We start from the raw sequence: 72,089 nt of genomic DNA on the forward strand, positions 1-72,089 counted from the left end.
GAGGACAGAAAGTGAGGAAAGCTTCTGGGGATGGAGAAGTGTCTTAGAGGGACAGAAGAGGCAGAAAAGCCTCCTACAGAGCAAATTCAAATACATTCAGTCATTCCAAGTCTAGAATGCTGCAGCACCAATCATAAAGTGGGGAGAGGAAGAAATGTGTGTCCTAAGCAAGAAAGAACTGTGTCAGGATTTTAAAGAACAGCAGGAACAAAGGGTTTTAATAATACCAGAGTCCAATAGATAGGGATATCGAGGTCTCAGCATCAGTGATCTTTACTTTCCCATCATAATTTAAAACAAAGAAAAACATGCCTACATCCCACCTATAAAACATAATTAGGAGAGTTGAATTGAAGCATAATTGAAGTGTGATTAACAGTGAGTTAGGCATTGATTAATTTTGGTTTTATAGCTTACTCCCCTCCTGTACATTAAGGAGTTATTACATCCATTATTATTTTTAGGGTCCAAATATTTTTGTAAGCACTTTAAAAGTTCTGGAGTCTAACACTGTGTGCTGAAGGCATAAAAGAGCCTGGGAAAACTTGACTACCTTGTGGAGAATAGGTGAAGTCCATCTTGTCCAAAAGGGGAATGGAATATCGGGTTGATGCCCCAGGAATCAAGAGAGTTCTCCCCTGCTCCGGAGAAGACAAACCCCTCCCCCAGCCTTCACATCTCACACCTCTGTCCTCATAATACTCCCGACCACTCACTGCTTTGAGACCATTGGGAACTATGCTATTATGCAGTTTATCCCTGTTTTGTCAGATGCAAGAAACTCATGTTTCAGGGTTATCACTCAGATTCTCATCTCCATAAGGTTCTGGATATCCCTAGTTTTAATTCCACATACCATCCCTCTCCAACTTTTGAAATCCTTTACTGGCAACCTGTGACTCACAGTTAGCCATCAGCAAAATTCCGTGTATTATCAACTTCTTCTTGGAACTTTCTCTTCACTTTCTTTGTTAACCGAAACCTGTCTCTCCATAGTATATTTGTTCATTCTCTCTTACACTTCTCAGATCTCCTGCCCTGGAGGTCATCCCTGCACCTTATCATGAATTCCCTCCATTCTCTTAAAATATAAAACCCTAGCATCTTTATATCACTTTATCACACCACACATCTCACTAATTGTCCATATTCCAGTTATCCTGGTTATTCCTTCTTTCCCAGGTGGTGTCTGCTTCTGCTTCTGGATCTTTGTCTTTCTCTCTGTTCTCTCTCTGTCTCCTCTCTCCTCTCCTCCCCAGCCCTCCCCCTCCTCTCCTGTCCTCTCTTCTCCTCTCCATAATTATTCTCTCATCATGATTTTTGATGACTTCAATTCTGATGTAGATGATCCTTGCTTATTCTGAACTTCAGTTCTATTCACCACTTCTCCAAAAATGAGCATGGCTTTCATCTTCATCCTTCCCCAGTCTCTCACTTCCATGGAAGTGCTGCACTTTAAGTCTCTCAGCTTATTGAGGGCTATTCAGACTGAGGGGTGAAGGACCGAAAGAAAGAATATGAGGACTAGGTAGAGGCAGTTACCAAAAGTTTGCTAAAATGGAACAGACACCCTAGGTTTGTTTAATTCAAATTGTAATTTATGTGGACATAGATAGGCAAATAAGGTTTTTAAAAAACTTTCTCATTAATAAAACTAGCATAAAGAAAGAAAGAAAGAATGGTGACCTTCAGTAGGTTGTGACGCCTGGAAACTAAAAAAAAAAAAATTTTTTTTTTTTATCCTTGTTCTAGGGATAAAGTTTAAATTAATGAGATTGAGGGCTGTGAGGCTTTGAAAAGTGCAAGTGGGAAGGGAAAGGAACTGTTCCAGCTTTTTCTTCTTACTGTTCTTCAATTTCAGTTCTTTTGAAATCTGTCAAATTGAACACGTAAAGCCATCATTCATTTGGGCATTCTTAGGGATCCTTGAGAATAACCCTGTAGATAATGTTAGGGGAGCGCTGAGAAGGAGACCTGGCAGAGTGACTCCAGGGACTCCAGAAGAAGAAATATCTGAAACCCTGGATACTTTTTTCTATAAACTATGTCATCCCTGTTAAATTACACTTTCCTTAGTCAACTACCTTTCAGAATCCCAGCCCTCAATCCACAAAGCAAATTTCCTTTCCAGTGTTTCTTACATGAAGTTGTTTCTTACATGAAAAATGGCAGATTTTCCCTTTGATTCTGAACAAGAATATGTTATGTTTGCGGACATAATATCAGGGAAGCTTTGCTTTCCACTTTTCAAATTTAATTCTTTACTAATAGCACATGTTAATTTTGTAATTAAAAATATAATAAGATATAGAAAAATCTTTGTCTTGAAATACAGAAAAACATAATAATTTATCAAAATTTTAAGAATGCATAATTTATGACCTAAATGTTCCACTTTTAGGCATCTAACTTATAGAAATACAGTTCTCCCAGAGGTGCACACAAATATACCTGAATATATACACCTCATTTATAATAGTGAAACATTGATAATGATTAATGTCCATTAAAACATCAGTTATTTTGTTATATCTAGCTAATCTCATTAATAATTAAAAATACTCTGAAGTAAGTGTTATATTTTTTATTAAAGAGAAGGAAGCCAAGCCTTTAAGAGGTTAAATGTATTTCCCAGAGACAAATGACTAGTATGTACTGAATATGGTGAGTGCAATTCTAAGCCAAGTCTGAGTGACTCTAAAGCCTTTGTGTAACTTGGAAACAGTTACACTCCCAGTAAACATAAAGGTGTGGATTTGGAATCCAGTAATTCAGACTCCAGCAAAGTTGTTTCAAACATTTTAGTATTACAAAAATTTTGCCATAATGATTCACCTTGCCCATATGTTGTTTTGTATCTGTGAAGATATATTTGAAAGGTAATTTCCTATAAGTGTGATTTCTGGATCAAAAGAAAAATGCAGAAGAATTTTGTTAAGATATCCTAATTCCACAGAAATTCTATCATATTGTTTATTCACGGAAATGTATGAGAGGGCTGTTTTCTCACATTGCTGCCAGTGATTATAATTTTTGCCAATCTGACAAGAAATAGTGTTTTTTTTTTTTTAAAGCTCTTTATTGGAATGTAATTGCTTTTTACACTCTTGTGCCAGTTTTTGAGGTACACCAAAGTGAATCAGCTGTATTTATACAAATATCCCCATATCTCCTCCCTCCCACGACTCCCTCCCACCCTCCCTATCTCACCCCTCTAAGTTATCACCCATCATCAAGTTTATCTCCCTATGTTATGCAGCAACTTCCCACTAGCTATCTGTTTTACATTTGGTAGTGTATATATGTCAATGCTACTCTCTCACTTCATCCCAGCTTCCCCTTTGCCCCCCAACCCCCCGTGTCCTCAAGTCCATTCTCTGCATCTGCATCTTTATTCTTGCCCTGCCACTGGGTTCATCAGCACCATTTTTTTTGGATTCCATATATATGAGTTAGCACATGGTATTTGTTTTTCTCTTTATGGCTACTTCACTCTGTATGACAGACTCTAGGTCCATCCACCTCACTACAAATAACTCAATTTCATTCCTTTTTATGGCTGAGTAATATTCCACTGTATATATGTGCCACATCTTCTTTATCCATTCATCTGTTGATGGGCATTTAGGTTGCTTCTATGTCCTGGCTGTTGTAAATAGTGCTGCAATGAACATTATGGTACATGTTTCTTCTTCGATTATGCTTTTCTCTGGTTATATGCCCAGTAGCGGGATTACTGGATCATATGGTAGTTCCATTTTTAGTTTTTTAAGGAACCTCCAAACTGTTTTCCATAGTAAACTGTACCAACTTACATTCCCACCAACAGTGCAGGAGGGTTCCCTTTTCTCCACACCCTCTCCAGCATTTATTGTTTCTAGATTTTTTTTATGATGGCCATTCTGACTGCTGTGAGGTGATACCTCATTGTGGCTTTGACTTGCATTTCTGTGTTTCTGTGTAGTCTTCATTATATTTTCTCTTGTTAACAGTTAAGTTAAGCATACTCTAGTTATGCTTTGTCCTCCTTTTCATCAAACTTTTGATCATTTTTTTCTTACAGTTGAAGGAAAAATTAGCCTTTTGGCTATAATATAACTTGAAAATATTTCTCCCCAGTTTGCCATTGATGTTTGACTTTGTTTATGGTGTTTTCTTCCCGTGAAAAAAAGAAAGGAATTTTTTTTTTTTTTACTGGAAGATTATAGAGCTGTCTCGGTGGGAGAGACATATAAACAGAAGACTGAGTAAAAGGAGGCGGTGAGCCATGTAAAGATATAGAAAGCATTTCAGACAATAGGATTAATAAATACCAAGCCCTGAAGATGAAGTGAACCTTCTTTATCTGCAAAATAACCAGAAAGTCTGTGTGTCTTGAGTGGCATAGTTGTATTTAAAATAATGCCTACAAAAAATTTTAAATGCATTTAATTTTGACATTTCAAAATTATATTTGGTTGAGATCAGTTACTGTAAACATTGGATTAAAATATTTTTCTTTCAATTCTTGTTTTCTTCTTCCTTTCTCTCTTTAGAGAAACAAAATTGGAGTACAATCCATGCAATAGGCTTAGGTCTCAGGACAGCTTTTTATTAATTATGAGGTGATGAGCTCTTAAGTTGGATGAGCTATTAATAATTAAAACAACAATTCAAGTAAAGCTATTATTTATAAAGAATTTATTACATGCCAAGTACTATTATATGATATATATGTGAATATATGCATATATGTATATCTATACACTATATGATATACTCATATAATATATAATATACCCTCATATACTATATGATGTACTATATAATATATACTTTACTCATGTACTATATAATATATATTTCTCATCAAATCATTAAGAGAAAGGTACTATTAGTATTTCCCCTTTAAATATGAGAAAGTTGAGACATAGAGCAGTGAAGTAACTTGCTCAAAGTCACATAGTTAGTATACAGAAGGTTGAGAATTCTAACAAAAATCCAGAACCCAAAACTTGACTGCTACTCCTGTTTTCTACTCCACATAATAAATACTAATAACTTCTCTCTCTAATTCTCATTATATTGTCTTCTGGATGCGGAAAGCTATGTGGAAAGAAGAAAGAGAAAAATGAACTGAATATTCATTGAATGCTTACTATGTAATAGATACATAATGTTCTATCATCCTCATCTTCTTTACCGATGAGTAGAAAATGAAGTTTGTTGGGATTTTGCAACCTCTAAAACTCATTGAATAAATAAGTAGTAGATCCAGGCTTTAAGTAAGTCACCATCCCGGCACCTAGTACAGTTCTTTCCTCTACTTGGCACTGAATCCCAGGGCTGAGAAGAGCTAACTCAAACAAGAATAAATGTTGAGCAGAAAAGTGGTGTTAAAAGTCTTTAAAGTAAGAATTTTATGCACATAAACACATATTGCATATTTGCTATGTGCAGGTTCTCATGCTTTGGAGCAAAAGAGATAAAAAGCCTTTCAAAATAACCTCTTTCTTCAAGGAATGCATTCTAGACATGGCATAAAGTCACCGATATGAAAAAGATCTCTGATAAAACAGGAAGAAATAGTCTCAGGACCCAATAAAATAGTGATTTAGATGAAAAGAGGTGGAGAATCTTAAAAGATGGATCTTTCACTGTGGGCTGAATATGGAAGTGGACAGAGTTGAGATGAAAGCTAGGTGTTTGAGGATGAGTTGGTCCTGGGCTAAAAGTCAGATTGAATTGCTCTTCTCAATCTCACAGTAAGTCAGGCTAGACTAATCTCTGGTGTTAATAAGTAATGAGGAGTGAGCAAGCATCTAAGTTACATATAGGTGTTTATATTTCTTTAACAAGTTATTAAAGAATATGTATATCTGTGGCTGTTAGATACAAGTAGGTATTTGACTTTTCATTTTAACGATGACTATAATTTTCAAACACAAAGCATATTTGGATGGAAAAGAATACTCTATCCCTATAGAATTATTTATATTTTGAGGAGAGCTGTTCCTGAAACAGGCGACAGTAGCCCAGGATTATTTGATAAGAGTTTTTGAAATGGTATGTTTGAATTTAAGCTGATAATAAACGGAGGCATCCATCGACATATGCTGCAGTGTGTTAGCATCTCTGAACTTGAGTATATATACATGTGTAATTATGGACATGTGTAGCTGGTAATAAATATAAATATCATCGCAGTGGACTATGAATTTCTAGACATGACAGTTCTCAGGCGTTCCCATTGTGAGGAAGCTATTGAACTAACAAATATAAATGTCAAAATTATACAAGTGTTTAGGTACTGCATTAAGGAGAAAAGGAAAGTGGATGCTGAGAAAAGTCCTATTTAGATGGTAGATTCCAGGTAAGTTATCACATTTCCTCTTATTAGTTTTGCTTGAGATAGCACAGGATCAGAATTTATTTGAATAATAATTAGAAGAAAGTGAGTTGGGTATTACTATAGATTTCTAAGGCAATTAATCAAAGATGGATTTAAGTAGAACATGTATTTAAATCATTGGAACATGGATGAGAATAACACGGGGATAAATGGAAGACGTAGAGATGAGGAGAGTGTGAATATAGAACAGTTAATAGGTATAGAAAGGGATTAAGTTGAGGTCAAGTTGAGAGCATTTATTTAGATTCCTTGACAAGACTTGAAAACATCTGTTTAGCCCCTTCCAAAATCTGCTTGGTCCTCACGCCGTAAATAATGGGATTGAGCATAGGTGGGATGACCACATAGAGGTTGGCCAGGAGGATAGGGACATAGCGTGGGATGTGGCTTCCACCAAACCTATAGGCAAAGACAGAAAAGAGGGCAGGGATGTAAAAGAGTAGGATGACACAGACATGGGAGCCGCAAGTGCTCAGGGCTTTGAACCGGGCGTCTCGAGAAGGGAGTTGGAAGACAGCTTGGAGGATGTGAATGTAGGAAACAGTGATAAGCATGATGTCCAAGCCTGTGGAGAGTAGAGCAGCTGCCAACCCATACCAGATGTTGATGGAGATATCAGAACAGGACAGACGGGCGATGCCCATGTGCTCACAAAATGTATGGGCAATGATGTTGATCCGGCAGTAGTGCAGGCGCTTGAGGAGAAAGATGGATGGAAACATGATGATGAAGCTGCGGACCAGCGTGGCAGCGACGATCTTCCCAATGGCTGTGCTGGTGAGGATTGTGGCATATCGCAAAGGGGAACAGATGGCCACATAGCGGTCAAAGGCCATGGCCAGGAGGATTGCAGAGTCAGCCACAAAAAGGAAGTGGATGCAGAACATCTGGGTGAGGCAGCCATCAAAGGAAATGTGGTTAGAACCTCGCCAGAAGTTAGCCAGTGCTTTGGGCATGGCAGAAGTGGAGAGCAAGACATCGGCACTGGCCAGCATGGACAGGAATATGTACATGGGCTCATGCAGGCTTGGCTGGGAGAGGATGACACCAATTAAAATGCCATTGCCTGCCAGGGCAGCTACGTACATGGTGCAGAAGGGGATGGAGAGCCAGATGTGTAGGTGCTGCAGCCCAGGGATGCCAGTAAGGAAGCAGCCCACCAGGCGAGTATCAGAGTTGTTCACGGCAGCTGTGTTGTTAGCAGATAAAAAAGCCATGATTTTCTGCAGAGACCTCACCTGTGCCATAGAGGAAAAATAGCTTCAGACTTTGTGTATATTAGCAGAGTGCACATGAAGGCTTACAGTCAGCCACAAGGTCTGCACACACTCACAGATCCTATAACCATAATGGGCTCTGCACACATGCATATTGTCTATAGGAAATCACACCCAACATCTGCACAAAGTACACAGCCCTAGACCCTGCCCACAGACAGCCTCTGTGTCCTTATTCAGTGCCCCGCCCCATACAGCTATAAGACTTTCAGGCATCTGCAGGGCTCAAAAACAGTGCCAGACTCAGTAGAGTGCCACAGGTTTGGAAAAGAGCAGGAATAGCTAGAAAACCAAAAACAATCTCTATAAACTCTGTGGGTATCTGAACTGTACTAAGCTCTGCAAATGTCCCAGGCTCTGCCACAAAGGGCAGCAGTCTCACACCAAAGAGCAATTGCCTCTGTCCAGCGGACTCCATGGACAAGTAGGGCTGGGATCAGTGGGCACTCTCACTATGTCTCTTTCCACCAGTCACAGATGCTCTAACAGTTACAGAGGCAGTGATGGCTGCTCTGGCATTTACAAAGAACACTGGACTGGGTGTGAACAACCCTAGCTTAGATATCTCTGCCAGTTAGACTGTATGATTTTGAACAAGTCACTGTCTTTTCTGAGAAACAGTTTTTTGTCTATTTAAAACTTTTTATTGAAGTATAGTTTATTTACAATGTTGTGTTAATTTCTTCTGTATAGCAAAGTGATTCAGTTATACGTATGTATATGTTCTTTTTCATATCCTTTTCCATTTTGGTTTATCCCAGGGTATTGAATATAGTTCCCTGTGCTATATAGTAGGACCTTGCTGTTTATCCATTCTATATGTAATAATTTGCATCTACCAGCCCCAAACTCCCAGTCCATCCCTCTCCACCCCCCTTCCCCTTGGCAAGTCTGTTCTCTATGTTTATGAGTCTATTTCTGTTTTGTAGAGAAGTTCATTTATGTCATATTTTAGATTTCACACATAAGTGATATCATATGGTATTTGTCTCTCTTCTGAGAAACAATTTTCTGCTTTTGAAAATAGCATAATTGTTTTCCTATTGGTGTGTTAAATAAAATTTTGTCTGTGGAAGCCTTATTAAATTGTGTGGTGCTTCCTGAGTCACCTATGTGGCTCTGAAATATGGTGCTATCACCCAGAACATGAAGGAAGATGTGGAACAATGCTTCTCAGAGTGTGGTCCCCAGACCAGCATCATCAGCGTCACCAGGGAACTTGCAAGTTCTTAGACACTACCACACGCCTAATGAAACAGAAACTCTGAGGTTGGAGCAGCAACCTCTGTTTTAGCAAGATCCCCAGGTGATTCTAACTCATGTGAAAGTTTGTGAACCACTGATATAAGAACGTCTTTACTTTCTCCCCTTTCTGATCTAGATGTCTATCTCACAGGACACCCCAAATCTACTGCTGCATTTATATTGCTTTTCAGGCTCCACATCTACTTATCCAAAGAACTCCCAATTCGTTTCTGCTGTATTCTCTGTGAAAATGTTCAGACTTCAACTAAATCTAACCAGTGCTTTCCTCAGCTCACACTGTCAGGATGTGAAGAAAATGACATAATCATACAAATAGCCTTTATTATACGTTAGGCTACTTGACCCCTCCTTAGTCCTATTAAATTATTCTCACAATGACTATACAACTTGTAGCAGTGCCCAAATTCCTGTTCCTCTCGAAGTTCCCTCCTACTTAACTGAGACTTCGAGACTGTCAGGAGCCAACTCCTCATCTTATTATTCCACTCCTGTAAATTTATCTGATCTCTGCAAGCACTCTCCTCTCATTTCCTCTACTCTCAGAGGAAGTCGTGTTGATGTCTCTTCTGCATTTCTATGTTTCCTATCTTAGGGCTATAATATATTTTACTTTACCTAGGCATGAGAAAGCCCCATTAAATATTTATGTATTCATTTGTTTATTTATTTAGAGAGTGCAAAGACAATATAAATCAATTATATTTTTTATACTAGCAGCAAACAACTATAAAATTAAATTGAACATTTTCTTTTAATATTTAACTCAAATTGTCAGAGCCTCTACACTAAGAATTACAAAATATTGTCAGAGGAGATATTTTTAAATGTAAATAAATGGCAAAGTATACCATGTACACAGATCAGAAGAACCAATTGATTGTTAAAATATCAATTTTCTCAAAACAAATATGTATTTTAAAATTTAATTTAATTTTTCCAGGTTTATTGAGGTATAATGAACAATTAAAGGCTGCATATATTTAAGGCGCACAACATGGTACCTTAATATGTGTATACATTGTGAAATGATTACCACAATCAAGTTAATTTATACACCAATAACCTCACACGGTTGCCACTTTATTTTTGTGGCCTTATCTTAAATTATTTTTAAAACAAGCTGGATATACAGACACACACACACCCCCACCCCCCAAAAAAACACAAAACCCCACAAATATACATATATACATACTTGCATGTATGCATATATTTATAAACATGCAAATGTGTATACATACGTATGTATACATATGTGTGTATATTTTCAAGAATAATTGCCCTAGTTATGCTCTGAATTCACTTTCTTTCCTACCTCATCATGGACTTTGTTCCATCAATTATCCCCTCTCTGACTTATCAGCAGTTACTCCTAATTTCCTGAATCTTGATGAAAATTCAAATATTTCTAATCTTAAAAGCAAACAAAAAAATTAACAGCTACAATAAAAATATCTGATTCACCTAGCTTGTTTCACTTCTTCTTTCAAAATCACCTTTTTCATTAGATACTTCTTTTGGCTTTGATTTCTTTACCCTCTACTGGTTCTTCTCTTGCCCCTGACCTTCCTTTTCAGTCCTCACAAAGGGCTTTGCTGTCCCTGAAGGGAGGTTTACTGTCAGTGTTTTCTATTGGTGTCTCTATGCTCCCCTCACTCTTCACTCTACCTGGCCAATCTTGTCACCTGCCTTGTCTTCATTTAGCCTGCTTGTGCTAAGACACCCCAAATCTATAGTTGCATTTATATTGCTTTTCAGGCTCCATATCTACTTATCCAAAGACCTCCTAACTGGGCTTCTAGGCTGCAGTCCTTCCAGTCTCTAAACCAGCCTCCGTATATAAATTATATTTGCAAAAGATGATTTTGAGTACACTACTTACTTGATCACAGATAATAATTTCCTGTTGCCTAATAGATTCATATACACATGTTCTTTGCTTTCTCCACTGATACTGGTTAAGATGCATGTCTCTGAACTGGCTCTTTTATACACTCCACTTCCGCTGTCTTCATCCTCCCCTTTCATGTAGCCAGTTTATATTTCTTGTCCAGGAAAACTTTCCTCATTCCCCAAGGCTGGGTTATGCACTTCCTCCAATATTCCTCTGCAGTTATCCATTTCTCTCTCTAGGATTTATCACACTGAAATATTTTCAGCCCCAATATATTATGAGCTGCCTAAGAGTTAGGGCTGAGTGTTATTCACTGGTGTCTGGGATAGAGTTGACATGCAGTGAATTTTTTAAAAAGTGAGAGAATAGGTAGGTTCCCACCCACTCAGCCATATAAGTTCACACTGTGAAGGACACATACAAATACTATAAAAATCAGGGATTTATAATCATAGGTCTTCTGTCCTCACATTCTTTTCTTATCTGTAGTCTGTCATTCATTGTGCGCATTCTTTCTACAGCACCATTCAACATGCTCATCCTCCACTACACGCTCCCTTTGTCAGTCGCGTCAGCACCTGCGCAAACTTTTCTTCTCCGATTTCAGTTCTTCTACACCATCAGCCTCCCAGGCAGACTCTGTTCACATTATCTCTCCATCATTCATTTATGTGACTTCTATTTCCCTCCAGTTCGGGCACCCATTGATGTTGCCGCACCCTCAAACCAGGGAGCAACCCCAAGCACTCTGCTTAAAGTTGTCTCTCTGGCAGCCTCTTTTTTTCAGAACTTCCACTTTTTAAATGGCCAGTTTCCTTGCACACTGATTCCTGCTTCTGTTGTCTTTGGAAAAATTACCAGAAAAATTGTCCCTTATATTTCAATGAATTCCTTTTTCCACCTGTTTTTGAACCCTTTACCTGACTGCTCTGTCCAGGAAATTTGTCCTTTTTAAGTGGTCCCCTAAATGCTGTAGAATAACTTGTCATTGCTCCTCAATGTCTGAGGACAGAATCTCTGTATCATATATGATTTTGCATCTTCCTTAGGAGCCAAGGATCGCTTACTGATCAATCTCTCCATCCTCACTTGGAAATTGTCCCTCCAAACTACCCTTCTCCATCTGACTTCCCAGGAAAACACAATTCACTCTAGCTACCCTAGGCAGTTTTTTTTCTATCAGCCTCCTTGAACATTGACACAGAACTTTCCACCTACCTGGTTCCTATTCTCCTTCCATCCGGCCATATTAATAACCTTCTCTCCTTCCAGAAATATCTGACCCAGACTTACCTCCACAATGCCACCTTCTTAGTCTTACAGTTTCTCAATTCAGCACTTCATACGCAGCTTAGGTTTCCTTAATATATATAATTGAGTCTCACACCTTGCCTCATATGGTGTTATTCCCTCCTCTCCTTTGGGAGCAGAGATTCTCCTCCTTTTGTGTGTTTCCTTTCCTCAGCTCCAACTTCATACTCTGCCATTTGGGCCAACATGCCTCTATTCAGCCCAAGGATCTAAGGCACATAGGGATATAGTTTGGCATATAGCCAGGTAGAAGAGAGCTATTGATAAACACTCTGGGAGTCTGGGGCTGTGGGGGATGGTCAGCGCCCACTTTGAGTCTCTTAGCCTGAATGTTTCATTGAACTTGTTTTTGCATTTTCCTTTCCAATACTAGATCTCTTTCACGCTTTCAATCCTGCTCTTTCTCTCTTCCCATTGGCCTTCCTAAAGCATTTCCTCTTAGGCTTCTTTCATTCATCACTTTCCTAGTGTCTGTTTTCAAATCCTTGTTTATTTTTCACCTTAGTGCTTTTTCATCACTCCTTCACTGCCACTAAAAATCTAGTCTGTTCATCCTAAAGGAAAGGATGTGTAGAGATTGTTGCCCCTGCTCATTTAAAAATCTGACAAGGCTTGATCCCTTCTTTGGGTCAGGATTTTAAGTCAAGAGATAAAGGAATCATGTCCTCTTACCATGAGTAAATATCAGTAATTAAAATAAAGCAATGGGTGCACGGCGCTGTGAGAGTCCAGAGATCAAAAGAATAATTCTGCCTGGTGTTGTTAAGGGAGGCTTCACAGAGCATCAAATTGCAGCTGGAACTGAAAAGAATGTGTATGTGTATACACATGTGTGTTATGTGTATACACATTTGTGCGTGTAGATACATGTGTATAAGTTATTGTGTGTGCCGCTTGAGACAATGAAGGTGAAAGGAGTTTACAGATGAAATAAATGCTTTGGTGAATTTGGATTGAGGGTAAGATGGAAATTAGAATTCTACAACCAAAGCAGAAATATCAGAGACTAGTATTCAGGAAATAGGAAGAAGTATTATTCTGTCTCAGGATCTTCCAAAATTAAAATGACTCCTCTTTTTGGGCCAAGCTTTATTTAATTTTGTTTGTCAAATGAAATAAAATTCACCTTTTTAAAGTGTACAGTTAAGTGGCTTTTAGTATGTTCATTAGGTTTGCTGAAGCATGGTCACTATTTCCAGAACATTTCCCATACCCCCAAAATAACTGACATTCCCATTAGCAGTCACAACCCATACCTTCTTCCTGTCAGTTCCTGAAAACCACTAATTTGTTTTAAATAGATTTACCTATTCTGGACATTTTACAGGACAGTGAGTCCTATAATTAATAATAAAATGTTATTAATATCTTACATTAGTATGACACATTTGTTATAATCAATGAATGAATATTGATGCATTAGTATTAATTAAGGTAAATATATATTAATTATAGTCCATTTCTGATATAATTTGTATCAGAAAAATATATTTTGTTTACAGTGTATTTGCAGTAGAAATACTGGTATGGAATTCTTTAAGATTATTTATGCAAACAACTCTATGGTAATTTTGATAATAAATAATATAATTTATGCATACATATACATCCTTTATTATATACAACAGCTAATAATAATTAACATCTTTTGAGCATTAAGTATATGTTTTATAGTTCAGGAAATAACTCATGTTTGTTAGAAAGAGCTATAACTTAACACTACTTATTTTGATATAGCATTCTAGTATGGCATATATCTACTACATTTCAACAATCACTTTATAATTAAGTATATTTGTTCCAAAGAATTATAATCTTGTTGATTTAATAAAGAGGACAGTCAACAGTAAAGATAGCTTCTATTTCTGTGACTCAGTTTCTTTTTTTTTTAATTATTTATTTATTTATTTATTTATTGGCTGTGTTGTGTCTTTGTTGTTGTGCGCAGGCTTTCTCTAGCTGCGGTGAGCGGGTGCTACTCTTCGTTGAGGTGCATGGGCTCCCCATTGCTGTGGTTTCTCTTGTTGTGGAGCATGGGCTGTAGGTGCGTGGGCTTCAGTAGTTGCAGCACATGGGCTCAATAGTTGTGGCTCATGGGCTCTAAACCCCGGGCTCAACTGTTGTGGCTCGTGGGCTCTAAGGCCCAGGCTCAATAGTTGTCGCGCACAGGCTTAGTTGCTCCGGGGTATGTGAGATCTTCCTGGACCAGGGATCGAACCTGTGTCCCCTGCAGTGGCAGGAAGATTATTAACCACTGCGCCACCTAGGAAGCCCCCTCACTGTTTCTTAGAGACATTTTGTTTTACCTGGTTTTGTTCTGAGTATGGTATACTTGTTCTAAATGCTCAAATCATCTATGTCAAGAACTATGAAGAGTCTGAAATTGTATTTTATTTGCAAGATAACAAGTTAGCCTGCCACAGTTTCATGAGGCCAGTAAAAGACACAAAACTTCTGGATCAGAGACAGAACACTTTAGTACACACAGCAGTGGCAGATTTCTCTAGTTTTTACCTAATGTTCTCTCTTTTCTCCAGAGTCCCATTTAGGAAACCTCATTACATTGTCGTCTCCTCAGGTTCCTTTTGGATGCAACAGTTTAGTTTGTGTTTTCAATCTATTACTATTTTACTTTGATTCTTAAAAATAACTTTGTGTGTGTGTTATATGTTTTTATCTTAAAATGGTAAATTTTTTTATATTGTTGGAATGGATGGATTTGGTATCATTGTGTATTCAATTTGATTTTTTGCCATGGAATTCCAAAGTTCCATGAAATTCAAAACTTCCATGATTTCCCAAATTCCTCTGATGCGTTGAAGTGAGAGAAAGAGCATTTCATGTAAGGAACTGAGAGATCTTCAAGAACTCACTCACACAGCCAGAGTCAAAAGAATAAATATATTTTTAGGTAAGCATAATTTTATTTGATCCATTTTTACGTGCCATAATTGTTATACCAAGCTAATCAGCATACAGCCACCTTTAATATTATGTTCTGTTACCCTTATAATATTCTGGACTTGATATTTATGTCTGATTTAGTAAGATGCAAAGAATTGCTAGCATCACAAAGTAACAATGTATTGTCAGTTCTTTCCACAATATATAAAGCTTGGTCTGCATTATATATCCATCACACTGTTATAAAAAAAACTCAAGTATGAGAAGTCTCTGTGAGACACTGAGATCTATGGTAGTTCTTTTTTTTGGCAAACCATTAACATGATAAAATGAAAGGAAAATATGGGAAGTGTGAAAAAAAAGTGATGTCAAGAATAATCTTCAGGTTTCTACTGTAAGCAGCTAGATGTTAAGGATACTTCTCCAGAAACATGGTGGGCATTCAATAAACAGACAATGATCTAAGGGACTGGTTTATGTAAAAGTTTAATTCATCTTGCTCAGAAGTCACCGAGTTTCTTCAGTCCAAAAGGTATTTCAATGCAAAGTAGAGACCAGAAACCCCCATTCAGTGAAATAGAAGATGATATAATAATCCAGGAAAACCCTCACCTGATGGAGGAGTTGAGGCTGAGGGATTGAATGCACCAGAGTTTGGAGGACATTGCAAGACTGATTTTCACATCTGTCCTACAACCATATCATCTTGAACTCACTAGCATCTCTAATCAATCAACGGTCTTTTCTCCAAACGTTCACATAAACATCTTCTGGGACCCAGGATTTAAAACATCATCATCACACCATTCTTCTGAGTCAGAACCTGGTGCCTATGTACTTTAATTCATTTATTCCTTCAAAAAGTATTTTTTGATTGTCTATAAATAACTAGTCTTCGCAGGCCATACCTTGAAGAATCCTAGCACTTTCTGGTTTCTTACCTCCGTCTAAAATCCAGGATCATATGCGTTGTGTGTATGCTGGCATTTACAGGCTAGACAAATGTTAATGTTAACAATTAGGTACTAACAGTATTGACTTGGGACTGGAGTCCCTGAATCCTCCTAGGCTTTAGAGCCCTCATTTTTCAGAGTCCCCCAATTCCCTGAGCAAACCAACGGGAGATAAAAGGTTATGCCACCCAGATGTGACTGTCTTTCTTGGCTGGAATTAAATTAGTTTCTCCCCATGCCTCACCGTCTCATCTGGGTACCCTTCCTTTCTTTCCCTTTATATGTCCTCTTCAATTATGTTATGTTCTATCCTGCATGTCTCTGTTCTCATCCTTGGAGCTCTCCTCTACAAGCTCTCTAGTGGCTGTCTAACCCAGCACTAACCTCAAAATCAGGTGTCTGTGAGTATTATCTGAGGGTGGTAATGTTAGTGATGGTGGTTCAAGTCTTGGGGAGGCAGAATGGGAAAGACCCAGGTAGTATAAAGGTCCTGGTCGGCAGAGCGAATGCGTAGTGAATGGAGCCTCAAAGATACACACATTCTAATCCTTGGAAACTGTGCATATATTATTTACAAGTCAAAGAAGATTCTTGGTTGGTAATCAGCTGACTTTAAAATAGGGGGATTATATTGAATTATCTGAGTGATTCCAATGCAATCGCAATGGCTTTTATAAGTGGAGAGGGAGATAAAAAAGTCCAGAGTCAGAGAGATATGTGACTATAGAGGTCAGAAGTCAGAATAGGGAGATGAGAGAAAGACTAAATCCACAGTGTGTGTGTGTAATTTTTTTTTTCTGGCCTAAGTGAAAGATTTCATTAGAAAATCAGAAAAAAATAAGTAAACAAGGACAGAACTAAAATGTCCTACTGAGGCTGTGTGAGTGGTTATTCCATGAGAAATCTTACCTTCTCCCACTCTGGAAGAGACACATGGAGACACAAAATGTGTCCTTAAGAAGAGTTCTCGGGCTTCCTAGGTGGCGCAGTGGTTAAGAATCCGCCTGCCAATGCAGAGGTCACGGGTTCGATCCCAGCTCCAGGAAGATCCCACATGCCGCGGAGCAGCTAAGCCCGTGTGCCCGAAAAAAAAAAAAAAAAAAAAAAAAGAAGAGTTCTCAATCACTAACAAAGGATGGCTACATACTTAGGAAAGAGAATCTAAGAGAGTAAGTAGGAAAATAATATAAAGCTCAATATAACTATCTGATAATTTGTTTGGTAAAACAATTAAAAGCCGTGATTTTATAAGCAGGGGGAGTCGACTGCATGTTTCAGCTACACTAGAGCAGGTTTCTTGGTGACATTAGCACTTGTAAGGATCAGGAGCAATAAGTATTTAGAAAGATTGCATTTCTGGAAAAGACAACAGTGTAAGCATTTAAATGTAGCAATGATGAAGAAATACAGAGAGGCCTATATGGATACATTTTAGGGAATAGTGTCCTGATAATTTCATATTTTAAAGAGAGCAATCTGGCAGTATAAGGTGAAGAAAGGGCTTTCAAGACGCTGGAAGAACTGGAATTCTTATTGTATGTTTCCAATTAGTGATTAAGGTGACTTGCGTAGGTGAGGAAGTGGGATAAGAAATGGGATAAGCTGATCAAACAGGGATTTCAAAAAAAAGTCATATGAGATGGCAGATGAGATATAGAGACTGAAGGAGAAAGAAGAGTCACAGCCAACCCTCAGATTACCATGTACCAGCAGTGGGAGAATGATGTGATTATAAAGTGGGCTCAGGAAGTTGACAGGTGGAAGAAGACAATGAGTCTTGGAGAATTGATGAGTTGACAGAATATTTAGAAGAAGATTTTCTTCCAGATATTGAAGAGGTGGGGGTAAGTAAGCATTAGTAGATTCACTTACCAGAGTCCTAGTGATACACTGGCACTAAAAAAAATGCAGATTTGCCAATTCACACGTGCTTCCTGTTATTTCTTTGAACGGATACCTAGGAGAAGATATTACAGAAACTCATAGAGTCAGTATTTACATCTTTAAGAAATCTCAGACTGGGTTATTTGGTGAGGGCAAGCCAACCTTAAAATTTTAGTTGACAACCAAGGGCCAATATACTCCTCAGACATGGTCCCAATATAGTAAGAATACAATTGTGGTAATGCCTATAGATGGGGAATAGTTAGTTTAATTGAGATCTCTTGGCAGCTTTTGGTAAATGCTGTTGTAGTTGTGAAAGAGGTAGGTCACATTTTTCCCTAGTGTTTGCTAGGTGATAGAAAGGGAGGGACCCTATAAGTGGAAAAAAGCTTAAAGGGCATTCATGGACGGTCAGTCCCAGGATCAAATATGATATTTTGTCCTCAGGGAATGACAATCCACATGATGGCCACATTGAATTTGACCAGTTTTAATCCAGACTCCTTCATTTTGGTGGGGATCCCAGGGCTGGAGCACTTCCACACCTGGATTGGAATTCCCTTCTTCACCATCTACCTTGTGACCCTAGCAGGTAATGGCATCCTGCTCTACCTCATCACTATGGACCACAGCCTCCACGAACCCATGTTCTTCTTCCTCTCAATGTTGGCCTCTGCAGACCTCATATTATGTACCACGTGTGTCCCCAAAACACTTGGTATATTCTGGTTGAAAGCTCAGGAAATCACATTTCCTGGCTGCCTCACTCAGTTGTTCTTCCTCCACTTCAGCTTTTTTCTGGACTCAGCCATCTTGTTGGGCATGGCATTTGATCGTTACATGGCTATCTGCTCCCCTTTGAGATACACCAGTGTCTTGACACCTAAGACAATTGTCAAGATCATGGTGGGCATTGCGGGTCGGAGCTTTATGGTCATTTTGCCTGTTGTTTTCCTGGTGAAGCGTTTGCCTTTCTGCAGGACACGTATGATCCCTCACACATACTGTGAGCATATGGGGGTGGCCCGACTCGCCTGTGCGGACATTTCCATCAACATCTGGTATGGCTTTGCTGTGCCTGTAATGACTATTATCTCAGACCTGATCCTCATTGGCATCTCCTACACTCTCATCCTTCATGCTGTTTTCCACCTTCCATCCAGAGATGCTCGCCAGAAAGCCCTCAGTACCTGTGGGTCTCATGTCAGTGTCATCCTCATATTCTACACACCAGCCATGTTCTCTGTCCTTACTCATCGCTTCGGCCACAATATCTCTCGTTCCTTTCACATCATATTTGCCAACCTCTATGTAGCAATCCCTCCCGCACTCAATCCCATCATTTATGGTGTCAAAACAAAGCAGATCAGGGACAAGGTCATCCTTCTATTCTTTCCTAAAGGGATGCAGTGACCTGGGGATAAGAACATGGAGAGAAAAACTGTGGTAAATCAAGTAATCATATGGACTTAATAGAATTTCTTTTGTAAATAAATAGCAGTAAGTCTTCAATAATGGATCCAATTCCTATGAATTTCAAGACCTCAATTCTGTTGGAGAAAATTATTAGTAGGGTTAGAGGGAGAGAGGTAAGGATTTTTTGAGCCCCCCAAAAAAGAAAGGCATCAGATGGAAGTATCCTAATTTTCTACAATCAAAAACATCAAAGCACAAAAATTTTACTCTTCCTTTGGTTCTCTTATCCTGTTTCCATTTCCTTTTTTAAAAACAAAAGAAAAAAATAGTACTTAATTTATAGGCTTGTTGTGAGGTTAAATTTGTTTAGCACAAAGTAAACTCAAAATTCAATAACCATCATTATGCTAAAAATTCCCAAGTCTAATGCTCTACTTCCAATTCTTTCTGTCCCACATAGCCAACTCTATTTGATAACTCAACATGAACCAGAAAAATTACCATCTTCTCTTCCTTTCTTCATGATCAACACCATCTCCTGAATTTTCTATCATTAGATGGTATAGAATTCAACTGGTTTCCCACATCAAAGCCTTTTCTCCTTATTGCATTCATTTTCTCTAATTATTTAAAATTCATTTTCTATTTATTATGTCTTCTGAATATCCCTTAAGTTTATGCACATGTTTCACATTAAAACATGATCATCACCCTCTCTCTGTCCTGAATTTCTCAGCAACCTCATCTAGGAATCTGCTACTTTCATTTGTTTTTTTCTCTCCTACTCATTTTTTTTTTTTTCCCAGAAACTAGAGCGAGTGGTCTTACTAAACTTCAACTAGATCATGTCAATCCTGTAGTTAATAATCCTTCAACAATTACTCATTTTGCTTAGAACAAAACCCAATACTAACATATCTTCAAAGCATTTTATGTAATGATTGGTGCTGACCAGTTATTGCTTGGTGACCATTGATCCAATTCTTCCCTTTCCTGTCGCTCTTTCTCTCACATGCCATTTTTGCTATAACCACTCTGTACTTCTTTTGGTTTTTCAAAGAGTATTCTCTTGTCCTTTTGGACCTTCACACATGCTTATTCCCCCTGAAATCTTAATCTTACCTTGAACTTGGGTAGGAATGAGAACAAAGGGAAATTATTTTTCAATTCCTCTCTGTTGTTCTATTTCATGCCTACTAGAAATGCTATATATATATACATTTAATAGGAAGTAATAAGTGTTGGTGAGGATGTGGAGAATCCTTGATGCATTGCTAGCTGGAATATAAAATAATGAAGCCTCTATGGAAAACAGTTTGGTCGTTCCTCAAAAAGTTAAATATAGAATTTTCAAATGACCCAGCAATCTTATTCCTACATATATACCAAGGAGAATTGAAAACGGGTGCTCAGACCAAAACTTGTAAATTAATATTTATAGTAGCTTTATTTATAATAGCTGAAAAAGTGAAAACAGCTCACTCAAATATGTATCAACTGATGAATGGATAAGACAAATGTGTTAAATCTAAACAATGGAGTATTTCTCAGACATAAAAAGGAGTGAAGTTCTGATATGTTATGCAACATGGAGGACTTTGAAAACATTATACTAAGTGAAAGAAGCCAGACACAAAAAGCTGATATATTATATGAATTCATTTATGTCAAAAGCCCAGAATAGGCAAGTTCATAGAGACAGAAAATCAATTAGTAGTTGTCAGGTGATTGGGGGAAGGTGAAATAGAGAGTGACTTCTTAGTGCACATGGGATTTCTTTTGGGGTGATGAAAATGTTCTGGAATTAGATAGTGGCGATAGTTGCACAACATTGTAAATGTACTAAAAGCCACTAAACTGCACACTGTATAGTGGTGAATTTTATGTTTTATGAATCTCGTCTTAATATTAAAGTTAAATAACATGCTCAATGTCATACAAATAATAAATGATGACTGTATAGCTGATACGTCTGTCTGATTCCCAGTATTTGTTCTTACCTACTCACTATTCTACCTCCCAGTGAGACAAGATTTCTCTAGCACAGAGAAATCCTCATGCTTTCACATCTTTTCTGAGTTACACCAAAACCACACTTGTCAAGATCATTCTAATCCCAGTGTGTCAGATCTAATAGGAGCTACAATTAGTGGTGAGCTGGAGACCGTTTGCACTGGCTCATGAGAGCTAAGTGTTAAATTTTCAGGAAGTTTGCCAGCAGGTCAACATCATATTGTTAGCTTCAAATCAGCCCCAGTGAGAGTATCTATACATCCAGAATCAGCAAATCTACAAATCAAAGCCCCCCAAAGCCAGGAGTTAGATATTCACCAGCACACCACTGGCTACAGTCCTCCTGAAGCCCAACACATAGGTCTGAGTGTGGCTCAGGCCACAGCTTCACATCGCCCATGGCTGCACTTGATCTTCAGCCCCTCTACTGGGCTCTTCTAGGTAAATGGATTTGTGTGGCTACAGAGAATAGAGTGGGAAGGAGACACAGGGATAGGTGTAGGGACAGCAGCCGCCCAAGACTTATAGGGTTGATATGGAAGTAGAAGCCCATTTACCCTGGAAGTTTATACTGAGCATGTGTTGGGTTTTAATTATTTATGTTATCAATGCACACAGAAAGTCTTCTGGATCAGGCACCAATTATTAGTATTCAGTTAAAAAGCAAATAATAACTCTGTGGTTCCCCACACTCAGTTCTTACCCCTAGGACAATACAGTGAAGGTGAGGCCAAATGACCTATGCATACAAAGCCAAGGAATAAAGAAATATGTATTTTCTCTGTTTATAAAAGCCAGAGAGATTATTTCTCATCCCCTACATCCCCTCCTACTGAGAAAGTTTCCTTAAAGATGGGTGGGAAATAAATTTCTCCAGGTAAAAGATAAGACCATTGTTTGCAGCTCTAAAACCCAGCTGTGTCTTCATAGTTCTTCAGTTAGGTAAATCTGTCTGGAGTTCTCTCACTATCTGTAGTTACCTCACTAACTACAGTTGTACATTAATGTCCTAAGACTTAGCCCAGTATTCCAAGATACGGCAAAAATTTTTCAGAAAGCCCAACTTAACAAAAATACAAAAATATTTTCTCCACACCTCACGATACACCAGGAATTTGAGCAGACAGCTGAGAAGAAGGAAGGTAAAATTTCCTTGAAAATTCTCATTGGGGCTTATCATGGAAGGTAAGTGCAAGACTGGCCTACACTGCCTGGAATATGGGCCATGTGGATGGAGCCCTGGAATAGTATCTGTTGTCACATCCTCCATCCAAAGTGGGTGGTGCACATCTGATGGGGAGAAGCTGTGGGAAGGTACTTTGCTGTAGCTAGATGAAGCCTGGTGGGAAAAGAAAGGAGAAGGAAGATAGAGGATTTTGGTGTAAATAAAGGACCAGGTTTTTGCTTTGTTTTGTTTTTAAACTTTGACCAAGGAGGCAAAAGCTCACACTAAGGAACATAATGACATTAATGGCAGTGATACAACACATTTGCATAGAACTTTATAATTTCTAAAGTGCTTTAGTATCCATTTTCTCATTGGATCCTCATACAACAATGCTGTAAGATAGATGGTAAGAACCCCAAAAAGAGGGTTGCTTAACAACAAATTAAGGGGACACCCAGCATCCAAGGCAGCTTATTATCTCCAAACACTTCACTGAATTTACCTTGTCCTTTTTGTTTTCTCCCAAATCATGTACTTACAGCAGTAAAGTTCATTTCATTTGCGTGGATCATGCTACTTAGAGTTATCAGCTATTTCCATTTGTATTACAAGATTGTTAGAGTCTTCTTTTGTGAATAAGGTGAGGTAGAAGAGTGAGTCTCCACCTTTTCCCTATTTGTGTTTAATTTTGATGTTCACTCTTTCTAATTTGTATTCATCATAGCTGTTAAGGAAGACACGTAGGGACCTAAATTTAAATATTTAAATAGTAGATGAAGCAGAACTGTTCTATAACTTTTATTTTTGTTTGGTAGAAATACAGATATTATGTTATCAATAGATACTGAAGAACCCTATAGACATTTAAAATAGTATTTTTTGTGTCTGTGAATACAGATTTTCATGACCCTATTTACCTTTGAACTCATACAATTTGGGTCATCCCGATTTAATGAAAAAAGACTAATTTCGTAGCAAGTAGAGCCTATTCTAAATGGCAAGTTACCTGTCCTCTTTTCTCATAGGACCCTTCCTCCTCACCTGTAAGAAACCACAGTGAAATCAAGGTCAGCCTCAGCAACACTTCTCTTTTGAAGAAAACACAAGGGCCACTCATTCACGAATCTGTTTGGTCTTTATTCCATAGATAACTGGGTTCATCACTAGGGGCACAAGAACATAGAGTTTGGCCAGCAGGATGTGGACATGCTTGGAGATTTTTCTGCCAAAGCACTGAGCAATGACAGTGAAAATCCGTGGCAGGTAGAATGACACAGACATGTGAACCACAGGTGCTGAGTGCTTTCATCCAAGCATCATGGGATGGCAGCCTGAAAACTGCCTGGAGAATGAGCCCATAGGAGATGACTATTGTCACCATATCTAGCATAACACTGAGTAATGGCACAGAGATTCCATACCAAATGTTTATGGTAATATCAGCACAGGCCAGCTTTGCCAGCCCCATGTGTTCACAGAATGTATGGGCAATGATGTTTGTCCAACAGAAGGGAAGACACTTCACAAGGAAGACAATGGGGAAAACAGTTGCAAAACTCTGAAGCACAACAACACCTGCAGTTTTGCCAATGACACCATGGCTAAGAATGGCAGTATATCTCAGCGGGTAGCAGATGGCTACATAGCGGTCAAAAGCCAAGGCCAAGAGAAAGCCTTACTCCACTACAAAGGGAAAATGCATAAAGAAGAGCTGGGTTACACAACCACCAAAGGAGATGTCCGTGTCATCAAACCAGAAGATGCTCAGGGCTTTGGGTAATGTGAATGTGGATAGAATCAGATCCCAAAAAGCCAGCATGGAGAGGAAGAGATACATAGGTTCATGAAGACTGTGCTCCACCGCCACTACACAGATGAGGATGCCATTTCCTGACACAGCCACCAGGTACATCAGGCAGAAGGGAATGGAGATCTATGTGTGTAGCTCCTTCAGGCCAGGGACACCAATGAGGATAAACATATCATAATTGACAGTGGAATAGTTGGGGGCTGTCATGCCTGTATTATGGTATGAAACTTTTATCACTTATCTGTAAGGAGAAAGTTAGAGAGCTAGCCTGTCACAACCAACTAGTATACATTGAGTGACCCTCAATGGACTCAGAGACATCTGCTATGTAAAATGTCAGTTAATGAGATTCCACATACTGTGTGTCAATTATGGACTTACATGTGTGCAGTATTCTGCTTTGAAGAGAAAGATTCCAAAGATTCAAAGTAGGATCACAGAATTTTAAAAAGTTGGTTTAATGGGAAATCCTGAGTCTGATACTATTTTCTTATATAATTGACATAAATTTAAAATAATGGTCATACAAAATGTTAAACTTCATAATAATTAATTGTATTCTCTGACTATTTTAAGATAGGAAAGAAAATTTAATTTTTATAAAGAATATAATAAATGAATAGAAACAAAACATTTTTTAAAAAATAGAACCAAACAATTGTTATCTAGCACACATATTTACTTAATAAACTATTGACCTACTAATTACCTAAGGATCTGTTGATCACCTTCAATGTGTATAGACATATCGACGTGCATAAAACAGAAAAAGGAGTCCAAAGCCTATAAAATAGAAATTCTGTATATAGGGTTATAATCCTTGTGAACCGTGGTATCAAAACAGGTGTTTTCTGTTTGTTTAATAAATTATTATCCACTGACTACAGATATCTTTTTTTCAGATTTCAATAGTGGAAGATTTTATTAAATTATGAAGCGCTATCACTAGTTAGCGATGTTGTTACTTGAAAATGTGTGAAGCTACATTTATAGCACATGATGAGTACTTTTCCTTAAGTTCAGAATGAAACTCTACTGAAGTTTACTCAGATTACTTAAAAATATTGTTCCTAACCCAGAATTTTCTTTATTAATACATCCAACTGTTGTGGAAATCGAATCAGTCCATCGAGAAACCAAGCACCACACTCGGAGGGTTGGAGATCTCAGGTTTATTAAGCCGGTGGTCCCAGATGAGCTAACACTCTAAAGTTCTGGGGCCCCAAGCTCAGGGTGAGCTTTACTTTTATAGGGGTCAGTGCACATGGTTACAGTTAGCATTGGTTGATTGGTTACCTGATTACTATAGGTTACAGGCAGTTACAGAGCACAGGAGTTGCTATGGGTTATGCACAGGGGGTTTCCAAACAGAAACTTGCAGGAGCAGGAGCAGAGCATTCCATACTTATCAGAACATCTTAAGGTTACAGTTGATTGCTAGGTCTTCTTGTTCTTATCTCAGCACAGCAAGCAGATTTTACAGAAGCAGAGCAAGCATGAAGTTATTCTAGCTGAGTACAAACTTCTAATTTTCTTCTTCACAACTTCATCACTTTAAAGTAATATGATCAGAAATAAGTAACTTGAACAAGTTAAAAATATAAAACATAGATATAATTGGATACCGCTACTACTAACCACTTCTTGTTTAAATTTATTTAAATTTATCAAAAGATTTCATAATTTCCTTCTTTGTTAGTTTTTAAGATTTTATTTTGTGTGTGTGCAAGAACTGAATTTGAATAAAATCAGTAAACAAGGAAATGCAGTTCTTCAGGGACTTTCCTCAAATCTCCCGTCTCAGGGATTTTTGTGAACTACCCCCGCCCCTCCCCCCCCCACTGCCACGTGCTAAATGTGTCATCAATGAAAAGGGAACATATAATGAAATATACTATACTCTTTAAAGAAGATCAAAATAAAATTTTCAACTCTGCCATCATTTTAAATAAGCTAAAAATTAATGACCAATCTTTGTTAAAAAAAAAAGTTAATTTTCTTACTAACACAGAAAATCCTCGTTATTCTGTATCAGGAATAATTGACTCATAAACAAAGATAGCTTAATTATTTTTATTTTAAAATATATTTAACTTAATAGTTACCATTTATTGTTAAATTTAAAAAAAGAGGTTATAAAAATGCTATGGGATCACAGTTGAAAGCTGCATAACCGTATATTCACATGGATAGGATGTTTGGTAGATAAGACATGGAAATATTAACTATTATATCTGAGTAGTGAACTAACGGATGATTTTATTTTAGTTTTTATTTGATAGTTTACATTCTTCTATTTTATGGGAAAATTATGACATTATTTTACTGTTGTTAAATATATGACAATAATTTGAGGAAGTTAATTTTGTTTATTAAAGAGAGGGCTAAAAATTTAGGCTTTTAATACAAGTTATGTAATTCATATACTCAACCCTCAGAAAAGTTTACCCAATATCTCCTCTAATCCATAGTCATCCAACTTTCTATTGGACTAGCTCCAGGTTCATGAAGAATCTATAGTTGTCCTTTCCCTTTTTAAAATAAACTGGAAAGTCTAGTATTGATTACTATCATCTGAAATACTTGTTGGTGACACAGTTGACATGGCATTTACCAAATGGGAGTTACATTTATCAAAGAAAGGAAGTGTGTATGGAACAATATATACTTGTTCTTTACTTTTTATTAAGGTATCTCCCTAGTATTACTTAAATTTAAAAACCAGGGCATTTTCCATATTTACGAAGATCAACTTGTTGGGCAAATGACATCTTTGACATGGTGTCTTAAGCTTCTAAACTGGAGAAGCTTTGTGTGTGAGCCCAGCCTTCATAAACAGGCAACCAGGAAGTCAAAGTCAGGATCTAGCCATCCACAGAGGATAAGATTTGAGAAGCACCCATAGAATACCTAACTTCCTAACCCATCAAGAACTCCCTTTCCCCACCCCACCCACCCAGGCACATCTCAGATCTGGAGTTCTCCCTTGGGTTGAAAGATTAGACTGCTCTCTTTAAATAGATCCCGTTAAGAGCCTGTCTTATTCAGGGGCCCCTGACTTCTGGTGCTCTCATCTTGCATTCTCCTTTGGGTAGAAATCTGGAATGTGATCATCACAGCGGTTGAATATCCCTGGAGGAGGCTCAGAGAGCAAGGCACTGTACTGGTCACTATTTGGGGGAAAGTAGGCTGTGCCTAGATGTAGGGAGAAATTTCTGTAGGGAGAGCAGGGAAGAAATGCAGATTCAGAGAATGAAAATATGGGGAAGAGCTGTTAGAAAAGTACACTCTAAAAAAATTGACTTTGCCTGCTGTCTCTGTGGGCAGTCCACAGACACACACACACACACACACACAGTGGAATATTATTCAGCCAAAAGAAAGAAGGAAATCCTGCCATTTGTGATCTACATGGATGAAAGGCATCATGCTAAGTGAAATAAGCCACACAGAAAAAGAGAAACACTGTGTGGTTTCACTTACATGTGAAATCTAAAAATAAAACAAAATAAAATTTAAAGTTGAATTCATAGAAACAGGGAACACAATGGCGATGGGGGGACATGGGGAGATGATGTTGGTCAAAGGGTACAAAGTTTCAGTTATAAGATGAATAAGTTCTAGAGCTCTAATGTGCAATATTATGACCATAGTTAATAATACTTTATTGTATACTTGAAATCTGGTAAGGGAGTAGATTGTAAATATTTTCACCATACACACACACACACACACACACACACAGATATGTGACATGATGGATGTGTTAATTAAGTTGATTGTGGTAAATATTTTACAGTGTATGTTATATCAAATCATCATGTTGTACACTGAATATATACAATTTTTTTTTTGGCCACATGACGTGGCTTGCCAGGTCTTAGTTCCCCTACTAGGGCTTGAACCTGGGCCCATGGTAGTGAACGCACAGAGTCCTAACCACTGGACCACCAGGGAATTCTCTAAATATATACAATTTTATTTGTCAATTATACCTCAATAGACCTGGGAAATAAAAGTAAACATTTATGGATGAATAAACTGATATGCTTGTGTTTTGAAAAAAGGCAAAGGGATTAGAATGTATAAAGACACAGTTGAAAAAAGGCTCAGTGCTTTAAAGGAACTGGAAATTAATGTGGGGTGGGTTTAGGTAGAGGGAATAACAAAAGGTGAGATTGCAGAAGATATAAAAATCCAGATTATTTTAGGACTTTGTTTAATATTCTAAGAAAAATGGAAAGTTATAGGAATTATAAATAAGGTGGCAACAAAGCCCCAAACTGTATTATAAAAGATTTATGTATAAAAATTATATACATGTCTTTGGTTTGTGATGGTTTTGGGGGGCGTAGAATGGAGGGGGGTCACTGGATTCAACAGCTACCCTATACTGCCCCTTCACATGCACTATAACCCTCCACAGGTGAGCATCCTTTTTGAACAAGGAAAAACCTACCCTCTTCATTAGCTTGAAGAAGAGGCAAAGTCAACGTCAATTAGAAATGATCCAACAGAATAGCTCTCTCTGGGGCTAAGGAGTCCTTGTGAAATAACTCTGATTCCATGTTGTACAAAGTAGCTAAGTGGGAGTCCAAGTAATTGATAGGGGCCAAAATTAACGTTACAAAATATTAAAACAGGATAAGGAAATTTCCACCTTCATCATTTAATCATTTAATCTCTTAATCATTTTAAAAATGAGTAAAACAATTTCAAGTTAAACAAATTGTTAATACATGGTGATATTGAATTGTGGGGACTTCCATTTTGAAATAGTTGGTCTGTACTCCTGTTAAGGCACCTCTCCTAGATCATGCTACTAGAACCATAAGATTTGTGTGTAAAATAATAGTTGGTGTGTTGCTGTTATTTAAGTAGGGGTGAAAGGTGGAAGGATGTAGTTCAAATTTTTAGGGTGTGAATTATAAATAAAGAGGGCAGAGACACCAAAGTATGTTCCTATTTTAGTTCAATGGAAATCATTAACTGCTCCATTAGAAAACTATTTCTATTACCCCAGGTTATGGAAATATTAAGTTGTAAGTTCCACCTTTTATATGGACCAGGTATTCATATAAAACTCATGCAAACTATCTATAACTAGTTCTTTTCCACTCAATCAATAGTAAAAGTGACAGATGTCTTCATAAGGGGACAGAGGACATCAAGGGTAAGATTTGGAAATTTCCTTGACTTAAATGTACCTCCTTTTCCTATAAAAATACTGGTCCAAGAAAATTCGACTTACAGTGCATCAAACAAAACACTGATAGGCATCTGACTGATGTTTTCAATAGTCTTGCAATGTTAGATATAAGAAGATAGCCATTGAAAAGGGAATTATTTGTATTCAGTGTCCAACCAGAAAAAAACCTGCCGAGGGATGAGATAAACAACAAAAATAGGAGCAATTTTAAAGCCCACTATTCTGGGTTATTGTTGAATTTCTTTGTAGACATAAGACAGAAAGATTGGATTTAACAAACTCAGGAAAATTGACATGGTCCTTAGAGTTGTGGGAGAAAAGCCTCTTAGGTATAAATTGAGATCTGGGCCTCCAGAACATCTGACAGTACCAACAGGCAGATCTAAATGTATTCTCATGGGAATGTATTTTATTAATTTTTTACCAATGATAAATTTATAACAAAGTTTCAGTTTTTGTTTAATCCGAAATAACGAAAATGTGGCAACCACACAAAGACCTGAGTGAGAATAAATAAAAGAAGAAAAGCAAGTAAAGACTCTGATGAGAACAAAATGAGAATTAAGCTAAGGAATGACATAATCAGATGTATATTTTAGAAAGAGTAGTCTGTCCTTAGTGGGGAAAATGCACTGAGGGAGACAGAAGGGAAGTAAGGTGACAGTTTAGGAGGCAGTTAGAGTAACGAAGATAAGAGATGGAGGTAGCTGGGCAAGGAAGACAAAGAAGAGAAAGGATTCAGGAGATGTTTAAGAGGGAACAGCAATATACTCTCATTTGGTTAAAAAAAATTCATGTGACTAGTGAGGTGTGACATTTGCAGAGCATAGGAACATTGAAAGGAATAGGTTTGGGGTGTAATGAATGCAGTCTGGGACAAGATGGATTTGAACATCTTGGATATTTGAACATCTTGGATGGATTTAAACATTGGTGGGACATTTAGCCGCAGATGTTCCAAAGAGGATGCCCTGTTTGTTGCCCAAAAACCATCCTCATATTGTCCTTCAAAGGAAATAACGTCCAGGATTTGTTCCACTCCTGCCCTAGTAGAGATAGGTCCAAACAACTTTCTACTTTTCCAGCTTTTACGCTCTTATCCACATGTACACCAGTCCTCCACGGGAAAATAAAAGGCACAAAAATCCATTGCAGAGCTTATGGATGCGGATCCTGGGGCCTCACCCTGGAAAGGCAATATTAGACTACCGGAAGTAGGGCATCTCATCATTCCAACAGGTCCACTGTGAGTCCACCAACATATTAAGCATTTTCACAAGCACTACCCCACTTTTTCTGTCCTAATTTGTCAATCCTTACATACTCCTGAGAAGTGGGGACTATATTATCACCTTTTTATAGACAGAAAGTACCCTGTTCAAAGTCCTTTATCTGGTAAGTGAAGGCATGAGCTCAAAACCTAGGTGGTCTCAGAGGTGGGCTCATACATCCACACACGCACAGGCACAGAGCTTACATGCACATGCAAAACCAAAAATATACCATGAGGCAGTGTTAGCTCACAGGCCTGGGCAGGGTTCATATAATCCTTATACTCTTCCCTAGAGAGTGAGAAGAGAGGGTGTTAGGGTCCCTCAGGCCCTAACTACCTCTTCCCCTCACTGGACAACTTTCAGGAAAAAATTAATAAACCAGCAGGGAATCAACCTAGCAGTCCTTTCCTTCCCCCTCCACTTATTTCTTTGGTTGGTGCATCTGCTCGTCATGCAGGTTTTCTGCGTGTCTAGCACCACATTTTTTCTGCTCTCCATTTGCCCCAGTAATAAAACTAGGTGAGTGCTGGCTGTTTAAGGAGTGTGGTTGGGACTATGATTTGGAGAAAAAGAAAGAGGCAACGAAAAGCTCAGGGCTCCACTTTCTAGGAGCCATGGACTGAGCACTGCAACTTTCTTTCCTGAGAGACTCCCATTTTCAAGCTGAGGTCATGTCTCCTGTACTTGGATATATGCTCCAAATGATTAGAACAGGTGAACAGTTATACAGCTGGATAAGAATGGCCATGGCAAGTGTTGTTCAGGCAATTTCTGTCAGATGTGTGACAAGGACACACAGCCCTAACTTGAGGAGTGGCTTTAAGTGTGCAGGTACTCCTGTAAGTGTTTATACGTCTGTCTATTTCTCTTCTCTTCTTCACTGTGTGGTCTGACTGCTGGTGATAACACAGATGATATAAAATATAGTCCAATAAAAAGAAGTAAATCTTATTATATGTTCACTGTGTGTCAGACACTGAACTAAGGAGCGGTGTGGGGGGCATGTCTTGTTTTGTCCTAAAAATAACTAAGTAATAGAGATATTATGCTCTTTTCAAAAATGAGGAATCCAAGGATCATATAGTTCAAGTAAGCTTGCCCAAGTTCACACAGTTAGTAAAATTATGGAACCGGGATTAAAATCCCAGCTTTTTGGCTCCACTGCATATACTCTGTGTCAATATTTTGTTGAAATATTGTGGGCCTCTGTGTGTGTGTGTATGTGTGTGTGTGTGTGTGTATCTATCATAATATCACAATCCCATTTAATAAAATCAGCACTAATTACCTTATATCATATGATACCGAGTTCATATTTAAGTTTCTGCAGTTATACATTATCTTCTACTCTTGGTTTATTTAAACAGAATCCAACTGGTTGTTCATATTGTTAAGTGTATTTTCCTTTAGAAAAGTATTTTCCTCCTCCAAGTATCCTGCCCTTTTTGAGTAGCACTGACTTGTAAAAAAAAAAGACTGCTTTGTGGATTGCCCCACATTGTACATTTGTCTGGCTATAAAAGGACAAGCCACAGAATTAACTTTGTGTGCCCATGTGTGTGTTTGTAAATACATTTGGATGACTGTAGAAACATCTGTTGTGTTTGAGTGCATGAGAATATAAAAACTAGAGAAGACCTTTCCTCACATATGTATGAAGAAAAGATGACGTCACACAAGCTGGAAGAGCTGTGATTCAGAGTATATGCTTCTGGGGTGCTGAGGCCATGTATTGCTTGAGTGTGTGAGCAGCACAGAAGAGGGATTTTTGGCACAGAGGCTGCACAACCTAATCAGATGTCTACTGTTGGCAAGAAGTGAGTTCCAGGCCCCCAGTGGATAAGAGAACCGAGCGCAGGTGACGACAGAGAACACAGACACTCGGCACATAAGGGGCTTGTCTGTGGGGCACAGCCTGAGCTCTGCCCTGTGTTCCCAGAACCCAGAACATACGAATTACGGAGACGCTAGAGGAGGGTTTGAGTTGCTATGAGAAATGTGATTTTACTTATAGATAAAGGAAGATCAGAAAGAACAGAGCACCTGGTTTTTCTTTGGCAAAAGCAGAAGCGTGGAGACACTAAGTGTTGGCCTGGGAGATGGAAGGTATGTTGAGCTGGGCCTAAGAATGTGGTGAAAAGTGAGGGGAGGGATAAAGTTAAACGTGAGTTTCGGCCTTGTCACGTCGGGAATCTGAGGCATGTGGCCATCACCAGCTTCCTCTTAGTGCTGATCCTGGGAGTTCACAGCCTTGCTGTATGGTTGCTTATCTCTAGATTAAAAATCACTTTCCACGTAGATGAATTATTGGAGAAGGAAGATGGTTTAAGAAGTTGGTCTTTTTTTTTTTTTCCCGTGCATACTGTTCTTTAACCATAACTTGAACAGCTGAGTCACAAACATCCTTGTCCAGCAAACAATGGGAGTCTACTGCTGCCCCCACCGCCACCGCCTTCCTCTCCTGGCCTCCAGGGAACAGCTCACCTTTACTCCCACCTGGGAAGTGAATCATTTTTTTAATATAATTTTTAACATTTGCATTCCATTTACAATTATTACAAAATATTGGCTGTATGCCCCATGTTGTACAAGCGTGAGTCAAAAATTATCCACCCTCTGGTTGTAGAGTTTATAGAATTTTTAACATAACCAGAGGGCAGATAATTTTTGACTCACTCTCATACAATATATCCATGTAGCCTCTTATACCCAATAGCTTGTACCTCCCACTCTCCTACCACTATATTACCCCTTCCTCCGTCTCCCCACTGCTAACCACTGGTTTGTTCTCTATATCTGTCTGCTTCTATTTTGCTATATTCAGTAGTTTGTTGTGTTTTCTTAGATTCCACATATAAATGATATCATACAGTGTTTGTTTTTCTCTATCTGACTCATTTCACTTAGCATAATGTCCTCCAAGTCTGTCCATGTTGCTGTAAATGGCAAAATTTCAAGGACCTAGTCTTTAAAGGATTAACTCCCAGAGTAAAGATTTTTGGAATTTACAAAGAAAATGGCAATGACACAATTCAGTCATGCAACATTTTTTATATTTTCCTTGCTGTGTGGTTATTTGTGTGTATGGTGTGTGCGTGTGAGTGTATTTGTACAGGCATGTGTGCACGTGTGCATATTTGTGTGAGAGAGAGAGAATGGAAGAGGGAGTTGAGGTTTGTGTAAGATTTTGTGGGTAAATATATGATGGTAAAATGTATGAGAGAATGTAAGTATAGATCAAGGTATGCTTGTGATTTTAAGTATTAAGAAGTGTGTGTGTATCTGAGAGTCTATGTCCAGGAGTCTATGTGTCTATCTAACAGAATATGTATTTATGAAGAAGAAATTCTTTGAAAAGAAATCTTGACCAATAGTGTTATTAAGTCCAAAGTATTAGGATATTATACAGCTGTAGAGTGTACAGGGTGCTGGAAAACAATATTTTTGGAGGAACAGGAACACATAAGCCTCAACTGTAGGTGACTTTTAAAATTTAAATTTAAGTTACACCTGTTTTCCAGCATAGTGTAAGAACTCAGGCAGTGTTGGTTGAACTGAATTAGGTTTTTGAATGGAAAAAATGGTTGTGGACCTCACAAATCAAAGAATCACAGTCATCATGAAACTCAAAAAGAGTGAATAATTGCCCTGGGGCAGAGATTGATAACCACCAATGACAGAGCAAGCTGTTATTAACTAATAATGTCCATAAACTCACGTAAACTGTAATCCACCAAGCCATGGAAAAATATATCCTATAAATTTTCTAGTTTGTAACAGGGGTATACTGTGTAATGAAAAGAGTGATTGGTGACAATATGAAAAGCTGCTTGGAGAGGCTGTGTAAATCATCAGAGGCAGCCAGAGTAAATAAGATTCTCTTCAGGTAGAATGACTGTACCTTCCAATATATGAGACAATCTGGTTTACGCATGTTACCTGCCATCTTCATAACAATCATTTTTCACTACAAAGGTGTCCCACTTTGAATAATAATTAGACAGTCACCTTGTTTTTAAGGATTAATAATGATGAGTGGCAGACTCAAGTGAGCCTAACCTTGTCACCGTCTGTCCTCAGGACCTGAGACTTGTGCCATCCTGGTCTGCCATGGTCATTTTCAACCTGAGCAGTTACAACCCAGGACCCTTCATCCTGGTGGGGATCCCAGGCCTGGAGCAAGCCCATGTGTGGATTGGGATTCCCTTCTGTATCATCTATATTGTGGCCATTGTGGGAAACTGCATCCTTCTCTACCTCATCTTGGTGGAGCACAGCCTTCACGAACCCATGTTCTTCTTTCTCTCCATGCTGGCCACGACTGACCTCACCTTGTCCACAGTCGGCGTTCCTAAAACACTCAGTATCTTTTGGCTTGGGGCTCGAGAGATCACATTCTCAGGGTGCCTTACACAAATATTCTTCCTCCACTGTAGCTTTGTTCTGGATTCAGCCATCCTGATGGCCATGGCATTTGACCGCTATGTGGCCATCTGCTCTCCCTTGAGATACACCACTATCTTGACCCTCAAGACCATCATCAAGATTGCTGTGGGCATCTGCTTTCGAAGCTTCTGCATCATCCTGCCAGTTGTATTCTTGCTCACACGCCTGCCTTTCTGCAGGACACGCATCATACCCCACACATACTGTGAGCACATAGGTGTTGCCCGGCTTGCCTGTGCTGACATCTCCATCAACATCTGGTATGGCTTTTGTGTTCCCGTCATGACGGTCATCTCAGATGTGGTCCTCATTGCCATTTCTTACATTTTCATCCTCCGTGCTGTCTTCCGCCTCCCCTCCCAAGAAGCCCGCCAGAAGGCCCTTGGCACCTGTGGTTCTCATGTCTGTGTCATCCTCATGTTTTATACACCTGCCTTTTTCTCCATCCTTGCCCACCGCTTTGGACACAATGTCTCACGCACATTCCACATCATGTTTGCCAACCTGTACATTGTTATCCCACCTGCACTCAACCCCATTGTTTATGGAGTGAAGACCAAGCAGATCAGAGAGAAGGTCATCCTTTTGTTTTCTACCAAGGGTACATTATGATGTTCCACTGTGCAATGGAAAAGCTAGAATAAGTTTATAGTGTATATTAATGTAGTAAGAAATTTTAAAAAGCAAATGCTGTTTAAGTTAAGAACAGTCTGCAAGCGATTTTGCTTATTAGGAAAATGGCATGATCTTTATGACAGAGATAGTTTTATGTATAGAAAACTCCTTGATGACAAACCAAAATGTTAAAAGCAGTGCCTTAGAGAGAGACTGTCAGAGGAAAGCAGCTTCAAACTAGGTGTTTAGAAAAACCCTGTCTGAAAGAAGTTACATTTTCCCTAGGAAAAGTGAAAATCCTGAGAAGTCAGTCAAGTGGTGCAGGCAGGATGTCATAATTCAGCAGAGGAGATGAAAGACTTGTACACTGAAAACTTTAAAATGTTGATAAAAGAAATGAAAGGGACACAAATACAAGATTCTCTGTTATCCAAAAGTAGAGTATTATGAAAGCTTTGGTAAGCCGAAATGGTGTAAAGCAAAAAATGCCTTAAGAAACATCTTGCTAATGGATGCACAAAGTAAATTGAGAGAAAACCTAGATGCTCACTGACACAGTACAAAGCTATGAAAGTTTGATGCTGAGATGCTGAGAGTTGTTCCTGGGGAAGGAGCTTGGCAGTACCACTCTTGCATCTCTGGGTGTGTGCTGCTCTATGATGGCTGGTTGCAAAACAAACACTGAACATTATTTTCCTTTTTCACCTTTTTTTCATAAAAGCAATAACCATATTTCTTTCAGTTAGTGAAAATAGTTACTAATATAGCTGTTCTGTAAAAGTGAAGTGGTATAAAGCAAACTTTTGAAAAGTGGGGGATACCTGTAAATGGAAAGATATTTCATGTTCTTAAATTGGGAGAATTAATATTGTTAAAATGTTAAAATGTCTGCTGTATCTCAGGGGCCCACCAGCCTGAGTGCCCTCTCTGAAGGCCCACAACCCAAAGCAATCTGCAGAGTCAATGCAGTCCCTGTCCAAATCCCAATGGCATTTTTCACAGATATAGGAAAAGTAATCCTAAAATTTTTATAGAACCACAAAGACTGAACAGCCAAAGCAACTTCAAGAAGGAAGAAGAAAACTGGAGACATCACATGTCCTAATTTCAAACTATATTACAAAGCAATAGTAATAAAAACAGTATGATGATTATAGAATGGCATAAAAACAGACACATGGGTCAATAGTACAGATTAGAGAGCCAAGAAACAAACCCTGGCATATATGGTTCACAAGGGCACCAATAGGGAAAGAATAATCTATTTAATCTATTTAATAAATGGTGTTGGGAAAACAATACTGACAGGCAAAATAATAAAACTGGATTCTGATGTTACATCACTCACAAAACTTACTCAAAATGGATTAATGGTTTAAATGTATGACCCGAACTTGTAAAACTCCTAGCAGAAAACCTAGGGAAAAAGCTTTTACCTTGGTCTTGACAATAATTTTTGACATCAAAAAACAGTAAAACAAGCAAAAATTAGCTAGTGAGACTACACCAAACTAGAAAGCTTCTGCACAGCAAAAGAAACAATCAACAGAATGAAAAGACAACCTATGGAATGGGAGAAAATATTTGTACACCATAGATCTAATAAGGCATTGACATCCAAAATATAGGTGGAACACATGCAATTCAAAAATGATTATAACACCAAGTGGGGAAAGTGGGGAGGGTTGGGGGGAATGAATTGGGAGATTGGGATACTAAATTGTACACTCTAAGTATATGCAGTTTTTTGTATGTTAACTGTATCTCAATAAAAGTTCTTAAAAAAGGGATTATAATAACAATGAACTGACTAAACTTAAGCTGATTAAAAATGTGCTAAAGGTTTGAAAAGACAATTTTTCAAAGAAGAAAACAAACAAATGGTCAACAGTCACATGAAAAGGCCCTCAACATCACTAATCATCAGGGAAATGCAAATCAAAACCACAATGAGATATCAGTGCACACTTATTAGGATGACTATCACCCAAAAGACAAGAGATGACAAATGTTGGTGAGGATGTGAAGGAAAGGGAACCCTTGTACACTGTTGATGGAAATGTAAATTGTTACAGCCATTACAGAAAGAGCATGATGGTTCCTCAAAAAATTAAAAATAAAACTACCATATGATCCAGAAATTCCACTTCTGTATATATATACGAAGGACATAAAATCAATATCTTAAAGTGGTTTCTGCCCTCCAATATTCATTGCAGCATTATGCATAATAGCCAAGATACGGAAACAACCTACATTTCCTTTCCTAGGAGAATGACTAAAAAAGTAGTATATGTATACACACACACACCCCACCAAGAAATACAGAGAATATCACTGCAGATGCCTTTAGCAGCCATTTTGAAAGCCCCCGGAGATTCTGTCCACTCAGATACTGCCTGTTCTGGGAGACCTGAGCCTGCAGGGATTCAGTCCACCTCAGCCTTTGGGACCTCAGAACCTCATGATCTAGAGCTTATCCCCCAAAAGAGCCTCACTGTGCATCCCACAACTCACTGATTGGATTCATGTCTGCTGTATCTCAGGGGCCCACCAGCCTGAGTGCCCTCTCTGAAGGCCCAGGAAGAGAAAGAAGAAGACTGGCCCCTTGAGGGTGCTGTTACTGTCCATCCTCATGAAGGACCTGGGTAATGGTGACTGTTGGTTTGAGGGCAGGGAAGGTATGATTGGGAAGCCAAGGGCAAGACTGAGTCTCAGATCCTGGGGCAGGCTGACTGAAGGACACACAGAAGACCTCAGAGGAGGAGCTAGGAGAGGCTAAGAAAAGACAAGATGGGCTCAGTCCAGCTTTCCCCATGAGGTACTCTACAGGCATGGGGGCCAGATTTTAAAGTCTAAGGGTTGAAATGAGGATGGATAAATATAATAAAGGAAACAAGCAGGACTAGTGCTGTCTTGAGGATGCAATTCAACAGCCAAAAACCAGATGGTCTGAAAGCTTGGATCCAGAAGAGGGGACTCAGACTCTGGTTTTCATGTAATTTGACACTTTCTACCATCCATGTGTATTTGCCTGTGTTTGTCATCATAATGGTATTACATACTAGTCACTGTTTATTTATTTATTAACATTTCCCAGCCATTGATATGGAAGTCCATGAGATACGTCTAGGGGAACTGATTCGTGATCTCCAGAAGAAAAAAATTTCTCCTCGGGATCAATAACAAGTTGTTGCTCAGGTTTAAGCAAAAAGTAAGAGTTTATTAGAGAACAGTTAGAGAGAGAGTACAATAGTTTCTGGCACAGACACCAGAAGCGGGGAGAGACCCCTGGAAGGGGCCTTACATGTCTGTCTTATATCCCTTAAAAGAATTCTTTGTAAATTTTACAAACATTTTAGATAAATGCCAAACAAAGAGAGCTCTAAGATTTAGTGAATGCTTCTCTGCACCTGCTATCACTCCGGGTTATTATTAGCCCACAAGAGTCAGAATGTCTCCTTGTAAGTTTCAGAAACATTTAGATAAACACCAAAGAGAGAGCAAGAGCGTTAAGATTTGGTGAAGGCTTCCCTGCACTTGCCGACTATCATTCCGGTTTCGTTTGTGTGTTTATGTGATTTAAGAGGAAGGGTTATAAATTCTAAGATACATGAGATGTATACAACGGGCCCATAAATTCTTTTTTTTTTTTTGATGTAAATATTTATTTATTTATTTAATTTATTTTTTTAAATTTTATTTATTTATTTATTCTTTTTTTGGGGTACACCAAGTTCAATCATCTGTTTTTATACACATATCCCCATATTCCCTCCCTCCCTCGAGTCCCCCCCCACCCTCCCTCGAGTCCCCCCCACCCTCCCCATCCCAGTCCTCTAAGGCATCTTCCATCCTCGAGTTGAACTCCCTTTGTTATACAACAACTTCCCACTGGCTTTCTATTTTACAGTTGGTAGTATATATATGTCTGTGCTACTCTCTCACTTCCTCTCAGCTTCCCCTTCACCCCCCGCCCCCTCCCATACCTCGAGTTCTCCAGTCCATTCTCTGCACCTGCGTCCTTGTTCTTGTCACTGAGTTCATCAGTACCATTTTTAGATTGCGTATATGTGAGTTAGCATACAATATTTGTCTTTCTCTTTCTGACTTACTTCACTATGTATGACAGACTGTAGGTCTATCCACCTCATTCCATATAGCTCCATCTCATCCCTTTTTATAGCTGAGTAATATTCCATTGTATATATATGCCACATCTTCTGTATCCATTCATTTGTTGATGGGCATTTAGGTTGCTTCCATGTCCTGACTATTGTAAATAGTGCTGCAATAAACATTATGATACATGTTTCTTTTGGGATTATGGTTTTCTTTGGGTAAAGGCCCAGTAGTGGGACAACGGGCCCATAAATTCTGCTAACTGTGCGTCTCTTCTTGCTTAAGCTTATCTTATTCTCATCATATCCCTCTCCCTATTAGGACTTTTCTCCCGTAGAAAATCTCACAAAGTTCCTCCTCACAAAAATTCTATGAGGAAACAAGCATTTTAGAGAAATCAAATAATTTGTTTAGTAAAATGAAAAAAGAGGCACAGATTAAGTGTAAATTTAAGACACTTGGCTCTAAAAATTGGGTTCTGAAGCATTGGATATAATGTGACTTTGTATAGACTTTGTCTATGATTTCACGTTTCTGGGTATATGTGTACATGTGTGTGTTTTTGTTTGTTAATTAATTAATTCATTATCTTAGCCATTTATTCATTAAACTACATTTTACTGTAACACAGAGTAAATAGTAGGGATAATAGAGGTGGGATGGGGAGAAAAGTGGCTCCAAAACTACAAAGGTCCCACGTCAAACAGGAGCTTGTGTGTGTGTAATTATTTAACATTACTCATTTATTCAGTAAAACTTAAGTGTTTTACAGAAATTCAACTAGAATAGCAGATAAAACTATGGATATGAAAATGTCCTTACACTCAAGAAAGATAGATGATAGGCAAATAAATACAATAAATTGTGCTAAGTGCTTTTATAAGTCACAAGTACATGGTTCCGTGGATGTGAATGTGTTCTCAGTCTTGGGAGTTTAGAAATAGTTTTCTGGAAGAATTTTCACCTAAGCAGAGACCAAAAAAGTGAACAAAAGTAATCAGTCCTAAGAATGCCATAGAACTTGTTGAGAAATGTTAAGAAAAAGATATTGATGATTTTGTTTTTCTTTAATGGAAATTCCTTTAGCATATTCCTGGCCTGACATATTATTAGCTGCCAGTTTGCATGGGTTTATTTTCCTTTACTTATGCAGTAATGATTTTAAATGTATTTTCATTGACAATGAGAATATTCTTTTTGTCTTGACTCATTAATGATAATCAATTCCAGAAATAGTTATTGAGTACTTTTTAAGTGCCACCATTGTGCAGACATTGAGAATATTAATGAGACAAAGAAAAAAAACAAAATTGATATTATCTTTGGAGAAATTACAGTCTATCAGAGAAAATAAATGGATAATAATAAAAACTAGTTGCAAGTATGATGAATTTCAGAAAAAAAGGAAATACATTTACAAAATAAAATTTTCTAATATAGAGAGATCAGGAAGACTGTTCCCAGGGAAGCGATATTTAATCTGAATGAAGGGGGGCTTCATTAAGACTTGAATGATAAATAGAACTTAGGCTTGTTTGAAGACAACAGTAGGGATGAAAATACTTATTCTCAGTCAAGGGGGAAGTCTCATAGTCAGGGGACTTTGGCACTGAGGGAACATGTGTTCTGTTACCTTTGTTTAGAGTAGTGTGCCTTATAGGTTGAGAATTTTGTCTACAACGATCATTGTTCAGAGAGGTGCAGTGTTAATGCATCACAATTCAGTGCATGGGTAAAGCTTTGGACACCTTGCAGTGTGATAGCCCAACCTTAGGGAGTGGTAGTGGTCTCATTCTTCTTCACCACATGGGTTTCCCCCTCTCTGGCTTCATTCCTGTATCTCTTCAGAGAAAAGGTAGGAGTTTCAGTGGATACTTCGCTCAAAATTTATAAGGAAATAATTAAATGCTGTACCTGAAACCCTGCAAAGGAAGTGGTAGAGGAATTCACTACCATCTTTCATATGGGAGTAGATTTTAACATATATGTTTTTAGAAAATGCAGGATTTTTTTTTCTGGCAAGCATTCCTGGACTGTAACGCGAAGACTGAAGAGGTTGTAGGACCAGATTGTGGAGATCCTGGTAGTTACGTTACAAAATTTTATTTAGATTAAAAAATATTAGATCAATGTAATTGATTGAATGTGGGGGCATTTAAAGAGAGAAGGTATAAATGATGAATTTTAAGTTTATGCTTTGGGTCATTTACTGGATGATATTCATATTCTCTGATGTATTGGACAAGTCGGGGGCATCAGATTTCTGAAGAAATATGATGGATTTTATTTTAAATTTTTGAAAAATCAAATTTGAGGTGTCCATGAGCCATCTAAAAGAGGATATCCAGGATGCAGTTGGAGATGTGTGTCTTGAAAGACCTAAATGAGAGGTAAAGAATTAGGAGGTGACAATATATAGCTATTAATTGGGTTCATAAGAGTTTATGATATAGATCAGGAAAAGCATGGACAGAAGCAAAGAGGGCTTCAGGCAGAGACTTGAGGAATATAAGGATTTATGAAACAGAAAAGAACGTAAAATGTCAATGAATTTGAAGAAAAACTCCAAAAGTGTTGCAATAAAACATTAAGAAAATGTTTCAAAGATTGAGGGGAAGATCAGTAGTGTCAAATGCTGCTGAGAAGTCCATCGAGGACTGAAAGGTGGGCTGTGGACATCATTGGTGACCTTCATGAAAGCTGCTTCAGTGGAAAGGTGAGTACAGAAATGAGATTCACGTGGGTTAAAGGGTAAGTGGGAGATGAAACTGGAGATAAGTAGTGTAGACAACTAAATTTATTTCCTGATTGTGTGGCTGTGGCAAGTTACTTAACTTCTCTCTGTCTTAGTTTCTACATCTTGAAATTGTGGTTAACATTCTTACCTATATCTCATAGCGTTGCTGAGAGGATCATAGAAGTGATTTCATGTAGAGAGATTTAGATTTGTGTAGTATATTGAAGGTTCTCAAAAAAATATTAACTGTTGTTACGGAAGTTGCTTCTTTGCTTTTATCTTCACCCAGAATTTGGAATATATAAATTCTATGTTTCTTCCACTAGGGGTCATCTCTGTCTTTATCAAAAGCACACTTGAACTAATTGCCTTATTAAATCCTAAGAGTGGGCTGGAGGCTGAGCTGCATACCTTTCTCATATTATCCTCCGTGGTGAGGCATCAAACAACACAGCTTCAGAGAATATTATATTCTGAAAATCCCAAGACTCTCCAGTGTCTGGGAAATCATTGCAACTATGATAGGTCTGGTGTGACAAACTATAGTTCCAGTTTTCTGTCTTTCCTTACATACTTCCTTACAACGGCTGCCTCTTCTCAATTCTTCTCCTCTAACAGGGTGTTGAGGAAGTAACCTGGGGTGGAAGAGCAGCAAAAAACAGTATTGTCTGTGGATTCTAATGGTCTTGGTTCCGCCATTCACTTAAGATGAGATCTTGGGTAAGATAGCTCGCAGAGTTTTAGTTTTTGTAAAGAAAAAGATGTGGGGGATAGAAACACAGTTTCCAGAAGATTGTTCTAAATGAGGTAAGACTTTATAAGAGACTGGCCCACAGGAGGAGTCTCATTTTCCCAATTATGCCCCTACTTTTCTACTTTTCTTTCTCTCTCAGCATGTGGCTGCATTGTTTTTCTCTATACTTATATCTATACAGCAACATGTTACATTGACCCAGGGAAAACTGTCATTAAAATGGAAATAACATTGTATGCAGTTTGAAGAAGATTTTGGAGAGGCTTGGTAATTAGTACCAGAGTATGAGTCTGGGGAATATTTCTGGAAGAAATGAGCATTGCTCGTAATAGCAAAGGGAGGTTCTTTCTTGGCAGAGAGGTAAGAGAAGAACTCGCCAGAAGAAAACAGTGCAGGAAGAATTATCATACAGATTTTTTATGTTCATTATATACGATTTGTTTTAGGACACAGAAGCTATTCATCTGATCTCCATGGCCATGTATAACATGACTGGCTACAGCACAGGTACCTTCACGCCTTTGGGCATCCCTGGACTTGAGCAGTACCACATTTGGATCAGCATCCCCTTCTGCCTCATCTATCTTGTGGCCATTGTGAGTAATAGTATCCTTCTCTACCTCATTGCAGTGGAGCACAGTCTTCATGCACCATGTTCTTGTTCCTTTCCATGCTGGCTATTACTGATCTCATATTGTCTACTACCTGTGTCCCCAAGACTCAGCATCTTCTGGTTTGGTCCCCAGAAAATCAGTTTTCATGGCTGTCTCACACAATTATTCTTTCTGCACTACAGCTTTGTTCTGGACTCAGCTATACTGATGGCCATGGCATTTGACTGTTATGTGGCCATCTGGTCACCCTTGAGATACACCACTATTCTTACCCCCAGGACCATTGTCAAAATTGCTGTGGGAATCTCCTTCAGAAGCTTCTGTGTTTTTGTCCCATGTGTTTTCCTTGTAAATCGTCTTCCCTTCTGTGGGACACATAGCATCCCTCACACATACTGTGAGCACATATGTGTTGCCTGGCTTGCCTGTGCTGACATCTCCATCAATATCTGGTATGGGTTTTGTGTTCCCATCATGACGGTCATCTCAGATGTGATTCTAATTGCTATTTCCTACATCCTCATCCTCTGTGATGTCTTTCACCTCTCTTCCCAAGATGCTCGCCAGAAGGCCCTGGGCACCTGTGGTTCCCATATCTGTGTCATCCTCATGTTCTATATACCAGCATTCTTCTCCATCCTTGCACATCGCTTTGGACATAATGTCCCTCGGACCTTTCACATTATGTTTGCCAGCCTCTATGTTATCATCCCACCTGCACTCAACCCTGTTGTCTATGGAGTAAAGACCAGGCAGATCCGAGACAAAGTCATTCTTCTGCTCTTTCCTAAGAGAACCTATTGATACATGCCTGAAGTTTAGGAAGCAGGGAAATGTGGTTTTATTTTCTTTGTTCTTTTAGGCAGAAGTCTTCTCAGTTGCAAAAAATTTTAAAATTTTAGTCTAGGAAATAACATATATACATATATTAATATACATATATGTTATTTCTGGAAACTAGAAAATGGCAATTTATTTTGATTGCTCTAAGGTGATACAAAACAATTGAAAAAATATGATCAGTATCTCTTTTTCTTTATAAAAGTTATCCCAAGGAATATGAATATTCTTTTCATATTTATACATCATAGTAATTTCTACATTGCAATAGAGCAAGAAATTTCTACCATAATGACTGTGAGGTTCTGGATTTTTAGTTTGGTTACTTCAATCTATTTCTAGATGGCATTGAGTATAGGTCTTGGCATGTACTTGGTGCATAAGCAATATTAATCAAGAAAAAATGGCAAATAATCATAAAATTAATAAATTGAGACTGTAGATGTTTATTTTGGACAAAGGAAGGAAGAAAGCAGTGATAAAACCCAAAGCTCATTTTTACTCAATCTTGAGAAAGCCAAAGGAGATGGGGGTGGGTACAGTGTACTAAGAAGCTAAATTCCCATGGTCAATAAGATGGAAAGGCATGTACAGATTAAGATGAGGGTGTGAAACTTGACTGATTAGCAGCACTGGTGGCCCTGTGTCTCTTCTTCATTCTTGTATCCCAAAATAAATGTAGTCACATGCCAAAAATGTGCCTCTATTTCTATTATTCACTATCTCTTCAAATCCAGTATTCCTAACTTGGTCACAGTGAGTCATTTAGTCACCAAATCAGTTAAGAAATAACTATTTTTGGTGTTTGATGGATGCCAATGGTAGCTGATGTCTGATTTCCCCCGTATCTACTCTGTCCTTGAAGCCTACTGCTTCTTTCTAGACAGCCTCTAGATTCACCAGTCCAGGGTGAGCAGCCGCTTCCCTTACCACAGGGGCTCAGACACTCATCACTCTTCATCTAAGTCAAAATACCAGAGTTCTGCATAGTTTATCTACTTTTAGACTGCTTTTCCAACTCTGTGCTATTTCTCCATTCACATGTCAGTAGATTTATATTTCTCCAATAATTCTCAACATAGAATTTTAATATGAAAGATATATTTTTTGGACTCAGAGACTTAACTTTAAGTATATATTCTTTTACTGTGAGGCACAGCCATATATATCATATCCAAAATTTATTTGCAGAAATAAAAATACTATGAAGGATAAGTAGAAGAGAAAGTAGAGGCAAAAGGAAAAAACCAAAGATGAAGATTAAAAAAAAAAGACAAAAAAAAAAAGGTAATACAGTTTCCATGTGCCATGAATTCCCATTCTTATTACATGTGGGTCAAGTATTCAGCTCTAGTTAAGCATGATTTAGTTGCATAGTTCACAGTGCTTATAAATTAGAAGGCGCTCAACTGTTCAGAGAATTAAAACTCTTTATACCTGAAATGAAGAGCAGAAAGAGGTATCTTCTGAGACCTCTTAGAGAAAGGGCACCAAGTAATGTAATTAATCACATTCTTATGGAATGTACAGTTTCATGGGATTCTTCAGTCCCTTATTCCAGCACAGGGCAACAGAGCACCCTAACTTTCCATTCAATAACAGCTAACAATTTAGTGAGGAGACAATAGAATGCTAGTCTCCATAAGCCTGGTTTAGTCCAGATATTCTGGGGCATTCAGAGTACCAAGCGGACTCCAGGCAATCCTTATTCATTCATTCCAGAATATTTAGCAAATATTTGACACAAATTTTTAGTATCTGAAACACTGTGTTAGGCATTCTTTTTACCATGTTGAATAAAACAGAGATGGTCCTCATCTTAGTGGAGTTTGTAATCCAGTGAGGGAAACACCCAAATGAACATATAACTTCAGATTGCATTAAGTTTTACAACAGATACCAACCAAAATGTTAAAAGCAGTGTCTTTGGAGAGAGATCAGCAGAGGAAAGCAGCTTCAAATTAGGTTTTTAGGAATACCCTACCTGAAAGAAATCAAATTTTCTCTAAGAACAATGGGAATCATAAAAAGTCAGTCAAGTAAGCAAAGGTGGATGGCATGATTCAAGCAGAGGCATTGAAAAACCTGTACACTGAAAATTATTAGACATTGATAAAAGAAATGCAGAAGACACAAATACAGGCTTCCCCATTATTCAAAAGTAGAGCATTCCTACCACTTTTCATAAGCCAAAATGGTGTAAAGCTAAAATTACCTTAAGACACATCTCGCTAACAGATACACAAAATAATCTGAGATAAAGCATAGATGCTCACTGACACAGCTCAAAGCTGTTATGACTTGATGCTGAGATGCTGAATGTAGTTCCTGGGGAAGGAGCTTGATGGTGCCACTCTCGCTACCCTGGGAGTGCACTGAGCTACAAAGGCTGGTTGCAAAACAAATACTGACCATTATTTTCCATTTTCACATTTTTTTTCATAAAAGCAGTATTCCTCTTCAGTTTTTTTCAGTTAGTGAAAACAGTTAATGATACAGGTCTTTTGTAGAAATGAAGTGGTGTAAAGCAAACTTTTGAAACATGGGGATTACATATAAATGGAAAGATAGCTCATGTTCTTTTTTTTTAACTTTGATCATTACATTTCAACAATAAGATTAAAAACTTTATGCATATAAACAGTACTATTCAGATCAAATGAGAAAAATAGGTAGATTTTCTTATTTACTAATTTAGCTTGCCATTCATATATATATATTATATATGCACATGATTTTTATAATTTTACCCAAATTAAATAATAATGTATTGTATACCTGCATTATCTGTGGGTTTTTTTGCATTATTTGTTTTCATATTACTTTATTACCGACAAAATATTTCCCTATAATAAACTTATTGGTTGTTTTTTGTTCTGCTATTAAAAATATGGACCATTGACAGTAAATATGAAAAGCATGAATACACTTTCCCTACTATTTTTTTCTCATACTTTCTGTAGCCTCATCGTTAATTTTGTGAAATTATTTCTCTTTGAAATATTTACTTGTCATAGCATTGACTTTTTCTTATTTTTAGTTAGAGAGGAAGTAATATCATCATGTATTTTAGCCAGTCATTTTTTTTTTTTAACTCTTTATGTTCTATTGGAGTGTAGGTGGTTGACAACGTTGTGTTAGTTTCAGGTGTACAGCAAAGTGATTCAGTTACACATACACATGTATCTATTTCTTTTTTATTTTCTTGAATTGGGAAAATTCATATCGTTAACATGTTCATATGACCCAAAGCCCTTCTTCAGATTCAACGCAATCCTTATCAAAATTCCAATGGCATTTTTCACAGATATAGGAAAAGTAATCCTAAAATTTGTATGTAATCAAAGCAATCTCAAGCAAGAAGAACAAAGCTGGAAACATCACACTTCCTGATTTCAAACTCTAAAGCAATAGTAACAAAACAGTATGGTGATTATAGAATGGCATAAAAGCAGACACATGGATCAGTGGAACAGATTAGAGAGCAAAAAGAAATAAACCTTTCCATACATGTTCAACAAGGGCACCAATAGGGAGAGCACACTCTGTTTAATAAATGGTGTGTTGGGACAGCAATATCCACATGCAAGATAATGAAACTGGATTCTGATGTTACAACACAAAACTTAACTCAAAATGGATTAAAGATTTAAGTATATTATCAGAAGTTGTAAAATTTCTAGAAGCAAACCTAGGGTAAAACTCTTTTACATCACACTTTTTTTTTGATTTTTTTTTTTTATTGAAGTATAACATTGATTTACAATGTTATGTTAGTTTCTGGTATAGAGCAAAGTAATTCAGTTACATTCATTCTCTTATGGTTTATCACCGGATATTGAATATAGTTCCCTGTGCTGTACAGTAGAACCTTGCTGTTTATTCATTCTGTATATATTAGTTTGCATCTGTTAAACTCAAACTCCCAATCCATTCCTCCTCTGCCCATCCCCTACTCCAGGCTCCCCCTTGGCAACCACAAGTTTGTTCTCTTTGTCTTGAGTCTGTTTCTGTTTCTCTTTCACATTGGTCTTGACAATATTTTTTTGGGGGGATGATACCAAGAACACAAGTAAAACCAGCAAAAATAAACAAGTGAGACCACACACACACACACACACACACTGGAATATTATTATTCAGCCACAAGAAAGAAGGAAATCCTGCCATGTGTGATTAACATGGATTAGGGCATCATGCTAAGTGAAATAAGCCAGACAAAGAAAAATACTGTGTTGTATCACTTATATGTGAAATCTAAAAAAAAAAATTTTTTTTTAAATTGACTACATAGAAACAGAGTACAATGATTTTTGCCAGGGGATGGGGTGAGGGGGTATGGGGAGATATTATTAAAGGATGCAAACTTTCAGTTATAAAATGAATAAACTTTGGGATCTAATGTACAGCATTATGACTATAGTTAATAATACTCTATTGTATACTTCAAATCTGCTAAGGAAGTAGATTATTAATGTTCTTACCACACACACACACACACACACACACACACACAGGTAAATATGTGACATGATGGATGTGTTAATTAACTTGATTATGGTAAATATTTTACAATGTATATCTATATCAAATCATTATGTTGTACACTTTGAATATATACAATTTTATTTGTCAATTATACCTCAATAAAACTGGAAAAAAGAAAATAACATTTATGAATGAATAAACTGTGGTATGCTTGTTTTTTTGAAAAAAAGGCAAAGGGGGCAAAGGGATTAGAACGTATAAAGACACAGAGCTGAAAAAAGTCTCAGTGCATTAAAGGAACTGGCAACTGATGTGGGGTGGGGTTAGGGAGAGGGAATAACAAAAGGTGAGATTGCAAAAGATAGAAAAATCCAGGTCATTTTCAGAAGTTTAATATGAGAATAAAATGGCAAGTTATAGGAATTTTAAGCAAGGTGGCAACAAAGCCCCAAACTGTATTATTAAGCATTATTCATAAAACTTTGGTTTTTATGACAGAGCTTGTGACAGCTTTGGGAGTGGTGCAGGAGGGTCAATGGATTCCACAGCCACCCTACACGGCCCGTTCATATGCACTATAACTCTCCATAGGTGGGCATCCTTTTTGAACAAGGCAAAACCTAACCCCTTCAGTAGCTTGAAGAAAAGGCAAAGCCAAAGTCAATTAGAAACGAACCAATTTCTCTGGGGCTAAGGAGTCCTTGGAAATAACTCTGATTCCATGTTGTACAAAATAGCTAAGTGGGCGTCCAGGTAATTGATAGGGGCCAGATTAACATGTACAATATATTAAAACAGGCATAAGGAAGTTTCCACCTTCATCATTTAATCATTTAATCTCTTAATCATTTTTAAAAAAGAGTAGCACAATTTCAAGTTAAACAAATTGTTATATATATGGTAGTAATTGAATTGTGGGGACTTCCATTTTGAAATAGTTGGTTTGTACTCTTGCATGTAGCAGGACCAGCTGTCTGTTATGGCATCTCTCCTAGATCATGCTAATAGAAAGAACCATGACATTAGTGTGTAAAATAATAGTTGGTATGTTGCTGTTATTTAAGTGGGGGTGAAGGGTGGTATTTAGTTCAAATTTTTAGGGTATGGATTATAAATAAAGAGAGCTGGGACACCAAAGTATGTTCCTATTTTAGTTCAATGGAAATCATTAACTGATTCATTAGAAAACTATTTTTATTACCCCAGGTTATGGAAACATTGAGTTGTAAGTTCTACATAAACTTTTGTATGGACCAGGTATTCATATAAAACTCATGCAGTTTACCTACAACCAGTTCTTTTCCACTCAATCAATAGTCAAAAGTGACAAATGTCTTCATAAGGGGACAGAGGACACCAAAGGTAAGATTTGGAAGTTTCCATGACTTAAATGCACCTACTTTTCTTATGAAAATGCTGGTCCAAGAAAATTCGACTTACAGTACATCAAACAAAACGCTGGTAGGCATCTGACTGATGTTTTCAATAGTCTTGCAATGTTAGATACAAGCAGATAGCCATTGAAAAGGGACTTATTTGTAGTCAGTGTCCAACCAGAAGGAAACCTGCCTAGGGATGAAATAAAAAGAAAAATATGAACATTTTTAAAGCCCACTATTCAGGGTTATTGTTGAATTTCTTTGTAGACTTAAGACAGGAAGATTGGATTTACCAAACTCAGGAAAATTGACATGGTCCTTAGAGTTGTGGCAGAAAAGCCTCTTAGGTACAAATTGAGATCTAGGCCTCCAGAATGCCTGACTGTACCAACAGGCAGATCTAAATGTATTCCCACAGGAATTTATTTTATTAACTATTTTTTTTGGTAATGATGATAAATTCATAATAAAGTTTCAATTTTTGTTGAGTCCCAAATAATGAAAATGTGACAAACACCCAAAGACCTGAATGAGAATAAAGTAGAAGAAATAGCAAGTAAAGACTCTGATAAGAAGAAAATGAGATTTTAAACAACATAATCAGATGAACATTTTAGAATGAGCAGTCTGCTCTCAGTGTGGAAAAAGCACTGAGGGAGACAAAAGGGAAATGTCACAGTTCAGGAGGCTGTTAAGAGTAACTAAGATAAGAGATGATTGTAGCTGGGCAAGGAAGACAGAAGAGAATGGATTTGGGAGATGTTTAAGAGGGAATAATAGTACAATTTGGTTAAGAAAATTCATGTGCCTAGTGAGGTGTGACATTTGCAGAGCTTAGGAACATTGAAAGGAATAGGTTTAGGGTGTAATGAATGCAGTCTGGGACACGATGGTTTTGAAGATGAAATGGGATATTTAGCCAGAGATGTTCTGAAGAAGTTGCCCTTTGATGCCCAACAACCACCCTCAGGTTGTCCTTCAAAGGAAATGGCATCCAGGGTTTGTTGCACTCCTGCCCTAGTAGTGATAGTTCCAACTAACTTTCCTGTTTTCCAGCTTTTGTGCTCTCATCCACATGTATACACATCCTCCAGGGGAAAATAAAAGGCACAAAAATCCATTCTAGAGCTTATGAATGCGGATCCTGGGCCCTCATTCTGAAAGGCAGTATCAGATTATCTTGCAGTTGGCCATGCATTCCAATAGGTGCACGTGAGTCCACCACTGTGCTAAGGATTTTCACAAGCACTGCCCTACTTAGTCAATCCTTACATGATCTTGAGAGGTAGGGACTAACATTATCACCTTTTTATAGAGAGGGAGTACCTTGTTCAAAGTCCTTTATCTGGTAAGTGAGGGCATGAGCTCAAAACCTAGGTGGTCTGAGAGATGGGCTCACATGACCACACACCCACAGGCACAGAACTTACACGTAAATGCAAAAACAAAAATATAGCATGAGGCAGTGTTAGCTCACAGGCCTGGGCAGGGTTAATATAATCTTCCTTATATTCTTCCCTTGAGAGTGAGAACAGGGGGTGTCAGGGTCCCTCGGGCCTTAACTATTTACCTCTTCCCCCCACTAGACAACGTTCAGAGAAAAATAAATAAACCAGCAGGGAATCAACCTATCAGGCCTTCCCTTCCCCCTCCACTTATTTCTTTGGTTGGTGTGTCTGGCCCTCCTGCATATTTTCTGTGTGTCTATCACCACAATCCTCCTGCTTTCCATTTGGCCCAATAACCAAGACTAGGTGAGTGCTGGGTATTTGAAAGGATTTGTTGGGGACTAGGATTTGGAGAGAAAGAGGAAATGAATGAAAAGCTCAGGGCTCCACTTTCTAGGAGCCACGGACTGAGCACTGCAACTTCCTTTCGTGAGAAACTCCCATTTTTAAGCTGAGGTCATCATCTCCTGTACTTGGATATATGCTCCAAATGATTAGAACAGGTGAACAGTTATACAGCTGGGTTAAGAAAGGCCATGGTAAGTGTTGTTCTGGTAATTTCTGTCAGACGTATGACAAGGGCCTGCAGCCTGAACATGAGGAATGGGTTTAAGTGTGCAAGTACTCTTGTAAGTTTTTATATGTCTGTCTGTTTCTGTTCTCTTCTTTGCTATGTGGTGTGATTGCTGGTGACAATACAGATCATATAAAATATAATCCAATAAAAAGAAGTAAATCTTATACATTTACTATGTGTCAGACACTGAACTAAAGAGTGGTGTGGGGGGCATGTCTTGTTTTGTCCTAAAAATAACTAAGAATTAGAGATACTAAGTCCTTTTTAAAAATGAGGAATCCAAGAATCATATAGTTTAAGCAAGCTTACTCAAATTCACATGGCTAGTAAATTATGGAACGGGGATTAAAATACCAACTTTCTGGCTCCACTGTATACACCTGTGCCAATATTTTATTGAAATACTGAGGACATCTGTGTGTGTGTGTATCATAATATCATAATCACATGTAATAAAATCAATACTAATTACTTTATACCATTTAATTCCTATTTCAATATTAAAACATTTTTTTTTAAAATGGGATCTTCCTGAAACAGGGATAGAACCTGTGTCCCTTGCATTGGCAGGTGGATTCTTAACCACTGCACCACCTAGGAAGTCCCACCTAGTTCATATTTAAATTTCCCCAATTATATATTATCCTCTATTCTTGGTTTATTTGTACAGAATCCAATGAAGAATTGCATTTGATTCTTCATTCTCTTAAATTTATTTTCATTTAGGAAAGTATTTTCCTCCTCTAAGTACCCTGGCTTTGACTTGTTGAAAAGATCAGATGGTTTTATAGACAGTATGACTGTAAAATGACAAACCTCAGAATTAACTTTGTGTGCCCATGTGTGTGTTTGTAAATGCATTTGGATGACTGTAGAAACATCTGTTGTGTTTGAGTGCATGAGAATATAAAAACTAGAGAAGACCTTTCCTCACATATGTATGAAGAAAAGATGACGTCACACAAGCTGGAAGAGCTGTGATTCAGAGTATATGCTTCTGGGGTGCTGAGGCCATGTATTGCTTGAGTGTGTGAGCAGCACAGAAGAGGGATTTTTGGCACAGAGGCTGCACAACCTAATCAGATGTCTACTGTTGGCAATGAGTGAGTTCCAGGCCTCCAGTGGATAAGAGAACCGAGCGCAGGTGACGACAGAGAACACAGACACTCGGCACATAAGGGGCTTGTCTGTGGGGCACTGCCTGAGCTCTGCCCTGTGTTCCCAGAACCCAGAACATATGAATTAGTGAGACGCTAGAGGAGGGTTTGAGTCGCTATAAGAAATGTGATTTTACTTATAGATAAGGGAAGATCAGAAAGAACAGAGCACCTGGTTTTTCTTTGGCAAAAGCAGAAGCGTGGAGACACTAAGTGTTGGCCTGGGAGATGGAAGGTATGTTGAGCTGGGCCTAAGAATGTGATGAAAAGTGAGGGGAGGGATAAGGTTGAGGTGAGTTTCGGCCTTGTCACGTTGGGAATCTGAGGCATGTGGCCATCACTAGCTTCCTCTTTGTGCCAGGATTCCCTGGCCTTGCTGTATGGTTTGTTGTCTCCAAATCATAAATCGCTCGTAACGTACAGGCATTACTAATGGAGAAAGAAGAAGGTTTAAGAACCGGGTCTATATTTTTGTGCATAGTGCTCTTGAATCATAACTCAAGCAGCTGAGTCACAAACATCCTTGTCCAGCAAGCAGTGAGATCCTACTGCTGCCCCCACGCCCACCACCCTCCTCTCTTGGCCTCAAGGGGACAGCTCACCTTTGTTCCCACCCGGGAAGTGAATCCTTTTTTTAGTATGATTTTTAAAGGTTGCATTCCATTTACAGTTATTAGAAAATATTGGCGATATTCCCCATGTTGTACAACATATCCTCGTAGCCTCTTACACCCAATAGCTTGCACCTCCCACTCCCCCACCGCTATATTGTCCCTTCCTCCTCTCCCCACGGCTAACCATCGGTGTGTTCTCTATATCTGTGAGTCTGCTTCTCTTTTGTTATGTTCACCAGTTTTTTGTATTTTTCTTTTAGATCTCACACATAAGTGATATCATACAGTATTTGTCTTTATCTGACTCATTTCACTTGGCATAATGCCCTCCAAGTCCATCCACGTTGCTGCAAATGGCAACATTTCAAGGACCTAGTCTTTAAAAGATTAACTCCCAGAGTAAAGACTTTGGGAATTTACAATGAAAATGGCAATGACACAATTCAGACATGCAATATTTTGTTTAGATTTTTCTTGCTATGTGTGCACGTGAGTGTATGTGTACAGGCATGCGTGCACAGGTGTATGTGTGTGAGAGAGAGAGAAACTGGAAGAGGGAGTTGAGGTTTGTGTAAGATTATGTGTGCACAAATGTATGATGGTAAAATGTATGAGAGATGTAAGTATAGATCAAGGTAGGCTTGAGATTTTAAGTACTATTAAGTGTGTGCGTGTATCTGAGTGAGTCTGTGTGGAGTCTATATGTCTATCTAATAGAGTATCTACTTACAAAAAAATAATTCTTCTTTTGGATGGATCTTGACCAGTGGTGTTATTAAGTCCAAAGTATTAGGATATTAATACAGCTGTAGAGTATACAGGGTGATGGAATACTATATATTTGGAGGAACAAGGATTCATGAGCTTCAACTAAAGGGGACTTTTTTTTTTTAAAGATTTATTTTATTATTTATTTATTTATTTATTTAGGCTGTGTTGGGTCTTTGTTCCTGCACATGGCCTTTCTCTAGTTGCGGAGAGCAGGGGCTACTCTTCATCCAGGTGTGTGGGCTTCTCATTGCTTCTCTTATCGTGGCTTCTCTTATTGTGGAGCACAGGCTCTAGGCTCGCAGACGTCAGTAGTTGCGGCACATGGGCTCAGTAGTTGTGGCTCGCAGGCTCTAGAGCACAGGCTCAGCAGTTGTGGCGCACAGGCTTAGTTGCTCTGCGGCATGTGGGATCTTCCCAGCCCAGGGATGGAACCCGTATACCCTGCACTGGCAGGTGGATTCTTAACCACTGTGCCACTAGGGAAGCCCACTATAGGGGACTTTGAAAATTAAACTTCTTGCACTTGTTTTCCAGCATAGTGTAGGAACTCAGGCAGTGTTTGTTGAACTGAATTCGGTTTTTGAATGGCAAAGTGGTGTGTATCTCACAAATCTAAGAACCACAGTCATCATGAAGCTCAAAAAGAGTGAATAATTGTCCTAGGACAGAGACTGATACTCACCAATGACAGGGCAAGCTGATATTACACAATTATTATCCATAAAGTCATACAAACTATAACCACCCATCCATAGAAAAGTATACCCTGTAAATGTTAATGGTACACTGTGTAATAAAAAGAGTGATTAGTGCCAATATGAAAAGCTGCTTGGAGAGGCTGTGTAAATCATCAGAGGCAGCCAGAGTAAATAAGATTCTCTTCAGGTAGAATGACTGTACCTTCCAATATATGAGACAATCTGGTTTACGCATGTTACCTGCCATCTTCATAACAATCATTTTTCACTACAAAGGTGTCCCACTTTGAATAATAATTAGACAGTCACCTTGTTTTTAAGGATTAATAATGATGAGTGGCAGACTCAAGTGAGCCTAACCTTGTCACCGTCTGTCCTCAGGACCTGAGACTTGTGCCATCCTGGTCTGCCATGGTCATTTTCAACCTGAGCAGTTACAACCCAGGACCCTTCATCCTGGTGGGGATCCCAGGCCTGGAGCAAGCCCATGTGTGGATTGGGATTCCCTTCTGTATCATCTATATTGTGGCCATTGTGGGAAACTGCATCCTTCTCTACCTCATCTTGGTGGAGCACAGCCTTCACGAACCCATGTTCTTCTTTCTCTCCATGCTGGCCACGACTGACCTCACCTTGTCCACAGTCGGCGTTCCTAAAACACTCAGTATCTTTTGGCTTGGGGCTCGAGAGATCACATTCTCAGGGTGCCTTACACAAATATTCTCCCTCCACTGTAGCTTTGTTCTGGATTCAGCCATCCTGATGGCCATGGCATTTGACCGCTATGTGGCCATCTGCTCTCCCTTGAGATACACCACTATCTTGACCCCCAAGACCATCATCAAGATTGCTGTGGGCATCTGCTTTCGAAGCTTCTGCATCATCCTGCCAGTTGTATTCTTGCTCACACGCCTGCCTTTCTGCAGGACACGCATCATACCCCACACGTACTGTGAGCACATAGGTGTTGCCCGGCTTGCCTGTGCTGACATCTCCATCAACATCTGGTATGGCTTTTGCGTTCCCATCATGACGGTCATCTCAGATGTGGTCCTCATTGCCATTTCTTACATTTTCATCCTCCGTGCTGTCTTCCGCCTCCCCTCCCAAGAAGCCCGCCAGAAGGCCCTTGGCACCTGTGGTTCTCATGTCTGTGTCATCCTCATGTTTTATACACCTGCCTTTTTCTCCATCCTTGCCCACCGCTTTGGACACAATGTCTCGCGCACGTTCCACATCCTGTTTGCCAACCTCTACATTGTTATCCCACCCGCACTCAACCCCATTGTTTATGGAGTGAAGACCAAGCAGATCAGAGAGAAGGTCATCCTTTTGTTTTCTACCAAGGGTACATTATGATGTCCCACTGTGCAATGGAAAAGCTAAGATAAGTTTATAATGTGTATTAATGTAGTAAGAATTTTTAAAAAAGCAAATGCTATCTAAAGCAAGATCTGTCTACAAGTAATTTTGCGTTTTATGAATATGACATGATTTATATGAAAGAGAGGTTTTCCATATAAAAGTCTCCTTGATAACCTGATTGTTTGTGAAATATGAAATTGCACAGGATATAATGAGGAAGAAGAAGGGGAAAACTGACAGCTGAGTTACTCTATATAGAAAAAGTAAGAAAAATTTGGAAATTGAAATTTGCAGCTGTGGAGAGACAAAAATGTGTTAAATGGGACAGAGACCCTGAAGAAGACAGTCTAAAGCTGAAAATATCAAAGAGAAATTTTTTATTTAGGGGATTAATATATGGATTTAGGACGATTCTAATTATCATCTCTGTTTTGCTTCTGTAGTTTCCTTTAAATGTCCCAGCCCCAGACACACGAAAAAACCTTTCACTATAAGTCTGTTATAAGCAATGAGTTCTCTATTAGCAGTGCTCTAATTGGAATAAGAGAATATATTTATCAATGCCAGTGTTGCTGGGAGGGGAGAGTAGCTTCTAGGCTCCAAGACACATTGAGAAAGCTTCAGAGATATTGCCCAGGAGAACGAGATCCCCCAAAATAGTTGGAGATCTGAGAAAAGGGCTGGACTTCGCACAATACATAGATGAGACCTCAAGCCAGTTCATTTGGATACCAAAGTAAAAAAAAAAAAAAAAAATATATATATATATATATATATATATATATATATATAAACAAAACAAAAAAACATTGGCTCGAGAACTTGTGGGATTCTTATCTACAGAGTCTAATTCCTTGATTAAAAGAGAGAATCTATTACAAAATACATTTCTGCAGTGAGGAGTGGCGATGAGAAGGGGAAAACTACAATAAAGCAATACATTCAAGCTACAATGCATCCAAATGTCACAAGCATTAGAATTGAGAAAATACTATAGGTTGTAAAATCAACGTAGAATTCTTCCAATATTTTTTTGAAAATTATCTACTTATCTCTAAATTGTTTATTCAGTGCATAACATATTTCAAATTTTGTTCTAAGCATTCAGGATATGAAGATTAATAATATGAAAGAGGCTCTGCCTTGCTTCTGTGGAGCTTATTTTCCAGGGAGAGTAACAAATAAGAAGCAAGAAAATAAATGTATTACTTTCAACTAGTAACATAATCAATAGAAAAACAAAACTGAATAAAGTGATGGAGCAAAACTCGATGAGGAACGTGGTGTACCCCCAAAAAAATTAAAAAAAAAAAAAAAAACTCGATGAGGAAGACAGTGGTAGAGAGACTAGCAAACGCAAAGGCCCTGGGGCTGGAAACAGGTTGACTTGAGCTGAGGTGAGAAACGAGGCCTGTGTGGCCAGAGCAGAGTGAGGTGGGATAGGAGGTGAGGGACGAGGAGCAAGGCCAGATCCTGGGGACTGGAATCATCCAGACTTCATTCTTAGAAGAGGAAACTGAAGCCATCAGAGTGAAAATGACTTTTCCAAGACACACAGCAAGGGAGTCATAAATGTGGAGTTAGAAAGGAATCTGCTAAGCCCCAGTTCAGTGCTATTCCCACTGGACACAACCTAATCTTACTCTTACGAAAACAGACTCTGGACGAAGGGCAACAAATAGCAAGGAATACCAGAGCCAGTTTTTATTGTTTTTGTGAACTTTACTTATTTTCAATTAAGCTGCATTTGACTAAGTGAGGACTCTGCTTTCTGTGCCAGCTTGCTAAAAATGCTTTTGGATATCAGAAGAGATGATCTCTTATTCTCTTCTGGTTATTTCCATCTTGCTGAGAACATGGATTGACCAAGAGCTGATATTTTAAAATATTTACTGAAGGAATGATAAATAAATAGAGGCTGAGCTGAGATCATTTAAAAACACATACTCCTTTCGTCCTGGAAGAAACTCAAATCCATGGTTTTTCACTGACAGGCGCGAATAACTCCCTTGGAAGCTTAATGACCTAGAAAAAACAACAAAGGAAGTGATTGTCTCCTGCACTGTCTCCCTTTTCTTCTCCCACCCTCTATCTTTCTTTTTTTTTTTTCAGATCTTTATTGGAGTATAATTGCTTTAGACTGTTGTGCCAGTTTCTGCTGTACAACAAAGTGAATCAGCTGTATTTATACATATATCCCCACATCCCCTCTCTCTTGAGTTTCCCTCCCACCCTCCCTATCCCACCTCTGTAGGCCATCACTAATCACTGAGTTGACCTCCCTGTGTTATGCAGTTGCTTCCCACTAGCCATCTATTTTACATTTGGTGGTATATATATGTCAATGCTACTCTCTCAATTTGTCCCAGTTTCCCCTCCCTGACCCCATGTCCTCAAGTCCGTTCTCTACATCTGCATCTTTATTCTTGCCCTGTCACTGGGTTCATCAGTACCATTTTTTAAGATTCCATATGTATGCATTAGCATATGGTATTTGTTTTTCTCTTTCTAACTTACTTTACTATGTATGACGGACTCTTGGTCCATCCACCTCACTACAAATAACTCAATTTCGTTCCTTTTTATGGCTGAGTAATATTCCATTGTATATATGTGCCACATCTTCTTTATCCATTCATCTGTTGATGGACATTTAGGTTGCTTCCACGTCCTGACTATTGTATATAGTGCTGCAATGAACATTGTGTACACAAACAACCCCATCCAAAAATGGGCAGAAGATCTAAATAGGCATTTCTCCAAAGAAGACACACAGAAGGCCAACAAACACATGAAAAGATGCTCAACATCACTAATCATTAAAGAAGTACAAGTCAAAACCACCCTCTATATTTGAGCCAGTTATCCGTTATTATTTTTCTAGCTTTCTCAGGAGAGTTCCTTTATTTCTATGACTTTACAGCCTCTTTGTTGGTAACTCTATACGTTAGTTTTTATATGTGGTCTTCCTGATCACTTTCAGTGCTTTCCTAACTCATAGGGTCAGTACTAGTATTAAAAGCAAAATGTAGTTGAGTGTGCTTTGCAGATTGTAAAACACTATTCTAATATTAGCTGTCATGTTAGTATTTTCACTAAATACCACTGATATTCTCTTGTCAGACTCATTCTGTGCAAACTTGAGCTCACCATTGTCGTTTAAAATCGTCCCACCTCTTTACTGTTCATGAGAGGAGAAAACGGGTGAAACCCTGTTTTGCTCTTCCTTCAAGTTTAAATTTACTGTCCCAGCTGCCAGTGGCTCCTTATGGTGAGACTGCTTGCAAATATTCTGTTCCATTGTCAGACCATGGATGAAATTACATAGTCTGGTTTGGATTAAAAGAGAGCAATTATACAAAAATTGGCAGGTAACTGTCTCACACATAAATTGTCTCGTCCTGTATCTATTCCTTTTTGCGAATTCCCATCTTTTTTTTTTTATTCGATATTAAGACATTACCAATAAAGGCATTGATTTATTTTATCTTCCTAAACTCAGAATTTAGAACTGTAATCTACAAATGGTAGGGCTCAATAAATGTGTTGCTAACACCCTCTCTTCAAGACTTTCCATATCTAACCATTCTTTAGGTCTTTGTGATTCCATTTTTGTTGCCTTTTAGATTTTAGCCCTACTCATTCCACCATCCATTTGCCTCCAGTTTAGCCAGACACTTGCACAATGTACCTAGATCAGATATTGTGTACATATGCTTTATGCCATATGCCAATGGCAATTACACACAGTTATTTTATTCAGGAGAATGATGTATGGCTTATTGGAAGAAAAAAGGCAGCTGGAGTTATTATGCCTTGTATCTGCCATTTTGAACTTAGATTATTAAATAAATTTACAAATGATTTATGTCATATGTCCAATAGCATTCACAAAGTACCTGTCATGTGAAAGAGAATACATATACACTGGGGATAGAGACACAGAGCATATCCTGCTAAAATCAAGAGGCTTATAACTTAGTAAAAGGAGTAAATCACATAAATAGGTAATTTACTCAGATAATCTTATGTATCACAATGATTGGTGTAGGTGTTAGGGAAGCACAAAGGAAGCATACTCAATCATTCCTTGGAGTCAAAGAAAGATTCCTGGAAGAGTTCGTGTCTGTGATTGTCTTAAAGAACACAAAGAAGCTGAGCCTCAAGAATAAGGGGAATGGAACCTGCCTAACAGAGGGGATTGCCTGAGCCTACGTGGGAAACCATATGTTTCAAAGATTTGTAAGCTAGGTTGATGGAGGAATCACCCTTAGTGATGATGCATTGCTCAGAGGGGCTGCAGGGGTTGGGCAGTGAGAAATATGGGAGCTCATTAACCAGTCGTCAGTGGATGTAGGGAACTGATTGGAATATCAACAGATGAAGTTTATAAACAGTCCCATAGCTTGAAAGTTAAAAATTAGTCTTAATTTTCTACTTCATTTTACAACTTAGTTGAGAGATAAGTATAGGAGTCAGATGGATATAAAAATATGAGCTTTATTTCTGGTAATGTTGGATTAAAGAATTTGATATGATTGTATATTCAGATTGGCTTTTACTATTTTATTTCCAAGCCTAAACTTGGGAGGACATACCTAAGGATGGGTCAGAATTCACAGAACAATAATACTAGCTCATTCAGCTGCAGAATCACAAATGTGGATATACATATATGTGGACATATGTGGAGAAAGGCCTTTAGATGAGCTCTTCTGAAAATGTCAGTGATTACCACTTTTTTAATGTCCCAAAACTGTAGGTTAATACTTTTGTAAAATACAATAAAATAAATTAGTAGAAAAATAAGCATAAAAAATGTGTTGAGGGACTTCCTAGGTGGTGCAATGGTTAAGAATCCACCTGCCAATGCAGGGGACACAGGTTCGATCCCTGCCCCAAGAAGATACCACATGTTACAGAGCAATTAAGCCTGTGCGCCACAACTATTGCGCCTGAGTTCTAGAGCCCGTGAGCCACAACTATTGAGCCCATGTGCCTCAACTACTGAAGCCTACGCGCCTAGAGCCTGTGCTCCGCAACAAGAGAGGTGACCACAGTGAGGAGCCCAAGCACCACAACAAAGAGTAGCCCCCACTTGCCACAACTAGAGAAAGCCCGTGTGCAGCAATGAAGACCCAACACAACCAATAAAATAAATAAATAAATAAATTTATTAAAAAAAAGTGTTGAACATGCAAGCCTTGTTTTTTTTAGAATTCTCTTCAAAAGGCATAAAATATATTACAGTAAGTATAACCAGGATAAACACAGGAAAAGAATAAAGGACTTACAGAAATTATACACACTGTTTCTTGAAACAATGCATATGGGTGGTTAATGCAGAGAACTTACATTACTTCATGAGATTTTGCCATTCTGCAATTAAAGTTATGAGTGAAAAGTGAAAGCCTCATATTAAAAGCCCTATATACCTTTTGAAGCAATGCCATGTATATCAATATTTAAATTTTAATGTTTCACATAAGCTTGCATTGTTTTTGTTAGTTTATCTAACAGGTTAGATTGATGACAATGCTACGTGTAGGCAATAATTTCTGTTTAAATCATATTTTGTGTTGGTTTGGTTAGGTTTTTTTCTTTTTTTTCTAAGGTGAGGAGTAAAAAAACCTATCTGACAAAAGTTTAATAAGTACAATGGAAGAAATAATTTAAAAACAATTTCATTGTTATAAGGACATTTATCTTTTGTTTAAAATTATGCAAAGCAAAGCAATATATATTTTCATTATTTTATCTTCAGAGCTTCATTAGTAGCCAGTTTTAACAATTTATCCTATATTTTATAGTTAAATTCAAATGATCTTTCAATAGAAGAAATAAATTCTGAATCCTGGCATTTCCTGTGTGTGGATTTTATTTTGATGAAAAATAAAATTCAAAACATTCTGTTAAATTTATAAGGTGTTCAATGATAATTTGGGTAGATGTGCAATATATAGCTCATAACTTATTTATTGAAAATTATTGTTACTTTATGGAATATGTTACAACATTCTGTGGACACTCTGATCTTCCAAATTTCAAACTTCTGTATTTGCTACTAAAACTTACCCACTATTGGAAAATATGTTGCATAAAAGTATTAAGAATATTAAGATTACAATAAGAAAATCTGTCCAACTTATATCCTTAAGAAGTGGGATCAAAAAGTTTTCTTATTTTGCAGAAACACTAAAATTTCATTCCATAGTTCAAACATCTCAATAGAACTTTTTCCCCACAATAAACATCATTCCTTATCAGGCAGAAACTCTTGCTTTTGATCAGCTTCCATGATATCACACAATAACCTTGAATTTAACTCATTACGTTTTATACAATTCTCCATTCTGACTATAGCACTAAACACATTATTCTGTTTAGCTTTTATTTTCCATAGCAAGACTTTAGGTTTACATTCTGATGTAAGCTCCTTAATCTTGCCAGCTACTCCAGTGTGCTTACCCATACCTATCACTGTTCTATCAGGACATACTTTTACACCAAACGTAAACCCTAAACCATGTATTGTATCCTTTGTTCTTATTGCATCCTTCCTAGTTTTATATACACTTCTGAGATGGTTGGGTTTGTCAGCAAGAATGTCAAAAAACTAATTATTCTTTCACATCACTTTCATATTCAAATCACACATATAATAAAGTAATTACCGTGCTAGTAATATCTGTACATTCAAATTGCAGTTAAAAACGAAAAACTTTGCCAGCTTTACTAGTCCTGTGAATTGGACTTCCATATCATTAACTAGCTCCTAAATATGTGAAGTTATGTTGTGAGAGCAGGTGCTCTCACAAGAAGTAGTGAATTTGGGATTCCTCACTCAGAACCCCTGTCTCATTTACACCGCAGACTTGTTGTTTATGGTCTCTGGGCCAGATCTTAATAACTGCTTCCAGACACTCCAGATTAGAATGTGTATGTCCATGCTCCACAAGGAAAAGGCCCAACATGAAAGGACTTTTCTGGAATCAAAAAACAAAATTACAAGAGTATAAGAATATATATATATATATATATATATATATATATATATTACTTTTGGTAAACTGTGAATTTGTTCTGTAACGGTGTAAACACAAAATAATTTCATTCAAACTCGGGACTAAAAACAAATATAAACAGTGAGTGTCATATCGTGAGATATCTGTCTTTACTATATTCTAATACGTACTTCTAAATGGAAGGGGGTGCACTTTTTGAGGATGGGAAATGTTATGAAACTAATAACGTCTATTATTAGGGTCCAAAAGCTACCACACGTGGGTCCAGAAGGTATTTCAGAAAGCCAGAGTTTTTCCTGAGACTGACTCTTTCCAAGTCACACAGCCTTGAGTAATGTTTTGTGAACTCTCCTGAGCTCAAGGCACAGGAGAATATACACTTGTTACTCTTATCTTCACACCCACCTTTTTGGGAAGGCACATCAATCGTCATTGTACAAAGAAGACCAAGGTCAAAAGAGTTAAGAGACTTGTTCAATACTACAGCAGTGGAGCCTTATTCAAACCCAGGTCTGCCTGATTCAAAAGCCCAGGCTCTTTTCATTGAGCTACTTTGTCTCTTTGTAGGGCTAAGGTAGAAACAATGCTAAATCATAATGGCTGTCCATTTCTAGATGACAACTGGGTTAGTCACTTTTGTAGAGTGTAGCTCATCTCCCTCTATTTGCTGTTGCCCCATCCAATGGTTCTGCAGAGACCTCTCTGCTCAGTCTCTACCTTTGCCCATGTTCTGAATGTGCCAGCCATATAAACCTGGGGACTGGGAAACTTAGCAGAGATGACTACAAATCTCTCCTAATTCCTCATTAGTACGTCACAGCTGTGACTAGCAGGTTCTCAATCCCTCTAGGGGCTCAGGGTCCATGGCCCCCTGAGGGGCACAGGGAAGAGACCCATAAATCCTTCTCATTCATCTGCTCCCTTCCAGGCTGACCGTAGGAGCATCTTTGGAGTCTCCTAGATTCCAGGTGCACTGATGGCTGAATGGATAAGCTGGAGCAGCAGAGACTGAGGAAGTGCTGGGTAGATAGAGGCTGGAGGCCCGTTCCTCATCTTTAATCCCCCTACACAGCAGAGAGGTGAGAGAGTCCTGTCCCATCAGCAGTAGGAACTCATCAGCCAAGATCAGTCATGTCCTAGACAGAGTTTGGGGACTCTTGAAAAGGTGTCCTTATCCCCTACCTAGATTTATTACGTACTGAGCCAAATGCTGAAAAGTCCTACTAAAGTGCCCATCCTGGAGGAGATGCTGCCAGAAGCCCCTTTGGCATGATGGAAATGAGGTGTTCAGACTTTTTTCCAGAGAACAACTTTGGGATGCAAAGGAGAGTACTGTGTAGCGGAGGGCCAGTGTGCCCATTAAGTTTGAGAACTGGGACTAAGGCACCATCACTCACTTCCTCCCTCTCACCATTCCTGAGCCAGAATAATGTAAAAAGGTGGAGGTGGGGGACTGGGGATTAGAAGACAATGCTGCCATATTCCCCATTTTATTTAGAAACAATCTTGTACTCAGCCTCCTTTGCTTAGGTCTATTGGCAAAGGAAATTTTTCCTTTGGTCTAAACAGATCTCATCTGAATTTTTCAGTTTCCTTTTAGCCAATTTTGTTTTTCCAGACTCAAGACCATTCTACTTTCGAATAACCTTAGTTCAGCCCCTGACTCATCTTATTTTTCAAGATTTGATAAAGGACTTTTTATCAGATTGTTAAATTAAAAACTAAGACTGCAGTAGAAAGGACCATGAGAGGAATGGATTCCAAGAGTTATAAGAAAGCTAAGGACAATAATAACAGTACTATTTAACATGTGTTGGGCATTTACTATGTTTCGGGCACTGTTGTAGTTGCTTTACATATGTTATTTTTTTATCCTTACAATATTTTTGTAAAGTAGATGCATTTATTATTATCCCTGATTTAGAGATAAGGAAATTGAAGCATAGAGGAGTTGAGTATCTTGTCTAAAGTCTCACAGTATATATCTGGCAGTACAGAGATTTGAAACTGGGTACTCTGGCCTCAGGGTCTGCTCTAGAAATTAACTGCTGTGCTCAAGTGGGAATAAAGAGAAACAAACAAACAAAAATGTAACACCGTGCCACATTTCCCTCTCACTCTTACCTCCTCCAAAATCAGGATGGGGATCACATATCCTGTTTAAACCATGGTTCAAAGTGATCAATCAATTCACCCCCCAAATCATATAACAAACCTGAGGCTGAACACATGTTGTCTGAGTTCATTTCTTGAACTCTTTTCACTATGCCTCCTTCTTCTGTTAATGCTTCCAGCTATACTTAATGTTTTTTTGATGTTCTACTCTTTTCTGCAAGCAGTATTCTGTTATAACTTGGAGATGAGGAGCAGGACTTGGCAGGCAAAGCAGAGCAGGCAGGTGGAAGACAAGAAGGGTGCAGCGGTGCCTGCAGAAAACAGGATACAGAGCAGACACTGAGGATGGAGGGTGGGAGGAAGGCGGGAGGAGGGCCCCTGCTTCCTCCTCCTCCCCTTCACTTAGCCAATGGAAGGAAATAAAAAGGGTAGAAAAGTGGACTGTAGACCTGGGGGAAATGGTGGTGTTGTCTTTGGAATTTTGCCAAGAGGAAGTGGGCTAGTAGGGCCCACACATCCTGAGTACAGGGCTTTCTCACTGGGCCCCCACCTGCATGTGCATTGTGCTTGCCCTGTGGTTTTGTGAGAGACGTTCCCAGGCACCGAGGGAGGTGACATCCTCCTTCCATTGTCAATGCTGGGCCTGCCCTGTGGGTCCTGGCAGAAGTTTTCCAGGATCTGAAGGAGCCCAGAGGACCCCCCCCCCACCCCGTATTGTGAGACACAGAATGAGGCCCCATGACTTGGCAAAGCCTCACCCTTCAGAAGAAAACTCTGGTTTCTAAACCATCTAGACTTCCATGTGGGAAAGTCTAGCCTGGTTTATTACCTGCCTCTACTCCGCAGGAGTCAAAATGTGGGGCTGTGAGAGAATGTCCAAGAGGCAGTGCTGCAGAGGCAGCTAGAGCAGACACAAATGGTGCAGAGCTTGACAGTGTCATGCAGGGCCAATCCTTGTTCTCTGCTCACCTGACCCAAATGCCTCAGTCCCCAGGACTAGGTTATGATACCAGAGGCTATATCTCATAAAATTCAAGGGTATAACTCATCCTCAGTTGGAACAGGCAAAACCCAAGCTTAGGTCTTTCTTTCAGACTGTTCTTTTTTTTTTTTTTTTTTTTTTTTTTGGCACACGGGCTTAGTTGCTCCGCGGCATGTGGGATCTTCCTGGAGCTGGGATCGAACCCGTGACCTCTGCATTGTCAGGCGGATTCTTAACCACTGCACCACCTAGGAAGCCCTTTCAGACTGTTCTTTACCCACTTTAACCCAGATAAGTAAAGTCCACCTACCTCCACTATTTTAACTTGACCACCAGTTGCGTTGTGGCATCTGACCCCAGTCCCTTCTACTGCAGCCCAACCTTGATGCTCTGCTGTATCCTAAAGGGATCAGAACGTCCTCAGACTCAGTTGCCATAGAACCCAGAGGGTGTCCCCACGGACAAAGGACAGAAGAAAGAAGAGCCCCAAAGCTGAGTCCGGGGATGGATGTCTGCCCTGGTCGAAGAAGAAATTAAGTTCCATGATCCAGGTACAGAGAGCTATGGTGCATCAGAGCTGCAGGGAAGGATGCCAAAGGCCATGGGCAGCTGGGAAAAATAACTGGACAGACTAGGAGGAATGTGATGTTGGGAGAGTGGGTCTGAGCTAATAAAGTATCTTCTGGAAAAGGATCTTGGAGAAGAGTTTGTCTGAGCATTTGTTAGTGAATGGAGTAGAAAAGAGCCATTCTATATTTCCTTCCTTTGATTTACATCTCCCCTAGGGTGGAGGGAGCACGGATACCTAATCCCTTTAACATCAGTTAATATTAAAGGGTTTAGGGTTAGATGGCAGGAATGACTTCCTCTTCGGCAGGTGATCAGGAAAAGCATATTCCAACGTCCCCACACATGTGGGCTGATGTAGAGACGTTCCATCCAGAGAAGACTGTCAGAAGACCATGATCTTTAGTCAGATGAGTTTTGACTCAAATTCTAGTTCTTTTATGTACCAGATGTATGACTTGGAGGAAGGCTTTTAGCCTCTTAGAAACCAATTCCTTGATCCACCCTATGGGAGGAAGCAATAGCAAAATCACAGGCCATTAGGGAATTTGCAGGTCAGTGCATGCCGAATCCCTGGAATGACGCCTGACAAAGATGGCTCTCAGCAAATGCTGTCGCATCCTCAGCCTTCATCCTCACCTCCACCTATCTTAAACCTCTGTGGAACTGGTGATTGCTTCTCACAGGCCCCTTCTGCTCCCCGCAGGGACAGAGCCAGGTGGAACCAGGAGATGGAGCTGGACCCTGCAGGGCCCGTTCTCAACCAGGCACTGCAGGATCATCTCCGGGCCTGGACCCTTTGTCCTGCTGGGGGTACTGGGAATGGAGGCTTTGCATGCCTGGCTTTCTGTGCCTGTGTGCCTGCTGCACATGGCAGCTCTGGTGGGAATGCCCTTCTACTGGGGCTGCTGGCAGCTGACAAGGCACTTCAGGCACCCATGAACTAACGACTGGGGCTTCTGGCAGCCGCCGATTTGGTTCTGGCCACATCCACAGTGCCTGAAGCTCTGGCTGTGCTCTGGGGCCTGTCAGGTGAGATCTCCTTTGGGGCCTGCCTCGCCCAGCTCTTTGTCACCCACGTGGCCTTCATTGCTGAGTCCTCGGTGCTGCTGGCTATGGCCCTGGACCTCTACGTGGCCATTTGCCAGCCTCTGCGCTATGGGGCGCTGCCGACCCTGCGCGTGGTAGGCATCGTGGCTGTAGCTGCTGTGACCCGTGGGGCCTGTGTCATGGCACCCCCGGTGGCCCTGCTCCAGAGACAGCCTTGCTGTGGGCAGCGGGCCCTGCGCCACACCTACTGTGAGCACATGGGCCTGGCTCAGCTGGCCTGTGGCGACACGCACCCCAACGTCTGGTATGGACTGGCTACCGCGCTGCTCTCGCCAGTCCTGGACCGAGGGCTCATAGGTGCTTCCTGTGCCCTCATCCTCCGCTCTGTCTGTTGCCTGCTGCCTCACGGTGCCCGCCGCAAGGCCCTGGGCACCTGCAGGGCCCATGCCAGTATCATCACCCTCTTCTACACACCTGCCCTCTTCTCCTTCCTGGTGCACCGTTTCGGCCGCCACATGGTGCCCAGCCGTATCCACATCCTACTGGCTGACCTCTACGCGGCGGTGCCCCTGCCCTCATTCCTGTGGTCTATGGAGGGCGGACCCAATGGATCACTCAGGGGCTCAGGCACTTGCTTCGGCTCTGCTGGGCAGGGGCAGTGAGGGATGTGGGCCCTGAGATGGCCCCCCCCAGGAATGAATGAGCACCCTATTCTCTGCAGCATGTTCCCTCAGTTGGTCAAGCTGGGCTGCAGAGCCCATCTGGGCAGAGCTCTGAGGCATGTCCATTGTTTGCCACTAGGTGGCCCTATGCTCACCCCCAGCCCTACTCTCAGAACAGGGTTGGGGGCGGGGGGAGGGGCTGAGTACACATTGAAGGGACCTCTCCGTGCCTGAGTCTACCGTGCAGAGACTATTTATTCCTCCTCTTTCTAACTCCATACTGATCTCCACAGATGCATCACACACACTGGGTCTGGGCCCTGGCAGACAGGGAGGCCCAGGACACGGCTGGGGATCACGGTCTTGTTTTTTTCCACCGCTTTGCCCAGCCAGGACCAAATGAGTGAAAGGTGCCTCTGAATGGGGCCTGTGTACAGGGTGTGACACTGAGCAGGAGCTCTGTGTTTGCTGAACCAATGAAGACAGGAAGGGCTGGGGAAATGTGGCAATAGGAATAAAATAGAGCACAGCTCTGCAAACTGATATGGTCTCTGACCCGGGTGATTAATATCTAAATCTTGGGAGACATATTGGCTGGGAGGGAAGGGAGTGGGCAACACTGTGGCTCCCTCCCTAAGCCTTTTCCCTACTTTGCTCAGAGCCTTTCTCCTGCTTTTCCAACTGTACCCTGTAGAGCTAAGTCAGACTCCATGTTAGATCTGTTTCTTTGACTTTAACCTTTGCTTTTGCTGCTTTTGTTATTATAATTATACACGATGGCCTGCCTCAGGGAACACTGCCCCTCTGCCTGAATGTAAACTGAAGTGCCTCAGTTCAGCTCACAGGCAGACAACTGCCCTGCCCACCTGTGTGAATGGCTGAAATTAGCATGTCTCCTCCCTGAGGCTGGCCATTCCCGGAGATCTTTTGTAAGACTGATGGCCCTTTAACTTTACTTCCTCACGGCCTCTCCCTCTCTGATTCTATAAAACAAACTGGCATCCAGACCCCAATAAGATGGTTTATTGAAGACAGGAGTCTGCCATCTTCTTGGTCTGCCTGCTTTCTGAATAAAGTTGTATTCCTTGCCTCAACACCTCGTCTCTGATTCATTGGCCTGTTGTGCGGCGAGCGGAGTGAGCTTGGACTTGGTAACACAACTAGTACCACTCACTAGCTTTAGTCGGCAACATATAGGAAGTTGACCCAGCACAAGTTGTCATGTTTCACACTCTGTCTCTTCTTTCACCTTTCCTTCCCTCCGTCCCTCCCTCCCCAAAATTCTATTAACATCCACCTGGACACTGATTCTGGGTAGGTTTCTCACTCCATGCAGCTTAGGGTTTTCAAATCATTCCTCTCATCTCCCTAACCTCTGTGGCTCCTCTGGACCCCAATGGTTACAGCAAGGCCAGGCCAGGGGAGTTGATGGAGAATGGATCCCTGGCCTTGGGCAGGGAGCCAGAAGGTAACAATCTATAAAGCAAGATAAGGTATGATCTCTCATTGAGGATATCCCAGCTGAGCCCTGGGCCTGTCTTCCTGGAGTTATACATTCTCCTAAGCTCTGGGATCCTTTCCTTAGAAGGGGAGGAGGTGGTTCCATGTGGCTTTCTCTACCGGATATTATGTGCTGAGTAAAGGACTCTGAAGCATGGGATGAGTAAGCAGAGGGCCTTTATGCTAAGTGCCCAGTGTCTGAAGTTAGCGGTGCATGCAGTGAGAAGTAGGGAAGTGATGAAAGATACAGATAGCAGAGCTACAGAGACCAAATGCCTCAATAGAAAAATGTGACAGCACACTCTTTGTAGGAAATCTGACACCCCCCACAGGCATTTGGTTGGATATGCGACTCATCACTGCCTAAGAAGTGCTCAAGAGACACAGCAGAAGAGGAGAGAGTAATTTAGGGGGGGCAGCTCTAGGAATGCTGAGCTATGGCTCCTTGTCCAGGCCTCAGGAACCAAACTCTTTCTTCTCTGCTGTTGCACAACTTGATCCCACGAGAAACCAAGCACCACACTCAGAGAGTTGGAGAACTCAGGTTTATTGAGCCCGTGGCACCAGACGAGCTAACGCTCCAAAATTCCGGGCCCCGTTTCGGGCCAGTTTTCTCCTTTTATAGATTAAGACATACAGCTACAGTTGGTACTAACTGATTGGTTACACAGTTTCTATAAATTACAGGTGGTTACAGAACGCGGGGGTTGCCAAGGACTCGTGGGGGTTGCCAAGGACGCGCGGGAGTTGCTAGAGGTTATAGGACGCGGGAGTTCAGACAAAGGCGAGCAGA

The 72,089-nt window shown here is 39.3% G+C and overlaps 4 protein-coding genes and 3 pseudogenes across 4 annotated transcripts; 5 read left to right on the top strand and 2 right to left on the bottom strand.

Annotated features, from left to right (window-relative positions):
* Window positions 1-6,627: 6,627 nt before the first annotated feature.
* Window positions 6,628-7,638, bottom strand: LOC130861406 (olfactory receptor 52B6-like). The gene has a single exon (XM_057750256.1). The coding sequence runs from the start codon at window positions 7,636-7,638 to the stop codon at window positions 6,628-6,630; it is 1,011 nt and encodes a 336-aa protein (XP_057606239.1).
* Window positions 7,639-18,330: 10,692 nt separating this feature from the next.
* On the top strand, window positions 18,331-19,293 carry LOC130861506 (olfactory receptor 52H1-like). The gene has a single exon (XM_057750443.1). It carries the CDS (start codon window positions 18,331-18,333, stop codon window positions 19,291-19,293), a length of 963 nt encoding a protein of 320 aa, XP_057606426.1.
* A 4,297-nt stretch (window positions 19,294-23,590) lies between these two features.
* LOC130861791 (olfactory receptor 52B2-like) lies at window positions 23,591-24,494 on the bottom strand (annotated as a pseudogene).
* Window positions 24,495-34,868: 10,374 nt separating this feature from the next.
* On the top strand, window positions 34,869-35,828 carry LOC130861240 (olfactory receptor 52H1). The gene has a single exon (XM_057749900.1). The coding sequence runs from the start codon at window positions 34,881-34,883 to the stop codon at window positions 35,826-35,828; it is 948 nt and encodes a 315-aa protein (XP_057605883.1). The 5' UTR covers window positions 34,869-34,880.
* Window positions 35,829-43,914: 8,086 nt separating this feature from the next.
* On the top strand, window positions 43,915-44,862 carry LOC130861625 (olfactory receptor 52H1-like; annotated as a pseudogene).
* Window positions 44,863-56,429: 11,567 nt separating this feature from the next.
* Window positions 56,430-57,389, top strand: LOC130861261 (olfactory receptor 52H1). The gene has a single exon (XM_057749935.1). The coding sequence runs from the start codon at window positions 56,442-56,444 to the stop codon at window positions 57,387-57,389; it is 948 nt and encodes a 315-aa protein (XP_057605918.1). The 5' UTR covers window positions 56,430-56,441.
* Window positions 57,390-68,815: 11,426 nt separating this feature from the next.
* On the top strand, window positions 68,816-69,387 carry LOC130860366 (olfactory receptor 52B2-like; annotated as a pseudogene).
* Window positions 69,388-72,089: the final 2,702 nt, after the last annotated feature.

This window comes from Hippopotamus amphibius, chromosome 9 (assembly GCF_030028045.1).
Source record: "Hippopotamus amphibius kiboko isolate mHipAmp2 chromosome 9, mHipAmp2.hap2, whole genome shotgun sequence".
NCBI classification, from domain to species: domain Eukaryota; kingdom Metazoa; phylum Chordata; class Mammalia; order Artiodactyla; family Hippopotamidae; genus Hippopotamus; species Hippopotamus amphibius.

Excerpts from the sequence above, each read along its gene's own strand:
- LOC130861406 (XM_057750256.1), bottom strand. The coding sequence starts at position 7,638 with ATGGCACAGGTGAGGTCTCTGCAGAAAATCATGGCTTTTTTATCTGCT.
- LOC130861506 (XM_057750443.1), top strand. The coding sequence starts at position 18,331 with ATGACAATCCACATGATGGCCACATTGAATTTGACCAGTTTTAATCCA.
- LOC130861240 (XM_057749900.1), top strand. The coding sequence starts at position 34,881 with ATGGTCATTTTCAACCTGAGCAGTTACAACCCAGGACCCTTCATCCTG.
- LOC130861261 (XM_057749935.1), top strand. The coding sequence starts at position 56,442 with ATGGTCATTTTCAACCTGAGCAGTTACAACCCAGGACCCTTCATCCTG.